The following is a 60,948-nucleotide window of genomic DNA, read 5'->3' on the forward strand; positions in this document are numbered from 1 at the left end:
ATCCAGCATGTCAGCAAACTTATGCAGTCATCTGAAATGCAGTAAGATGTAGCTGTTGATCTGCTCAGGGACACACAGAGATTCCTTAATGACTACAGAGTCACTGGTTTCGCAGCAGCTCAAGCAACAGCTAAAGAAATCTGTGATGGGATAAATGTGGATGCCACATTAAAGCAGAAGCGGCTGAGAAGCACCAAACAGCAGTTTGTCTATGAATTATGTGATGACCCTTTTAGATATGCATTAAAGAGGTTAGAGGTGACATTCTTTAACACTGTTGTAGATGCGGCCAAATCGTCTATTGAGGAAAAGTTTGTCTGTCTGTCTGAGGTGAAAGACAAGTTCAGTGTGCTGAAAAACTTTACTAATCTGACAAAGGATGAACTGTCAACTCAGTGTGAGACACTTAGTGCTGCTCTAACAACAAATTGTGATCATGACATACTAAATGGTAGGGAGCTAGCCCAGGAGTTAAGAAGCTTACCATAGTTGCCTTCACCCAATATGTCCCTGCTGGACTTCCTATCATTCATTGACACCCAGCATTTGAAAGAGGTTTACCCCAATCTCTGGACAGCTCTTCATATTGCATTAACCCTACCAGTAACTGTGGCCAGTGCAGAGAGAAGCTTTTTGAAGCTAAAATTAATTAAAACGTACTTATGATCCATGATGTCCCGGGAGTGCCTCACTGGCCTTGCGATTCTCAGTGTGAATCATGAAATAAGTGAGAGAATCACATACAATGATGTAATCAATGATTTTGCTGCTGTGAAGAAGCGTAGAGTCAAGATCTAAAAGATACTCTACTGAGAACTACACTGTCTGTGAGTAGAGAACTGTACTGTGAGTTATACTGAGAAATATACTGTGAGTTTGCTGAGAGATAAATTGAGAAATATACTGCGAGTTATACTGAGAAATATACTGTGATTTATACTGAGAGATATACTGAGAGCAGCCGTACCACCACCTCCGAGGTCAGTTTGCCCCGTGTTGCTGTTATTATAATCATTGTTGTGTTGTTTTACATGCTTTGGCAATATGTACACAAACGTATGTCATGCCAATAAAGCACATATTGAATTTAATTGAATATACTGCGAGTTATACTGATATACTGTGAGCTATACTGAGAAATATACTGTCGTGAGTTATACTGAGAAATATACTGTTGTGAGTTATACTGAGAAATATAAGTTGTAGCACTATTTTTTGCGACCAATTTTTTTTAAATTTTATTTTTGACAAAGTACATTAACAAAACAGTATACAAGTATACATAGATTTTGTACAATATTGTAATATGATTGTTGCCGCCTCCGAGGTCTTTTTGCTCTGCGGCCGTCCCGACGCCTCCGAGGTCTGTTTGCCCCGCGGCCGTCCCATCGCCTCCGAGGTCTGTTTGCCCCATGGCCGTCTTTGCCACCTCCTAAGTCTGTTTGTCCCGCGGCCGTCTCGCCGCCACCGAAGTCTGTTTGTCCCGCGGCCGCCCCGCCGCCTCCGAGGTCTGTTTGCCCCGCGGCCGTCCCACCGCCTCCGAGGTCTGTTTGCCCCGCGGCCGTCCCACCGCCTCCGAGGTCTGTTTGCCCCGCGGCCGCCCCACCGCCTCCGAGGTCTGTTTGCCCCGCGGCCGCCCCACCGCCTCCGAAGTCTGTTTGTCCCGCGGCCGTCCCACCACCTCCGAGGTCTGTTTTCCCCACGGCCGCCCCGCCCTCTCTGGGTTCTGTTTGTCCCGCCGCCTCCAAGGTCTGTTTGTCCTAGAGCCGTCCCGCCGCCCCCGAGGTCTGTTTGCCCCGCGGCCATCCCGACGCCTCCGAGTTCTGTTTACCCCGCGGCCGTCCCGCCGCCTCCGAGGTCTGTTTGCCCCATGGCCGTCCCACCGCCTCCGAGGTCTGTTTGCCCCATGGCCATCTCCGAAGTCTGTTTGTCCTGCGGCCGTCCCGCCGCCACCGAAGTCTGTTTGTCCCGCGGCTACCCCGCCGCCTCCTAGGTCTGTTTGCCCCGTGGCCGTACCACCGCCTCCGAGGTCTGTTTACCCAGCTGCCGTCCCGCCGTCCCGCCGCCTCCGGAGTCTGTTTGCCCAGTGGCCCTCCAGCCACGGCGGTACTGTCGGCATCATCCATCTGCCCGCCCGCTGGAGATGCCCTGCCTCTTGCGTTCTGGTCGCCCTCCCGATCGGTCCCAGCCCTCGGGCTGCCTGCCTGAGATCCCTGGCCCCATTCATCCTCCCCCCTGGCCCCTCTGTCCTTCCTGCTGGCTACTCTGGGTCCTTTGGTATTGGGACGTCTGGAATCTGCTCCTTGAGAGGGGGGTCCTGTCATGGTCTGTGATCATGGCGCTCTCATCCCCTGATTGGTGCTTTAATCCACCCGCGCCCGTGTTCCTGAATGACCTGGATTGCTCGGCGTCATTCAACCTCCCCTGTCTCCGATTGGCTGGCCGGTTCCTGCACACCTGCGCCCAATCTCCCTGATCGGCCTCCCCTGGGTATATATGTCCCTTGGTTGCTCTGGCGCTTTGTCAGGTCATCTCACACTCTCACTGAGAACACCCACTGAGACTCAAGAGACTTTTGGTTGCCAGAGTGCCTCGTCTTTTGTGAGCTTTCCCCGTGTCCATTCCTGCCATTTGTACCTGCTGTTTTGCAAGTTTTGCCACGTCCTGTTGTTAGCCTTCCCCGCTATCTGTACCTGCTGTTTTTGTTCCCTGTAATAAAAGAGTTGCCGGAACTGGTTTGCCTCCACCGTCTGCACTTGGTTCCTCTTCCTGCTCTTGTGACACAAACACGAGAGCAGTTTGCCCAGCGGCCGTCCCGCTGTCTAGTGCCGCGTCTGTGTCATCTTTCCCAGCTTTCAGCTTTTTTGTAATAAAAGAGTTGTCTGAACCGGTTGCCTCCACCGTCTACACTTGGGTCCTCTCCCTGCTACTCCCGTGACAGTACGCCGAGCAATCAGGGTCATTCAGGCACAGGGTGCAAGTGAATTAAAACACCAATCAGGGGATAGGAGAATGCTGATGACCCATATTACACAACCATGACAGGATCATCTCCTTTTCTTACTCCCCTGCTTTACTGCTGGCCACGGAAACAGCCGTCTGTGCCTGTTCGGCTTTGAGAAGAGGCCCTCTGTCGTCTGCCGTAGCGTCCACGGAGCTCTTGTGAGGGAGTTTTTCCTCCTCCTTTCTCACATCCGCCCAAAGATTTGTAAGCCTGTCTAACTGTTGCAGCAATAAATCTATTTTCTGGCAGATCCTCTTCTTTTCTTGCTTCTGTGCTTTACTGCTGGCCTGCTTACTGGAAACAGCAGCCTTGGCCTCTTCGGCTTTGAGAAGATACCGACTCTGGAGGACGTCATTTTGAACGCGGAGCATCTCTTGAGCCTCAAGGAGGGACATTTTCTCCTCCTCCCACAGAATGTGGCAGGTCTCCTTTTCCTGGAGAGCTCTCTCGAGGTGAGCAGTCCTGTCTCTTAAGTAGTTGAGTTCTGAGGCACTTTCCACCTCAATATCAGGTCGAGAGATTGCTCTCCTCTCCTCCTCTTCCTCCTCCGCTAAGGCTGGGGGTCTCTTGTTCATATGCTCTCTCACTGAGCGCTGTAAAACAGACCAGGTTCACTTAAATTACCACTTTTGTCAAAACTGATTTCTTTCTATTACTATTACATAATGTGGACAGTGTTATTCAATATTTCATTTATATATATATATATATATATATATATATATATATACACAAATTCAAATAATTCTTTGACAGTACAAGCCTTGCCATAAGCAATCATCAGCTGTCAATAGAGCTACATTTGTGTAGCTCTATTGACAAAAACTTGTTTTTTTCTTTGTTGTTTAACCACATTGGCAGCTGATGAGTGCGTGACGCACGAAACAGGCTTGTACTAGCCTAATATTCTGCTTCTCATTTTTTGAGCACTTTTATCAACATGTTATATATATATATATATATATATATATATATATGTTTTACTTTTATCTACAAACACACACACACACACACACACATATAACTTTGTTAAAAGAAACACTTAACGGTAGGGAAAGTGCTTAACAAATAAGGAGCAAAATAATCCAGTGAGTCAAGTAAGTTCTTTATGAGACAGTACACGTTTCATGCCATAAGCAATCACCAGCTGTCACGAAACAGGCTTGTACTGTCTCAAAGAATTTACTTGACTCACTGGATTATATATATATATGTGTGTGTGTGTATATATATATATATATATATAAACATTTAATTAAAATTACAAATGTAATTTCATATTTGTACAATTGACTCATATTTTATTAAAATTAAATTATCTTCAGTTAAAATTAACTAGCTAATATATATATATAACACTTATTTACTTACAATTACGATTGTAATTAAATATTATAGTCCATTTTAATAATTGACTAATTTAATAATTTTAATAAAATATTAAAGTCAATTACACACACACACACACACACACACACACACACACACACACACACACACACACATATATTATATATATATAAAAAGACGGAAAATATCACTGATTAGGTTTTCTGTGAGACGATGCGTCAGGCATCATCTGTCAGTATCGTTACTGTTTCACTTTGCCGCTCACCTGTCTTGCGTCCACGAGCTGCTCGCTCAGCAGCCGCGTGCTGGCGGAGTCCTGTAAGCCACTTAGCGCCGATGGCCGAAGGGTCTCCACAACCGCTGAGTAGAATAGAGGTTTCCGGAGGAACCTGTGGTTCTTTAGTTTGTTGGGATCCTCGCCGTTAAGTCTCAATCCAGCGGCGACTGACCTGAGAAGACCATCGTAATTTATGTTGGCGCTGCAACCGCCGCCTCCAAACCCGCCGGGGTTGAACATCACAAAGTCGGATACGCGCCTCCACGATTGGCCGATTCCCAGCAGAAAGGAGCTGAAGACGCCACTGCCGTTTGGCGAAAGAAGTTGCTGTGTAAAAATCGAACGCCGAACGCGCTGTGGCCGAACGCGCTGTGTGGCTGCCTGCAACCAAATGAGAAGGCTGAAGAGGTGCGGTGGCTTTTATTGTCAATTTAATCGTGACGTCATGGACACGTTCCATTTTTTTCCGCGGTTTTCTTAAAGGCGCAGTACCGGTGTTTCTGCATGTTGTGTTTGTGAGAGTCAACGTGTGTGTGAGGTGCTGTTGTTTCAATAAATCTTAAAACACTACTTAGTGTGTTCACACTATTTTATTCTATTCTTTATTATTAGTTATTCTATATTGTTATTCTGTTCTTCTGTATACATTTTTCGGCGTCTAACTACTTCTGCATACTTTGTGCTACAGAAAGCATTCAATTATCAAAATGCTCAGCTTTTTTTTAGGACATTTCTGCTTACATTCAACTTTTTTTCTAATATTTATACTGTTTAGAATATTAAGCTTTTTATGAAATGTTTTTCTCACTGAAATTAATGGAGTGTTCAAATCCTCAAAAACCTTCTGCTCTTTGAACTATAACTACGTTGGCATACTTTCAGCTAGAAACTTCATTTAAACTGTAAACAGGTCACAGGACTTTCTGCCAATTAACCTCACATTCAGATTTTTTATATCTTTTATAGTTTTTATTTATCGCAGTTTCAGTTTTGTGCTTTTTTTTCTGACAGTGAGTTTATTGGAGAGGTTAGAGTCGGTGACGCCATGCCCGCTCTAAACTTCAGCTGTTCTGCCTTTCATTAAATGTTTGTGCTTCTGCTCTTAATACAAATTGAGGAGCGGATTTTCAGAGAAAAACTGAAAACTCCCCTGTCTTTAACTCGCTCGTACGGCCGCCTTTTTGACACCAGGAACACCAAACTTGACAAAGATATGCGGGAAGCTCTTGTGGTTTTGATGGTCTGGTAACTTTGGTGACATGAGCTACGGTTTTTACTCGAGGGAAGGATTTTGAGAGGGTCCGTCGAGCCGCTGTTGTCTCTGTCTCAGTACAAATTAAGCACGCGCAATTACCATGGCAACCTCCAAGCGCAGTGTGGCACACAGTTGATTCACATCAGCTGATTAAACGACTTCTCTGACGTCTGTGGTTTGGATCAAACACCGTCACAAAGAGAACGCCACTCGTTTTTGGTGAGTTAAGCTAATGTCATTGCAAACTGTTAGCTTTATTTTCGGTGGGAAATTAATTTAATTTTGCCAACAACCCCATTATGATTACGTATTTTCTCAGTTCATATCTTTATTTACACCCGACTTGTTAACAACCATAAAACGTTTTAATTTAATTTTCCGGACCGGCCGTTGGTGAAAAGTCTACCCGGCCGCGGTGACGCTCGTCTGGCCTCACTTCAAGGGACAACCCAGAAGTTAATAATAAATTATGGGAACGAACTCCAGGCCTGTAGGCGATTATGTTCCAGTTTACAGTTAAGATTTCAGCATTTTCAGCTTCTTTAGGTACTGACTTCAGCTTCCAACTGCCACTATTACACTTTAGCATGCATGATTTTCAGTAAGCAAAAATGCATTTCAGTTCATATCAGCTGGTTTATCAGCTGATAAACCAGCTGATTATTACATGGTCTGGCAGGTCAGCAACATCTAAATGCTCTCACGGCTCCTCTGCTAGCTCAGTGGCTGCCATAGCCTTTGCAGAGGCTAAAGACGCCAAAGCTCAAGTAAAATATGCAGACAAGGAAATGCAGATTAAAATGCAAAAAGCACACTTGGATGCAGAGAAAGGATGTGTAGATGCACAACCTGAAGTCCTAAATGCTGAAAAAACAGCAGCAGCAGCAGCAGTTGCAAAGGCCGAAGCATTGGCATTAGCCCTTGTGTGCAACAAAGAATCGGACTTTGAGTTGCAAAGTGATGTAGGATTCAGTGGTCATGATTCTGCTCAGCGAACCATTGACTATATTCAAGAGCAGACCAGACTACAGACTGACACTCAGGCAGACATAGTCATGACATCAGAAGAGCCAAAGTCACCACCAGTGCCATCGAAAATGCATGGCCTTGACACAGACAGTAGCTTTCCCCATAGCAGGCCATCTACAAGGGCCATATATGATGTCTGTGAATGTTCTCACGCCATATCTCACATTCTCGCGCCATATATGATATTGAAACACATTTCCCTAGTGGACATGCAGTCAGCATAGAGAGAGACAAGTTACCTACTCTGATGCAAATGCTACCAGGCCATCACAAACCATAGCACATTCAGGCTTTAGAGAGCAGAAGCACAAAGCTTATTTCGGCCATGTCAGGCCACCTGAGAATCATAGTTACTTACCAGCAGATACTCCCCACCATGGTGTGGGGCAGCCACCAGCCCTAACCCCAGTGCCACAATCTCAGACTTGCCCACAGGTCAAGCCACACCCACCTTCACTAAAAACACATGCCCAGTTTCCCATTAGCACCCTACAGGCTCACAATGGAGACAATCAGAATATGTCTGATCTTGTTAAGTTCATGGCACATAGAGAAGTTATCGCCACAGGCCTACTGCAGTTTGATGATCACCCAGAAAATTATAGGGCCTGGAAAGCGTCATTCTTGAACACCACAATAGGCCTTCACCTCTTAATTAAAGAAGAGATGGGTCTCTTAGTTAAGTGGTTAGGTGCACAATCAAGAGAACAAGCAAAACGGATAAGAGCCATACATATCTATAACCTAGAAAAAGGACTGTATATTATTTGGCAGTGACTTGATGAATGCTTTGGGGCACCTGAGGTCGTTGAGAGTGCATTACTCAAAAGATTTGCAGCTTCCTAAAGATTTCAAACAAAGACTGGAAGAAACTGAGATAACAGAGACCTGTTGATGGAGCTTCATGCAGCAAAATCAGAGGGAGTGCTTTCTGGCCTTGCCTGTTTATATACAGCATTGGGCAGAACCAACATAGTTCAAAACTGCCCTTTAATCTACAAGAGAGATGGATAATGCGAGGCTACATGTTTAAAAAGCAGCATGGGGTCTCCTTTCCTCCATTTTCTGTCCTTGTTGATTTCATATCAGATCAAGCAAAGATATTCGACGACCCTAGTTTCCTTCTCCCTCTCTATGCAGACCACACAAAACCAGAACACCCTAGAAATGTGAACAGAACATGTCTCAGTCCACAAGACAGACATCTCTCTGAAACAGCAGACAAAGACATGCAAAAGGCTAACATTGATCCAGCAACGCTGTGTCCAGTTCATAAGAAGCCAAACCCTTTACACAAATGCAGAGGGTTCAGGGAAAAGTCTCTGGAAGACAGGAAAGCCTAGCATCAACCACACACCTAGCAAGGAACTGCGAGAGGTCTGTAAAGTGTAATGAGTGCGGCAGTGAGAGGCATCACCCTGCTCTACACCCAGGGCCTGCACCCGAGTCTGTAAATGCCCTCACCCCTACTGAAGATCATGGCGGGGAGAGGAGTGATATTTCCAAAGAAGATGTGTCAACCAATTGCACTGAAGTCTGTGGAGATAATCTGAGTGGTAAAACCTGCTCAACGATCTGCCTCATCAAAGTGTTTCCGACGGGTCAGCAGGATAAGGCAATCAAAGTGTATGCTGTCATTGATGACTAGAGTAATCGTTCCCTGGTGAGACTGGAAGTCTTTGTTTCCAAGTTGGACAGCCACAGTTCTCCTTACTGTCTAATAACCTGTGCTGGTGTGGCAGAGACAAATGGGAGACAAGCGCATGGCTTTCAAGGAAACTCCATAAATTGACATGTCACTCTTTCTCTTCCGACCTTAATAGAGTGTAACAACATTCCAAATAACTGCTTGGAGAGCCCTAGACAAGCTGCTCTTCATCACCAACACTTACAGCCTATAACAGGCCAGGTCCCAGAGCTCGACCATGATGCTCCAATCATGATTCTACTTGGCAGAGATATCATCAGAATACATAAGGCGAGGGGACAGATAAATGGACCACATGACGCACCATATGCCCAAAAATTAGACCTTGGGTGGGTCCTAGTAGGTAACATTTGTTTGGGCAGAGTCCATAAGCCACTTAGCATCAACGTCTTCTTTACCAACACTCTGGAAAATGGTAGACAGTCACTCTTTAAAACATGCCTTAATACTTTTTCATGGGAAGGAGAGTGTCTGTAAAGTGAAGGGCAGAGAAATGCACACTAACCTCTCAGCTAAGAAACCGACATGAGACAAGGTCAGATTTCATCTGGGAGAATACGTCTTCAAGAGACGGAAGATGATGAAAAGCTAGACCCTTCCATTAAAGACCTGACCTCCCTCCATATCATGAAACAAGGCTTCTACAAAGATAAATGAAACAGCTGGGTAGCCTACCCTCCCTTTCAAGGCTCAGAGATGGCATCTACCCAACAACAGAGCTCTGCGTCTTCTCAGATGCTTCTGTCTTAGCGATAGGTGCAGTGGCATACCTGAAGATCACGGACTCACATGGGAACCATCAGACAGTTTTCATCCTTGGGAAAGCCAAGCATGCCCCACATCAAGACTTAACCATCCCAAGCCTCGAACTCTGTGCTGCCATGTTAGCTGTGGATGTGGCTGAGCTCATAAGATTGAAGATAAGCAAAATTGTCCTTGGTTACATCAACAATGAAAAACGTAGATTCTACATGTTCGTGAACAACAGAGTGCAGATAATTAGGGGAAGCACTCAGCTACAACAGTGGCATTATGTGCCAAGCAACCAGAATCCAGCTGACTTAGTGACAAGATCTGTCCCCACAGCCTGCCCTAAGGACACTACATGGCTTACAGGCCCAATGTTCTTGACTCAGCCAGACTAGACACCTTGCAGTGTAAACATGTTTGACCTGGTGAGCCTCGATGAAGATGTGCGTCCCTAAGTAATGGCACTCAGCACTACTGCCAAAGAACACCACCCTGGCACAGGACGCTTTGAGCACTTTTTCTCCTGGAAATCACTACTTCGGGGTGTTGCATGTCCGATACGTATTGCTTGCTCTTTCAAAAGAGATCCACCCAAAGAGTCGAGAAATTGTAAAGGTTGGCATCGCTGTGCAACAGCCTGTGCTGTGGATAAGCTTGCATGAGCAAAGAATTGTCTCATCAAAGCTGTACAGGCAGAGGCTTATGCAAAATAACTTCAGTGCATTAGAAATGGTGAGAGCCTCCCAGAAGATTGCCCCCTCCTTGCCCTGAATCCTGTTATGGGAGAGGATGGCCTGCTGACAGTTGGAGGATGCATTTCTTGAGCAAACATTGGACATAATGAGAAGAATCCCACCATAATACCTGGACGACATCACCTTGCAGTGCTCATTGTGAGACCTTATCATGAGCAGTCTCAACATCAGGGGCAGCATTTAACTGAAGGTGCTGTACGCATGGCAGGTTACTGGATTGTGGGAGCTAAAAGATCTGTATGTGTCGCGACCGAGGGCTACTTCCTAGACCACAATAACCAGATCCACCCAATACACAGGCACCACGCAAGAACACTAATAAATTACAAAGAGTTTATTCATACAAGGCGCAAATAACACAGGGCACATCTTAAGTTAAAACACATCAATCTGGAAACCGCAAATTCATCCCACTTATACAGCAGTGCATCTACTCCACACCACAAGGGGGTGGGGGAAGTAATCAGTCCAATGTACTCGCCACAACAAAAAGGAGGAGAGTCAACCCACTGTCCAGATGACTAATAGCAACCACAGAGTCCACAGTCACCCAATCTAGACTGGTGACGTCACGTTCCAGGGCGTAAATGGAATAGTGCCGTCTCGATCAGGCTGAACCCACCCAGCCGGCACTTCAGTGTGTGTGGTCGCTCGAGGCTCCGCCCCCAGCTACAGAGGAAGCACAACAACAGGGCTCAGTTTCACGGCCTCACCGAGCCGAGGACGAAAACTAGACATGGGGCAACACCAACAGAATGGAAATACAATTTCCCTTCATCTGGACGAGTCGAGAGCGTTGTGCACAGAATGGTCACCCGTCGCTCGTCTCCTCGTTCCACTTCCCGGATGTAGCGCACGTCTGATGAACACCGGTCTCCTCGGTAGTCGGCTACGGTCAGCACAGACCAATCAGGACGACAATCGGCCGATTTTAGAGCTGCGATTACAACATTAAGTAGATGGGAATGCAGCGCCAACGTTCTTGAATTAAATACTTAGCTCGCGTTGCAATCGCTCTCTCGGCGCCGGTCCCACGACTCTCGTCCGTCCGGCTTCCGCATCACAGCTTCCCGCCAGTATGCTCCTCCCCCTCGTTCGTCATGCTGCTCCTTTTATGGAGGGAAGCAACCTATCCCGGTCCAGTGTTCACTCACTCATCAAGCAATCAATCAGTCATTAGAGCCATTGCAATTAGTCCTTAACACAGGCGAGTGTCCATTCTCAGTTACAAGAAAGTCTTTCACAGCGAATCCACATACAGTCCATAAGCACAGATAGACTCCCCGCAACATTTAAAACCCACTCTTAAGAGTCACATTACAATAATAATAACCACAACTTATATTCACATAATTGACTATGAGCCAGGACACTTGACATATGCTCCCTCATCTTCAGATGTGTTACGTGCCGAAGGCTCCTTGACAGATGTAATGTGTAGAAAACGGCAGATTTACCCACGGACAGAGTCATCATTGAACATCCATTTACATATGTCGGACTTGACGTGTTTGGGCCCTGGACCATCTCTACCCACCACACCAGGGGAGGCAATGCCAATGATAAGAAATGGGCAGTGCTATTCAGCTGCCTAAGCATCACAGCAATCCACATTGGGATCATAGATAGTACTGACACGTCTTGCCTCATAAACGCAATGAGATGCTTTGTTGCCATTCATGGTCCAGTGAAGCAGATATGCTCTGATCGAGGAACCAATTTTGTAGGAGCATGCAGAGAGTTGAAAATCCCCTCCAACTTGGATGAGAACAGAGTGTCTACGTTTCTCACAGAACAAGGATGGGCATGGATCTTTAACCCGCCCCATGCCTCACATATGGGGGGTGCATGGGAGTGGATGATTGGCATTACCCAGAAAATTCTGGACTCTATGATGCTTCAAAGGGGACCCTCAAGAATTACTCACAAAGTGCTTACCACATTAATGGCCGAGGTGACTGCCATTGTGAATTCCAGGCCTCTGATCTCCACAGATTCGGAGGACCCTTTCATTCTGACGCCCACAACTCTACTTACACAGAAGTCTGGTCCATTTCATGTTCCTCCAGGCGAGTGTGGTGGTATTGACCTCTACAGGCGTCAATGGAAACAGGCGCAGAGCTTGACAAGCACCTTTTGGGATAGGTGGCAGAAACAATACCTGTCTATGCTTCAACCCCAGAAGAAAGTGGCAGGCTGACAAGGGGGACATTGCAAAAGGGACGTAGTGCGTATGAAAGACTGAGTCCAAAAGGAATGACTGGCCATTAGGGAGCATCAGTAAAGTATTCCCGAGTGATGATGGAAAAATCCGTAAGGTGGAAATCAAGGTTATGGATAAAGAAGGGACAACGTTTTTCCTAAGCTGTATAACTCAAGCAGTGACACTCCTTCCTGCAGAGTAATGATAGGTCAGCTTTTCTTTTTTTGTATTGTTATAGACCCTTTTACAGTTGGTAAACAGTGATCACGTGATTTAGTATGCATGTGCATTTTGGCAGCAAAAAATGGATTTTATTATTTGCGACCATACAATTGTATGCTATAACCTCTTATTTATGCTACAATATAACTTCTATTTGTTATGATAACCACTTATGTGTTTATCTAGACTCGTTTTATTGCTTGTAGCCACAATCTTCACCTGTTTGCATTGAACGGTCTTTCCCCCGATGGCTTGTAGTAGAAATTAATACCTTTAGTTTTGCTAGACCTGTTCTGGCAACCCACAACACAACAAGATGACATTTAAAAAATGTAAATATCAATCAATCAAAAATCCACTTGCATTGATTGGAGATGGAGAAATTGCCTCTTTTACTGCCAAAATGTGCATGCATACTATGTGTGATGTAGGTCATAAAAGGGTCTATAGGCAAAGGTAGTGGTATTCTAGGATACCAGGTGAGGAGTGCGCTGTCAGTATTAGTTAATGTTTACTGTCTCTTTAACAGTCTTTAGTTCACTGATGACGTCATCAACACCACATCGATAGTACAGGAAGTGCAGTAGTCAACAGAAAACTTGGTGAAAGCCTCGAGACGTTTTGTTCACGATATCGCTATTCTCTACATACAGTGCATCCGGAAAGTATTCACACCCCTTCACTTTCCCCACATTTTGTTATGTAACAGCCTTATTCCAAAATGGATTAAATTCCTTTTTTTTCTCATCAATCTACACACAATACCCCATAATGACAAAGTGAAAAAGGTTTTGTAGAAATTTTTGCAAATTTATTAAAAATAAAAAACTGAAACATTGCATGTACATAAGTATTCACACCCTTTACTCAGTACTTGGTTGAGGCACCCTTGGCAGCGATTACAGCCTCAAGTCTTCTTGGGTATGAAGTTACAAGCTTGGCACACCTATATTTGGGGTATTTCTCCCATTCTTCTCTGCAGATCCTCTCGAGCTCTGTAAGGTTAGATGGGGAGCGTCGCTGCACAGCTATTTTCAGGTCTTTCCAGAGATGTTCAATGGGGTTCAAGTCTGGGCTCTGGCTGGGCCACTCAAGGACATTCACAGACTTGTCCCGAAGCCACTCCTTCGTTGTCTTGGTTGTGTGCTTAGGGTCGTTGTCGTGTTGAAAGGTAAACCTTCACCTCAGTCTGAGGTCCTGAGCGCTCTGGAGCAGGTTGTTGTTCTGTCTGTGACAATGACTGATGATATATTAAAACAGGGTTCTCCAAAAATGTTCTTATAAGGGCCAGATCCCTCTGCCTGCTTCTTTGGGAGGGTGGAGTTTGTTAGTAACAATAAATGTAAACAGTAATGTGGACAACTAGAGGTCTACATTAGTTGAATATTAACTCATTACAGCTAATGAGATATTTCAATATACTATTGTTAGCTGGCTTTATTTTACATTACCATGGCACATTGTCAAAACATATTAGGAAGGTAAATAGAATTTAAAAACAAATCAAACTAATTCTTCAGCTTTTAATCTATTATCATAATTTTATTCAACCATTTTAGTTGTAATACATAGAGGGCGTGTGCACCCTGTATGCTTTGCATGAACAGTTCAACAAGTGAACAACAAGAAACAAGTGAAGGAAAAGAGTTACAAGTCCCAAAATACGAGTCCTGTAGTAATCTTACTAATTAATTAGTGACTAATAAGCAACTTGTGGGAAAAGCCTCACCTTCCTTCCTTTATCTGACTGTGACTGACACAGCATCAACGTGCATAAATAAACAAAGAGTTTACCTCTTCGTATTTCTTATTGTGAACTGTGGCCTTGCATCTTTCTGACGCGTAGGTTGATGTCAGGCTCCATTCTGATCACAGCCGATCTCAATGAATGATGCAAAGTGTAACCCGTGGTTAAATTATAGGCCTTAGATATATTATATTGCACTATTAGATAAGAGTTTGGCCTATGTTTGTTATTTTGTTTACCTTTTGAATATGAATATATTATATTGTTGATATTGTTCTGCAAAACAGTTGTTTACCAATGTGAAATGCATTTACTTTTATTGTTGAAAACTTACCATTGTTGTGATTGGTTGGCTGTGGAGAGAATAACTTACCTTGAATGTGACTGGTTGAGAGGGCAGCGGGTAACGTCAGCGCGAGCAGACTGAACTGTGAGAGAAAGGAGGTCACTCGTCCCTTGTGTGAGCAAAACGGAGCAGTTTGATGTCGAGTTGTTATATGCTATTTTGCGGTGAGAGAAATGTAATTGAAGTTTAGTGAACAGTGATGTGTGCGGTTGTCTGACCGAGACCCATCCCGGGAACTGTTTGTGTGGACTGGGGAGACAAACTGACTACTCGTCAGTCCCATATGTGGACCCAGTGACGTTACGGAGCGAGCTAGCCAGTCGGTGTTCGTTGCTAGCACAGCAAGACGGGCGAATGGACTGGATGCAGTAAGGGGCTTGCCCCACAGTGAGTCCGGCCGTCTTCTGGTTTAGCGAAGTAACGTTATCAGTTACAGTGTAGTGTTGTGTTCATGCGACCATCGAGGAACGCAGAAGGAGTCGTCTGTTGTCGTGTTGTGCTGCCGAGGCGAGCGCACGGTTCGACCGTGAGATGGTGCTAACGGCTAACTAGCCAGTTAGCTAGGAGGGCCGCCTGCCTGACGTTCGCTGCTGCGCTGCGGCGGGAAGCGCGAGACGAAGAGGAGCATTCATTCTTTGTGAGTACAAGCTGGATGTGCGGGCTCCCAAGGGGAGCGAAGAGGGCTGTTTAGGACCCCAACGTACCCGATAAAGAAACAGGCCTGCAACTGGGGGTTGACTTTCTTTTATTTTTATTGCCGGCTTAGTTATAGGATTGTTGAGCTGTATGCTAATGTGTTGGTCTGATTCATTTGTGTGTATATGAATGCAGATGCTTGTTAGCCGTTGAGGCTTATTACTTTCATTCATTCTAATAATTATTACTCATAATACATTTGTATATATAATTCTATGTACCTGTGTGAGTGTGGATATTCATGTATGTTTATTCCTGTGGTGTCTAGGCTATGGTAAGTGACATGTTGAGTTAGCCTTAAAAGGGCCGTCCACCATATTTTTACAACCTTAAAGGGCTAGTCCACCTTTTTACTGGAAGTAACCTAGTGACACCCAGAGATGTATAGACCATAGTATATAACCTTAAAGGACTAATACACCATATTTTAGAACCTTAAAGGGCTAGTCCACCGTTTTAATATAAGTTACTCGGTGACACATTGAGGTGTCTAGACCATGTTAGATTGCCTTAAAGGGGTCATATGCCATATTTAAGCGCCTTAAAGGGGTAGTCAACCTTTTTAGTTGGAGTTACCAGATGACACTGTAAGACATTTAGAGCCTTTAGAACATACTTTAAACACATAAGAAGCGAAGTTAGCATACTTCAATAGTTTATTGGATACCGAGTTGTATAGAGAACTCAGGAGCGTTGTCCTTGACCGTTAAAAGGGATAGATAGTGCTACACAAATGTTCATCGGTGAGTCTTAATCTTGTCTTGTAGCGGACTGTAGGGGCACAATTCACCATAATTGGTAGACACGGGCCTTTTAAGAAAAAAGAGTTTCTGGGTTGAGAGGACTAGATTGGATGAGGCAGCGCCATGTTGCTCGGGCTGTTGGTTTTGGTACAAAGAAAATAAAAGACACACGCATTCGTGTAGTCAATGAGAGAAATTGTCCGTCTCTGCTTTCCTGCAATTCCTACATTGATGACCCGACGTTTGTCCGCTGGACGTTTCCTGAGACAACTCTTCGTGAAAAGACGACTAATGCAGTTTCTCTCAAGCTGCCGGAGTTCTGGGAGTCGTCAGCCTGGGCTTGGTTTGCCCAGACAAAAGTGCAGGTCGCATTGCGGGAAACCACCGCAGACGCCACAAAATACTATTAGGGGGTGTCCGTGTCGGCTCTCGACAGTTCAACAGCAACCAGAGTAGTGAGCCTCCTCAAAAATCCCCCACAGCAGGATAAATACGAGACACTCAAAGCTCACCTGTTGAAAACTTTTGGAACTTCCTGATGCTGAGCGGGCCAGCCGGCTCTTCTCTCTACATGGTCTCGGTGACAGTAAGCAATCTGAACTTACGGACAGGATGCTGGATCTCTCTCTGGATCTGGAGAGCACAAGCCCGACTTCCTCTTCATCCTACTGTTTCTGCAACGGCTGCCTTCTTGGGTGCGAGCTGCTTTGGCCAACGTCACCATCACTTACTGTCGTGCTCCGGCCGAGGAGGCCGATAGATTTTTCCTGGCTGGTCAGCAGCACTGCGCGGCCACGTTTTTTCCTGCCCAAACATTTACATCACTGCCTGGAGACACAGCAGTCACCACCGCAGCAGCAGCTCCTCAACGGCGGCAGGACCACGGCCGATGTTTTTATCACCTAAAGTTTGGACCCAAGGCCAAGCGCGGCGGTAAACGCCGGGGCCGACGTTCAGTAGTGGCCATGTGCGTCGGTCGAACTGGCAGGTTGCTTTTCATTAAAGACTCCATTTCTGGACAGCGGTTACTGTGCGACACGGGCAGGCAGAGGTGTGACCTGCCTGCATATCCATCATAAGTAAAGGCCGGCTCGGAACGGAACCGCTGCCCACCACCACCATAAAAAATGTCGACAGGCGAAGCAGAATGCTGAGTCCTTCTCGATCGAATATTCCATCCAGCTGCATATATCAAACCAGGGAGCATTAAAAGATCTTTGCTGGCTACCCATTAGCCGTGAAGGGTAATTTTACCTGTTTGGGCACCAGGCTCCATCCCCAGGTCGTTGGCTAATGTCAATAACGTTAGCTCTACTAGCACTTGGATTAGCATAGTGACCTCGGTCGCTGGCAGTGCCTGGTGGTGCAACTCCTTCTCCATCTCCTCTTCCTTTTGCTGATCTTCTTTCTCCCCTTCTTTCTCATCTTTCATCTCCTCTTCTCCTTGCCCATCTTGTTTATCTTCAAGGTGGCAGGTGGAAGAAGCAGGCTCCTGCTGCAGCTGCTTGTCTTTTTCTCTCTTACTTGTTGTGCTTGGGCCCGGCACCTCTTCCATCCGTGGACGTTTAAAGACAAATCTATCCATTAGCCTAACGTTCTTGATTTATTAACTTAGTGTAGCTGGGTGGGGATTGATTTCTAAAATAAAAAACCACCAGAGGGCGATGTGCCTTGTGGAGCCCCCCCCCCCCCACCAGCGTGAGCTAGAACAGCAGATTAAACCAGAAGTTCCGGTTTTTCGTTCCTTTCCTCAAGTACTCTGGAGTGATATTAGCTACAGATGTTGTGTTTGGTGGCAACTAACTTTGTGCTTTTCATTTGTTTTATTTATTTTCGTGTAACAGATAGGACCCTGCAGTTGTTTATTGTGCAGTTATTTTATTTGGTTATTTTCTTTCATTTGATTATGCACTTGTATGCTAGGTAGTTTCCACCGGCTAGCTGCACAAGAGATTAGGCATTTTATAGGCTAAGAGCCTGAGATTTATGTTGAGCAGTATCATTGTTGAAACTCTAAATTCATTAATGTAATTTTTCTAAATCATAAAATTGATCGGAATAAAGAACCCTGTTTTTTTATGTTGTCTTGGGATATTTAATTTTACCAGGCTACGTTAGCCTATATATTTATTTGGTATTTCACCTTACCGGCTAGCGGCTACTAATTTTACAGCGTTAAGGTCCTTGCACACCTAGCACCATGTGAATAAATGGCACAAAAAAGCAAAAAAAATGCTACGCGATTTTTACGCACCAAACCTATGCACATGCAAATCGCCCCCCCCCCGCTTTTTCGCTCTATTTTAAGCCACGGTAATAAATCAATAAAAAAAATTAAACAGCCACGTCTGGCAGTGTGTTTGATGTAAAATGGAGACAAGCAGTAGCAGCGACGACGATACGGTCCTTCTTTTACTGACTCAAAGAAAAATAAAGTTTTGGGTGCATCCTACCTTGGAGAGGAGAGTGGAACACGGAGAGTTTCACCGGCTCATCCAAGAGCTGAAACTGTACCATGGTTGCTTCAGGACTTACTTCAGGATGTCTGTGGCACAGCTTGAGGCACCACTGGCAATACTAGCTCCTCACATCTGTCGGCAGAGGACCAATTTCCGAGCGCCGGTAGACCCAGAGCAGCGTCTGGCAGTGTGTCTGAGGTAAGATATGGCTCTGTTTATCTATCGATATCCTACAATTGTATTGTAGTGGATCGCGCCACAATTGTATTTCTGGCGTGATCCATGAAACAACGCACCGCTGAGCTTAACAAGACAGTCAGTGCTGTTGTAGCTGAGTCCAGGTTTAACAGTGCGATACACGTACGAGGCTTCACTTGCCACAATTTTGTCCTTTTCCACAGTAGGTTCTACAAAGAATGCACCGATATTGCTTGCACCTTTAGCTAGTGTGGCCTTCTTGTGCATTTCTGTGGAAGCATGCTGAGTCAGGTCATTCTCACCTCCATGCCCAACTGAAAATTCCCTGCGACATTAAGTACAGAAGGCTTTCGTTGAGTCACCGCTGACGGGCTTAACCCACGTCTTTTTTTTTTTTACTTCCCATTGCTTATTGTAGCTGTACAGTCTTTTCTTTTTCGCAGGTTTGAAGGTTAATGCATATTTCCACATGCCAAACCACCTGAACAGCACCAGACATTGCCGGAACTTTTTCTGTTTTTGAAGGAATTGGCGCATTTACTGTACATGTACAACTGATGCGCGTGAAGGGGGCTGTGATTGGACGATAACAGGTGATCATTCTCAGCCGTCGTGATCAGCGCTGCTGCTACTGTTGTTGTATCAAATTTGATACAACTGTGAAAGTGCCCTCTAGCGGTTAGAGTAGAGCAGCAGTCAATAAACGGGGCAAGGGAGGTCATATATGGGACAAATCAATTTGGCCCAATATAAGGGACATCCCGGCTAATACGGGACAATTGGCAACCCTGGTTTGACAGCAATCATACGTGTAAAATATATCCTAGAGGTATGCTTTGATTACTATGATTGAAAAGATATTTTGTCAAAAATAACCAAATCGGTAGAACTGTTTATTTTGGCAAGTAAGGCAATGCAACTGACCAAAGAATGATGCACCACTTGTCTCAAACTACCGATTGCGTTAGATCTCTATTTGTAACCCAATGTCAGGTCAAACCCACCCAACCTAGAACCCAGCAGCCTCAACTCAGCATTTGGGTTATTAAAATAACCCAGCATTTCTTTGAGTGTATTAAAAGTGAATTAGTGACCCTCATGTATGAATCATGCATCAATAACAGCCTAATTTTACACATGATTCATAATAATGAAGACACAGAAAATAGAAATGCATAGATATTGTCAATATTTTAGAGACCCCCCCCCCTCCCCAAAATGTCACAAATCATGTTTTCAAGGGAGCTCATGTCTTATTAAGGGGAGCCAAGCTCCCCCTGGCTCCCCCGTAGTTCGCACCCTGATTATATTAAGAAAACATCAAATCAAAAAGCCACTGATGCACCCTAGGATAAATTGTACGCAGCCAAAAGAAGTCCAATGTCTGGACAAACTTGCAGTCCTTCTGTGATATCTTGGGATATCAATAATCAGGCAGAGGCTTTATCTCAATTGAGCTGGCTTTTATTACTGGAACCGCCACAGCAACATTACAACATTACCAACATCGGGGGTACAACCTCTTCCGTCTGGGATCTGTAAACTCTGCACACACTCTGCCCAATTCCCTTATAGAAATAACAATGAAGCCCTCTATTGGGTCTTGACTGCAATAACATGCAATAGCCGCTTCATAACGTCCCTCCCCTCTTAAATTTAAACTACTCTGTAGTTTACAGGGACTCTGACACAACATAACTACAACAAATGGCTGTAAACAAAATAGCAAAAATGTCTTTTTTTCTTTTTTCTTTTTTTGACACAATTTTTCTGGGGGGGGGGTTAAGCCAAAAAAAATAAATCTATATAAATCTGAACACCACTAACAGTTCAATCTCTGCCTGAGTATAACAATAAAAAAAATATTAATGGTGAGTTTTTTACTGTACACTACCCAACAACTTGAAGAAAATTATGTCTCATTGCTGTGTCTTTGACATGTGCTTTACTTCACAAAGTCTTTCATATGGGCTGGTGGCCACCTGTTTCTTTGGGATTAGAACAACTCTTAGTTGGAGACCCACCAGATGCACTGTTGTTTTTTTGCTTCCCAATAGGGAAGCAAAAGAAGTCCTACACTTGTGAAGTACCTGTGTCCTGTGGCCCTATGGTGGTCACTGGTGTAGGTGCCACATACTCCTCCTGTGTTGTATCTGGTATCAGAAGCGGCAGATCCTGCTCCTGCCTGCTGAACAGTTGATCCATGTGTCGCCTGACAACTTTACCATTTCCCAGCAACACTGCGTAGGGAGCTGGTCATGTGATTGCCTGAATCAGTCCTGGTATCCATTTAGCTGCACATCCGTAGTTTTTGGTATAGACAAAGTCTCCTGCCTCAAAGTTGTGCTCTTTGGCATGTTTGTCATGGTAAGCCTTTTTGGCTTGCTTGCTTTGATTCCTTTTTTTTAAATCTGGGTGTATGAGATCAAGTGTACATCTCAACTTCCTACCCATCATCATCTCAGTGGGTGATAGTCCAGTTGTTGACTGTTGAGTGATGTGATAGCTAAACAAAGCTCTGTTTAACTTTGTCTCCACTGTATCTCCAGTTCTCTTTTTCATTAGTTCTTTGAAAGTCTGTACAGCTCTTTCTGCCAAGCCGTTAGATGAGGGGTGGTACGGCGCTGATGTGACATGTGTGATTCCATTTCATGTCATAAACTCTTTGGTTTGTTCACTGATAAAATACTGTGCATTGTCACACGATCATCTCCGGGATACCATGTGTGCTTAAACTGTTTCTCAGACAGCTTATTGTGTTTGCTGATGTAGCTGAGGTCACGGGATATACATCTAACCACTTTGAATGTGCATCCACAATCACTAAGAATATTTTCCCCATAAAAGGACCTGCATAATCTATGTGGAGTCTTCTCCACAGCTTCTCAGGTCACCCCCAGGGGTGGGGTGGTGCACATGCAGGTGCCTTTCTGTGTTCTTGGCATGTGGCGCATGACTTTACCTTATTCTCTATGTCAGTGTCCATGTGGGGCCACCACATATAACTTCGTGCCAGGCCTTTCATGTGGCTGATTCCCGGGTGTGACTGATGTAGCTGTTCCATCACAGGAACTCATCCACTCTCTGGTATCAAAATGTGGGCTCCCCACAGCACACAGCTGTCCTGTACACTCAGCTCATGTTGTCTTTGTATTAAGGCATCAAGACTCTGTACTGATTATTTGGCCATCCCCTCTGGACATACTCACGCACCCTTGAGAGCACGAGATCCTTAGTTGTCCATTTTTCAAGCTGTTCTGATTACATTACATTACAGTCATTTAGCCCGACGCTTTTATCCAAAGTGACTTACAATAAGTGCATTTAACGTAGGATGAACAGGAACCACTGATGTCATCAGTGGTTGCTGCTCCTGGTCCAACATTAACACATGTTCCTCTGGTCATGGACTACATGGTTTCTCTGGGAGTGGGAGACGGCTATGCGTGTCACCGTTACCATTGTTTTTACCTGCTCTGTACATGATAGCGTACTCATATGCCCTTAACATACACTCACTGGCCACTTTATTAGGTACACCTTGCTAGTACCGGGTTGGACCCCCTTTTGCCTTCAGAACTGCCTTAATCCTTCATGGCATAGATTCAACAAGGTACTGGAAATATTCCTCAGAGAGTTTGGTCCATATTGACATGATAGCATCACGCAGTTGCTGCAGATTTGTCGGCTGCACATCCATGATGCGAATCTCCCGGTCCACCACATCCCAAAGGTGCTCTATTGGATTGAGATCTGGTGACTGTGGAGGCCATTTGAGTACAGTGAACTCATTGTCATGTTCAAGAAACCAGTTTGAGATGATTCGAGCTTTATGACATGGCGCGTTATCCTGCTGGAAGTAGCCATCAGAAGATGGGAACACTGTGGTCATAAAGGGATGGACATGGTCAGCAACAATACTCAGGTAGGCTGTGGCGTTGACACGATGCTCAGTTGGTACTAAGGGGCCCAAAGTGTGCCAAGAAAATATCCCCCACACCATTACACCACCACCACCACCCTGAACCGTTGATACAAGGCAGGATGGATCCATGCTTTCATGTTGTTGACGCCAAATTCTGACCCTACCATCCGAATGTCGCAGCAGAAATCGAGACTCATCAGACCAGGCAACGTTTTTCCAATCTTCTATTGTCCAATTTTGGTGAGCCTGTGCGAATTGTAGCCTCAGTTTCCTGTTCTTAGCTGACAGGAGTGGCACCCGGTGTGGTCTTCTGCTGCTGTAGCCCATCTGCCTCAAGGTTCGACGTGTTGTGCGTTCAGAGATGCTCTTCTGCATACCTCGGTTGTAATGAGTGGTTATTTGAGTTACTGTTGCCTTTCTGTCAGCTCGAACCAGTCTGGCCATTCTCCTCTGACTTGTGGCATCAACAAGGCATTTTCGCCCACAGAACTGCCGCTCACTGGATATTTTCTCTTTTTCGGACCATTCTCTGTAAACCCTAGAGATGGTTGTGCGTGAAAATCCCAGTAGATCAGCAGTTTCTGAAATACTCAGACCAGCCCGTCTGGCACCAACAACCATGCCACATTCAAAGTCACTTAAATCACCTTTCTTCCCCATTCTGATGCTCGGTTTGAATTGCAGCAGATCGTCTTGACCATGTCTACATGCCTAAATGCATTGAGTTGCTGCCATGTGATTGGCTGATTAGAAATTTGCGTTAACGAGCAGTTGGACAGGTGTGCCTAATAAAGTGGCTGGTGAGTGTATAGCCCATTATCCTCTGGGATGCCATCTGTGGCATTGCTTCCAGCTCATGGAATAAATTTATCAATGGCTTATGATCTGTGGAAATCACAAATTTCCTTCCATACAGATACTTGTGAAAATACTGTACTCCAAAAGTAACAGCCAGTCCCTCTTTATCTAACTGGGAGTAACTTTTTTCTGCAGCTGAAAGTATGCGCGATGCAAACTTTATATGTTTCTCCTGACCATCTGATATGCGGTGAGCCAGCACTGTTCCCATTCTGTACGGGGAAGCATCACAGCAAAATATCAGTTCTTTTTTTTTCTTTTTCTTTTTCTTTTTTTTCATCATAGTGCACTAACACACTGCTGGGTTGCAAAAGTTCTTTTGACTCTCTGAAAGCCCTTTCTTTCTCTGGCCCCCAAGACCATAGTTCATCTTTCCTCAACAATTTATGCAGAGGTGCCAGTAATGTCGACAAGTTTGGCAGGAACTTATTGTAAACGTTAAACAGCCCCAAGTAAGCGCTCAGCTCAGTCACTGATGTGATTATTGGAGCCTCCTGTACTGCTTTCACCTTTGCTGGCAGAGGATGCAGCCCTGTCTTGTCTACTCGATGTCCTAAGAATGTCACTTCCTTCTTCATAGACTCACACTTGCTCCTATATAAGCGTAGTCCTGCATCCTCCAATCGCTCCAATACTTAATCCAATGTTTGCAGGTGATCTTTGTCATCCTTTCCTGTCAGAATAATATCATCATGGTACACTGCGACATTTTCCAGTCCCTGCAGCACACTCTCCATAGTGCGCTGAAAGATGGCTGGACTGGAACTCACACCAAAAGGTAACCTTGTGTATGTGAACAGTCCCTTATGTGTGTTCACTGTGACATACTTTCATGATTCTTCATCTAGTACAATCTGTTGATATGCATGGCTGATATATAACTTGGTGTATTTCTCTCCTCTAGTTAAACATGCTATCATGTCGTCCATTTTTGGAATGGGGTACTGTTCAATGGGGGACACTTTGTTTACTGTGAGTTTATAGTCCCCTCAAATTCTTGCTCTGGAGTCTGGTTTTAGGACAGGTACAATGGGTGCAGCCCATTCTGAGAATTTCACTGGCTCTATAATTTTCTCCTGTAAGAGCCTCTCTATCTCCTGCTCTACTTTCTTTTTCATAGCAAAAGGTACTGACCTTGGCTTATAGAAGCAGGGTGTGGCATCACTGGCTACATGCATTTTTGCTGTGAAGCCTTTCAACATCCCTAGCTCATCCTTAAAGGCTGTTTCATGTCTCGACAGCACCTTCTGTAGAGCATCTTCTCTGTCCTCTATCTTATGTACTGGTTGTCAGTCCACTTTGAGCACTTCAATCCGTCCTTGTCCCAGCAGACTTGTCCCTGAACCTTTGACCCCACTAATGCTAACATCTTAGCAATGCCTTTGTGTTCCACTTTGACCTTTGCCGCTCCTAATATTCAAACAATTGTTCCAATCTATGGCCACTGTATGTTCTCAGTTTTATCCTGCACTTGACTAGACTGGGTTTGTTGGTGTCTCTGAATAACCTGTGAAATGCCCTCTTCGACATTATAGTGTACCCATAGCCAGTGTCTACTTCATATGTTACATTTTTCCCGTTTACTTTTAGCTCTTTTTATAGGCTGTTCTCTGGGAATGACTATCTCTTCATTCATATTGTACACGGTCCTGTCACTAGCCTTCATGTGATATATAGTGAAAACTTCCTCATTACCACTATCAACCCCTTCCTCCTGCATGAAATTTGTCCTCTTGTCATGCTTTCCTTTCTCCCCTTTAAAGTGTTAGTCTTTTCTTTTCCAGCTGTTTTCATTCTGCAGGCCCCTTTTTATATGCCCCACCTTACCATAGTTGTGGCACTTCTCACTGGCAAACCTGCAGCCCATAACCAAGTGGTTCTTGCCGCCACATCGGTAGCATTTCCTCATGTGCAGCTGAGGCTTTGCGTGGGCGTCGCCCACTTTGTTCATAGACCCCATGGTTCGGTTCCATTTAGTATGTTCTTTCATGCCATGCAGGTCCATAATGTCTCTATTTGCCGCATCCATGGCTTGCACACACTTGAGTGCTCTTTCAAAAGTCAACCCTTCCTCCGACAGCAGCCTCCACTGTATCCTGTCATCATTTATGCCACAAACCCAACGGTCTCTCAGCATCACCGTCAAAGTATCTCCAAAGTTACAGTCCTGCACCAGCTTTCTCAGCTCTGCATAATCACGCACAGTCTCTTCAGGCTTCCTATTTCTTGTGTTAAATGTCCACCGTTGCATTATTTTCCTCGGTTTAGGGTGAAAATAATTATTCAACAGCCTTACCAGGTCAATATATGAACGATCTCCTGGTTTGTTAGGGCTGAGCAGGTTTCTCATCAGTGCGTAGGTCTGGGCGCCCACACCACCTAGCAGCACAGTTCGTTTCTTTCCTTTGTCGTCAATGCCGTTTGCCACAAAGAAATGGTGCAAAATCTAACAATATTCTTCCCAAGTTTGTGACTTGCTATCAAAAGGCGCCACCGATCCCACCATGGCAGCCATGGTTCTTCACTACAGAGAGTGCCCAGCTTTCTCCAAGCTAGCTGCACAATGTCAGTAGCTCTCCTCACGGCCCATTAGCACTATCTTAGCTTCCCTTCACTTGCTAAGTTAGCACGGTGCTCGTTGTCTTGCTGTATTAACATCAGGCTTTCATCCTCATTGCCATATGTGGTATCTTGGGATATCAATGATCAGTCAGAGGCATCATCTCAGTTGAGCTGGCTTTTATTACTGGAACCGCCACAGCAACATTATAACATGACCAATATTGGGGGTACAGCCTCTTCTGTCTGGGGTCTATACACTCTGCACCCACTCTGCTTAATTCCCTTAATACAAGTAACACTAGAGCCCTCTATTGATTATTGACTGCAATAACCACTTCATGACATTAAGCTCTATTGTTTATTTCATTGTGTTGCAAATCACACTCTTTACAGCAATATTTTTAGTCATTTGGATGACCCTTTCCGCTCTTTGCACAGCACGGACGCAGGCAGGAAATTTGTATCAACACAATACAAACAAACATGGAGGACAGTGAACGTAGTATAGAAGGACTCCGACCAGCCAGGACAAAACGAGGAGCTTGTTCTTAAAAGAGGGGCTACTTTTATGTTGTGGATGTAGTTTGGGTATGAAAAGTTTGACATGGACCAGAAAACCGTACTACTAACCATACTACTAAAATATGCCGCAGGCCGGTCCCCACAACAGACTCGAACACCATTAGCCTCTTTTACTATGCAAGAATCATGTCAAACAGTACAGACAGAGTCTACAGATGAGAGCCGCAAAGCACAGTTGAGTGCTCAAAACAAACCCCAGACTCAGACGCTGCAAGAGGCTTTTGCCCGCAGCGCACCATCTGTCAAAGAATCACGAAGATGGAAGGCAATAACGACTGCCGTTGCAACTTACTTCTGCAAAGGCCCCAATTTACACGATCGAGAAACGGGGGTTTTGTGAGTTGGTGCGAACACTCGACCCAAGGTACACAGAGCTAAGCTAAAAACACTTCACTCAAGTCGAGTTGGCTCGTTTATATCAAGAGTATCGGGCCAAAATAGAGGAGGAAATCCACAAGGTATTCTACTACGCTACAACAACAGATATATGGATGAGCCAAACGACACATGAGCCTGACTATACACATCATCCGAGACTGGACACCCTGCAGTCGGTGTTTACAGACAGGCTATTTCCCATGACCACACAGGCGAAATGACCAGAGGTCTCAGGGAAGCTCTTGAGTCCTGGGGGCTGTGAGGATTACCTGGTCTGTGTCACTACGGATAACGCCATGAACAACATCCTTGCTCTTCAGCCGAATGACTGGACACACTAACAGTGTTTTGGCCCCTGTCTTCATCTAGCCATTGGTGAGTGTCTAAAACAATGTAAAATATATTTCAGTAATAATATAGTGCATTATATATCTTGTATTCTATTTTGCACTGTTGTATACTGTTGTATAGACCCCTTATCGTGTGACGTAAAAGCTGCGTTGTAAACAAGATGTGCATGCAGAACGTGTGGCAAAACATGGCTGAGAAACATGCGTACCCATGAAACTCACAGATGAAAGTGTAAAAAGCTTAAATTAATTGGAGAAATTAGAAATTTGAGAAAATGGAAATCTCAGAATATGTTGAAGGCCTAAGCAAGAAAGACAGAAAGCATTACGAGTGGAAACTTACGCTAAGCACTGGAGAAACACTTCCCGATCCGTTTATGCTTGCTGAAGCTCAGTGGACAAGTGATATCACGAAGTTGCCAAACATCGGCTGGAGGGATGTGACTGAATACCTCATAGACACACCAGGTATGTTTACGAAAAAATCAATGAGGGCATACAAGTCTTTAGAACCATATGATTTCTTTGTTGGTGGACATGTCCAAGACTACTTTTACCATCCGTTATTGAGGGAAAACAAGGTTTGCTTCATCAAATCAAAAGTAAGCCCTCGTAGTTTGTACAGTTGAATTGTTTGTATTCAACAAAAGTTGAATTGTTTGTACGGTTATGAGATCGAGGCTGCCTGGACACGATAGAGCCGGGCATGGCAGAGGAGGGCAGAGCTGGCTGGACATGAGAGAGCTGGGCATGACAGAAGAGGGCTGTGCTGGCTGGATATGAGAGAGCTGGGCATGACAGAGGAGGGCAGAGCTGGCTGGACCTGAGAGAGCTGGGCCTGACAGAGGACAGCTGTGCTGGCTGGATATGAGAGAGCTGGGCATGACAGAGGAGGGCAGAGCTGGCTGGACTTGAGAGAGCTGGGCATGACATAGGACAGCTGTGCTGGGTGGACATGAGAGAGCTGGGCATGACAGAGGATGGCATAGCTGGCTGGACATGAGAGAGCTGGGCATGACAGAGGAGGGCTGTGCAGGGTGGACATGGGAGAGCTGGGCATGACAGAGAAGAGCTGTGCTGGCTGGACATGAGAGAGCTGGGCATGACAGAGGAGGGCTGACCTGGACCTGAGAGAGCTTGGTATGACAGGAGGGCTGACCTGGACCTTACTGTGGTGCAGAACAAATCCAATATACCCTTTCTTCTTTCTCTCCCTTTTCAGTTTCCAATCCTGATGCTGTCTAATCTCCTAATGGCATCCTTTTTCACTGATATTTTTCCTCATCATCTGCGTGATCAGTCTTATTTACTATGCAAAGTACAGAAAAATTTCATTAATACAGTAATAAAAGAAAGCTAGTCTCAACTGATCTGGAACACACCTATAGGAAAATATTTTGGTCCTTAAACTTGTTTCAACACTCATCAAAACTCAGGTAAATGTAGTTATATGTAATAACTGCAATGAATTTTGAATAGTTATACTTATCAACAAATACAAAATCTGAATAACATAAAAGCAATTATACTAAATCTCACTCTCACCTTGTAAATTATTTCTATCCTCCTGTTTTTCTTGGTGAAGTGGTCAATCACTCTGTCATACCGGCAAGGATTTTTTTTCCCAATGACTTGATTATTCTCCTCTCAATTGCTAGCACTACCAAGTTTCGAAGTCGTTGCTGTCCCATGGTATTCCTTGTGTATGTCTTTAGACACTTCAGACATGAAAAGCTCCTCTCCACAACAGCTGATTTTACTCGAATTGTTTCAATTAAGCACATGTGCTGATAAGCCTGTGGCATTGCCCTGTCCAGCTCAGTAGTTTTTAAAAAAGCTATGAGGTCACACAGCTTGCCTTTGTTGGTATGAAGCTTTGTCTGAGTACAGAACTTGCAACTCTGCCTTCAACCTGTTTGAATGAAAGAAATGCCTTTCTTTAGACAATCAAATGACTCAAAGCGGACATCTCTTGCCATGTAATCAAACTTCACTGGATCGAGCAGCTCAAGGAAACGTGTTATCCATGTTAACGTAACGCTGGGTGATCTGGTCAATCAAGTTGTTCAAGACAGCCATATACACATCCCTGTAATGCTGCTTGGGATCTTGAGAGTGCCCTCTGCATCATCTTTTCCTGGGATGATGCTCTGGCTCCTCTGTCATGCCAGCAGCTTTTGCATAGATAGCTTGGAGTGATGCCTCAGACTTCTTCTCCTCTGCAAAGGACAGAAGAGACTCAATCATTGATTTGCAAAAGACAACATCTGCTACTTTCTGTTGCACAATATCAAAAACCACAGCTGTCTCACAAAAAATCTGCTCATATGTCAACAGCATGAAAACAAAACCATAATCCTCCAAGGTTCTGATGAACCCATTTGCAGCACTGATTGTTTCCTCATCTGTCACACTGTTCAATTCAAGCATGCTCTCAAAAGTTGTAAGTAGCTTCTCATGATTGTTTACTACAGTGCTGACAATGCGTGACGAGAGGTTCCAGTGTGTGGGGGCGTTTTTTGGAAGCCTGGAGCAACCACTTTACTCCAAAAAAGGCATTCTCTTTGTTGACTTGCTGAAAAATGTTGCAAACCCTGACAAAATTGCAAAAAACAAAACAAAAACAAAAACAAAAACATCTTTGCCTCCGGTATGCATTTTGCTCCTTGACTCAGCACGAGATTGAGCCGATGTAGAGCCGGCCAAAGGCTTTATGGGGCCCTAAGCAGAATTTGATTTGGGCCCACCCCCCCACGCTTAACCCACCTCCCACCACCGACAATATTATGTCCATCCTTGATCGTTACCATACCATTGTCACGACTTACTACTGTGCTGGAAAGTTTTAAAATATTTTTTTTTATCAGAAGCAAGTCTATGAAACAGAAGTTCTATTTCATAATGGGACCATGCTAGTCACATACTAATGGGATATCATTCCACCTGGTGCTAGGATAGGTCAAGGGTCAAAGGACAGGCTATCCCATTAGTATGTGACTAAGCAGTGCCTTAGTTCATAAAACCGTGGTTACGTAACCTTTGTTTCTATTCATTACAGAAAAAGTAGCCTAATCAGCAACAACAACATCTTTTTGATGCCAACATTTCTAATGAAATGTTGGCATCAAAAAGATGTTTTATGTGATATGTGTGTTATTTTGTTGTCTTATAGAAACCTCTTCTGGACCTCAAACATGATGACACAAGAAAGCTAATGGAATCGTTGCCAAATTTGAGGAAGGCTAGGCATTAACAACTCAAAACTTTGTTTTGGCAGTTGTTCTACTAGGACAGTATCACATTTTTACTTATGTATGTTCAATCACATAAGGTACCAGCAAAAGTTAAAGGGAAAGTTCACGAGATGGTTGTGAGACCAGCTATGTTATATGGTTTGGAGACAGTGGCACTGAGGAAAAGACAGGTGGTGGAGCTTGAGGTGGCAAAGTTGAAGATGCTAAGATTTTCATTGTGAGTGACGAAGATGGACAGGATTAGGAACGAGTATATTAGAGGGACAGCTCAGGTTGGACTGTTTGGAGACAAAGCAAGAGAGGCAAGATTGAGATGGTTTGGACATGTGTGGAGAAGATGCTGGGTATATTGAGAGAAGGATGCTGAATATGGAGCTGCCAGGGAAGAGGAAAAGAGGAAGGCCAAAGAGGAGGTTTATGGATGTGGTGAGAGAGGACATGCAAGTGGAGGCTGGTGTGACAGAGGAAGGTGCAGAGGACAGGGAGAGATGGAAACAAATGACTGCTGTGGCGACCCCAAACAGGAGCAGGGAAAGTAGATATCGCCGCTGTCTAACGCCTGTAAATACTGCAATTCCTCAGTGGTAGCCATAGTGCATCTGAAATGGCGGCTGTACCCAGATATGTTGGAAATAATCCAAAATCAAGTTTAGACTACCACTCTGCACTGGAGAACGCTAGTGTGTTTCAAGGACAGAGCAATGAACTTCGCAAAGGAAATGACATGACCAACACACGTCATATATAATCACATGACGAGCATGGTGATGCACAAATTACGCATGGTCATACCTAAAATGCTCATGATCGTTTTAGGTAGATCTTATCATAACTTTTTTGTGCAACTGATCTAAAACTAATTTTAATGCAAATATATGCAATTTTATGAGCATTCAGGGAGTGGCAGGTCTGTATCTTTTTTTCACAAAGTTATTAAACTTTGAAAATCCAGAACGGTCAAAATGACCACCTTGGTCGAAACACGACACCCTTTGAACTGTACACAACAGTCCAAGATCCCGGATGAGCCCCCAATTGTTACAATTGTTATTTGGTCCTTAGAGTCGGATAGCAGCGCTTACCCTTACCCCCTGATATGGAGTACGACAGAGAAGAACCTCGTCCGAGGCATCAGACACGCCCACCACGCCATTGTGATGACTACGAGATGGACTTAATCAGCCAGAGGTGATGTGCCTTATCACCCTCAGGCACTGCACACTATAGACATGGGTGAAAAGAGGTATGGAATTCTCAGATGGCGGGAGCTGCCAAGATGACACCCCCCAGTTCTCCGTGTGCTTCACTCCACAGCCACCAGATCTGACAGGATGCTGCTCTTCATGAGTGGGTCCTGTACCATGAGGAGACTCATAGCAGCTATAGAAGGTATGGTCCTGAACCCCAGCTAGCCCATGGTCTGTACAGAGAGAGACAGCACAAACCACGAACAGCACCTATAGAGAATTTCCCTCATCATACTATAGCTCACTGACTAACCCTAACCCTGAATTGTCTTCATAAACTTCAATTGGTCCAGAATTCAGCTGCCTGTATCATTACCAGAACTGCTTCCATAGATCATATCACTCCTGTTCTTCAGCAACTCCATTGGCTCCCTGTTAAATACCGTATTGACTTCAAGGTACTGCTTCTCACCTTGGCTAGGGGAGCACATCCTGAGAGAAAAGCAATGTGCATGGCGGCGCACGATAGGCGGTCCTCTGACAGACTGGAGCTCCGGCAGCCTCCTGCAGCTGTGGAAGAGTGCTGGTCGTCTTGGGCCCCCCTTGCCACCAGATCCCACCCTCTCACAGTGAAGAAGTGCTGCTGGGACATGCGCACCCCCAGCGGCACTGTAAATAATCTCTTTGCGCAGGTATCCACCTCTGCCTCGGTGAGACCAGCAACCGGAATATGGATCAAAGTCTGGCGGCGATGGGGTGTCTGGTGACGGGAGCAGGTATGAATGCACTGGAAGCTCCTAATCAGACCCCTGCACGCCAGCGGCACAGGGCTATTCATGGTCGCCAGCAGCTGGGCTTGAGTGGCAGCTGCTCTCGGCAGACCCCTGTGTGTCTGAGCAGCCCTATTTAGGAGCCACACTGCTCACCCCAACTGGGGAGGGGCCTAGAAAAGGTGGCCTAAACATTGCCCACTCAAAACATCCTGGATAGGCTACCGCACCTATCGGGACATTCCACTCTGCGGTCGAAATAAAAAAAAGAAAATAATTCCCTTTAAACTGGCAACATGGAACATAAGAACTCTGCTGGACGTTAATGCCGTAAGACCTCAGCGAAGGACTGCACTAATTGCAGCGGAACTCAATCGCTACAATATTGACATTGCTGCACTCAGTGAAACCAGGTTCCTAGATGAAGGCTCCCTGAAGGAGGACACCTACACCTTCTTCTGGAAGGGATACCCTGCAGGAGGACAACATCAGCATGGTGTGGGATTTGCAATAAAAAACAGCCTCCTACCAAGACTCACTGAAACACCGATTGGCATAAGTGAAAGACTCATGTCGCTCAGGATCCCTCTGGCCAAGAAACGTTATGCCACCCTCCTAGGTGCCTATGCACCAACACTGCCATCAGAGGATGACGTAAAGGACCGCTTCTATCAGTCACTAGATGAGGCTCTCCGTCATATACCCAAGGAGGACAAGATCTTTTTGCTGGGCGATTTCAATGCCAGAGTGGGGAAAGACAACAAGGTGTGGAGTGGTGTCATTGGTGGGCATGGCATTGGGAAAGTCAATGCAAATGGACTGCGCCTCCTAAGCCTCTGTGCTGAGCATGGCTTGACCATCACAAACACCCTCTTCCAATTAAAAAACAAGCACAAAACATCCTGGATGCACCCACGCTCCAAACATTGGCACCTATTGGACTACATCATTGTGAGACGTGCTGATACAAAAGACGTCTTACTCACTCGTGCAATGAGAGGTGCTGAGTGCTGGACAGATCACCGGCTCATCATGACCAGGCTCCAGGTGGAGGTACGCCCTGCTGTTCGTCTCCAAAGGTCAGGAAAGAAGAGGCTTGACTGTACCCGGCTAGAAAAGGCTGAGGTCCAGAACAATCTCCGCCTCTCTCTGGCTGAAAACCTGGAAGACATTGAGCTTCTTTTGAGCACGGATGATTCCATTGACAGGAAATGGTCTTACGTGAGCTCCAGACTCTACAAGGCAGCATCCCAATCCATCGGTTACAAGAGCAGAAAACACCAGGACTGGTTCAATGACAACACAGGCACAATAACTTCCATACTCAAAGGCATGCATAAAGCACACAGTGCTGTCCTCAACAATCCCACATCAGCTACACTCCGGCAACAATGGCAAGCATCCAGGAGAGAGGTGCAGTCAAAATTGCGTGCCCTGCAGAATGAGTGGTGGATATCGAAGGCAAATGAAATACAATCCCATGCCGATAGAAATGATATGCACAACTTTTATGATGCAGTGAAAACCATCTACGGCCCAAGAAACTGCTCTGTCTCCCCCCTGAAGTCTGATGATGGTACCACCCTCATAAAAGACCAGAAATTCATCACAAAAAGATGGGCAGAACATTTTGAGACTCTTTTGAACCAGCCCTCCCCAACCGATCCCTCGATCTTGGATGAACTACCTGTCCGCCCCACCATCCAAGACCTTGACCTTCCACCAACCTTTGAAGAGGTTCATTGTGCAGTTAGGTCGCTGAAAAATAACAAGACCCCTGGCCCTGACAGTATCCCTGCAGAGATTTTTAAACAGGGAGGCTACCTCTGCACCCGTGCACTTTTCCTGTTCATCTCACACGTATGGAAGAACGAAACTGTCCCTCAGCAGTGGAGGGATGCTAACATCATCTCCATATATAAAGGCAAAGGAGACAAGTCCCTCTGTTGCAACAGCCGTGGCATTTCACTACTGGCTGTTGCTGGAAAAGTCCTGGCCAAACTCATGTTACACAGGCTGGTAAAACACATCTCAGAGGAGCTGTTGCCTGAGTCACAGTGTGGGTTTAGGAGGAATAGGAGTACTGTGGACATGGTGTTCACAGCACGGCAACTCCAAGAGAAGTGCAGGGAGCAACATCAGAACCTCTTCATAGCCTTCATCGACCTGTCAAAGGCTTTCGACACAGTCAACAGAGACATCCTATGGAACATCCTCCTGAAGTTTGGCTGTCCACGAAAGTTTGTCAACATCCTTCAAAGATTTCACGTGGGGATGATGGCACGTGTGACCATTGGAGGCCAGGAATCTGAGCCCTTCAGGGTGTGCACCGGGGTACGTCAGGGGTGCATCCTTGCTCCAGTTCTTTTTAACATCTTCCTCCTGTGTGTGACATTGCTGCTCCACAAGGAAATCAGGAAGGACAGTGGGGTTACTGTGGACTTCAGACTAGATGGAAACCTATTTAACATCCGTAGGCTCCAAGCGGTCACAAAAATGACATCGGAGCACATCATTGAGTTACAGTACGCAGATGACTGTGCAGTTGTGGCCCACACACCCGAGGCACTACAAGCTACCCTTGCAGCTGCTACAAGGGCGTATGGTAGGCTGGGGCTCTCTATAAATGTGACAAAGACTGAAGTAGTATGCCAGTGGGCATCTACTCCTCCATCTCATTCACCAACCTTCAACATCTCCGACAAACCACTTGCAACAGTGGAATCCTTCAAATACCTGGGCAGCTTTCTCTCTGACGACTGCAGCATCGACAGGGAGATGCAAAACCGGATTAAACAAGCGTCATCCTCTTTTGGCAGACTTAGGAGAAGGGTCTTTCAAAACAAAGACCTCAACCTCCACACCAAAATATCTGTCTACTTGGCAGTTGTCATCACGACTCTCCTCTACAGCTGTGAGGCGTGGACCCTGTACAGCCACCACCTCAGGATGCTTGAGGCCTTCCACATCAGATGCCTACAATGCATCCTGAGGATAACCTGGCGTGACCGAGTGCCCCATACTGAAATACTCTGCAAGACCAACTGCATCAGCATGGAGGCTACCGTCACCCAGCACCAACTTCGATGGCTCGGTCACGTCATCAGGATGCCAAAGGAGCGCTTACCGTGTAAAGTGCTGTATGGCCAGCTACATCTTGGCCGCCGCTTGGCAGGGGGCCAGAAAAAACGGTACAAAGACCAGCTGAAGACCATCATAAAGAAGTGCGGCCTGAACCCGAGCCAGCTGGAAGACACTGCCGCCCAACGCTCCATCTGGCGGCAGCTCTGTCAACAAGGGGTGCAAAACCTCGAGAAGGACCGCGGTGATCGACGGACCAGAAGACGTCTGAAGAGACATGAAGCCAGTACCACACCTACACCCCCAGTCAGTGATTTCACCTGTTCTGTCTGTGGCAGACATTGTGGATCGCGGATTGGGCTTTACAGCCATAAGAAGACTCACAAGTGACAGAGGCAGGATTGTCATCATCGGACACGACGGACAACCTAAAGTAAGTAAGTAAGCTTCTCACCTTTAAGGCCCTTAATAACTATAACCTAGCTCCTTCATATCTTTCTGAGCTCCTTCATATCCACACGCCCACCCGCACTCTCAGATCCTCTTCTGCTCTCCAACTCACTACACCATTGGCCTGCTTGACTACCATGGGGTGTAGAGCCGTCAGTCATTCTGCCCCCCGCCTATGGAACTCTCTTTTACAAGACATTCACAACATTAACTCCTATATCTTTCAACCTTCAAATCCCATGTCAAAACGTACCGTTTCAAACTGGCATATTCAGTCTGATACACACTTCATTGAATTTTGTGCAAATGATGATTTTATACTTATCTGTTGTATTAACTTTTTATTGTCTACCCTGCTTTGTTTTGATTTTATGCTGTCTGATACAGTGATGCTTGGTTTTTTTTTTAAACTATGTTCTGTAAGGTGTCCTTGAGTGCTCTGAAAGGCGCTCACAAATAAAATGTATTATTATTATTATTATGTTGTTGCACTTCATGGTTTATATGCTTTAAGCATGGTGTCAAACAGCTCAATGTAGTTGGGTGCTCTGCAGTTGCCAAGAAAATTCTCAGTAACATCCTTAAATGCCTTCCATGGTATTTTCTCTGGCCCTACTACCAGATCTTTTAACTCCCTATCATTGACGACCTGTCTGATTTGTGGACCAACAAAAATGCCTTCCTTAATCTTGGCATCAGTTATTCTTGGAAACATTTGTCTCAAATAGCGAAATCCATCACCTTCTTTGTTCATTGCTTTCACAAATTTTTCATCAATCCGAGTTTTATATGAAGAGGAGGCAGAAATATCTTTGCTGGGTCGACAAGTGGTTTATGCACCACACTTTTCTGCCCTGGAACGAAATGCTTATGGAGCAGCCAGTTCTTTTTAATGTAACGTGACTCTAGCATGGCTATCCCATTCACAAAGGAAACAACAATACTTAGTATAGCTGAGCTTCATTCATAGTAGCAGTGCCAATACTTTTAGATCACCACACGTTCCAGTCGTAACTGTTGTACTGTATGTGTTTCAATAACTGTTCCATGTTATTGTAAGTTTCTTTCATGTGTACTTCATAGCCAATGGGTACTGAAGGGTGGACATTGCCATTGTGTAACAGGACAGCTTTCAGGCTTAATTTTGACGAATCTATAAAAAGATGCCATTGTTGTGGATCATGCACCCAGCCAAAGGCCACGAACAATCCACCAATGTCAGTGCAGAAACAGAGGTTGTCAACCTGCGTGAAGAAGTTTGTCAAATGTTCTTACAGATCCAAAAGCCGGAAATTTTTGTACCTGGTGACAGCTAGCCCCATCCTTGCAAACTTGAACAAAGTAGTTTTGCTTTAGCTTTTGACAAATCTAAGTTCCTGACCAGGTCACTTAATTCTGGCAGTGTTATCAGATGAGGATAACCAGGCACAAAGGGTTCAGCATCTGGATCAGTGTCGTTTTCCACATCTGGTTCATGTGTTGTGGCATCTTCATCTGCCTCATCTAGGCTCCATCTCTCTGGTGGCTTTGGTACTGGCAAACTGTCATCACGTGGCACTGGTCTCATGGCTGAAGGCAGTTTGGGGTTTTCAATAGATCTCATATTTTAAGAAGAGAAGCCAGATACATTGGTCAAACAGCAGTAACAGTCCGTCACGTGATCCTTCTGTTCTCGCCATATCAGAGATTGCAGATAGCATTGACTTCCGAGTACCTCTGAGCCAAGCTCTCAGGTTGACTGCACATGTTGCACAACAAAAGTGAGGAGCCCAGAGTTTCTCTTGGTCACCAATTTTACATCCGAAGTAGAGCTCATAGGCTCTCTTAATGAGTGCAGTCATGGTGCGCCACAGATGTAACAGAATGTGTCGCAGCTGTTCCAACACTGAGACATTTCTGCTGTAATCTCCCTGAAGACAATAAATCCTATTAAGTACACTCACTATGCCATTGCCTGAAGAACATGTGCATCAACACACGTCTAAACAGAATCTGTAAACATGAGCAGCTTTTATGTATAGCCTGTCTGCCAGCCTCTAACCTGACTTAAGCATGCCCAGGCATGCCGAAGACAGCATTTGCATAGCGCCTACACAGTGCATGCCCAGGCATGCTTGGACTGACCAAAACAGCCTGCTTTGTGGGCAATATACTAGTAGACTTAACATATGACGGGAAATCACAAAAATCGGTCATATCTACAAAACGGTATGTGACAGGAAAATGTCAAGGTGATTTTCATTATCAGTAGACCAAAATCCATCAAACACACCCAAGTGTTCAGGAAGCAAAATCTTTGTTGTCCAGTATAATCTAACAAGTATGAACACCTGTTCTTTTGCAATAAAAAGAAAAAAATACAGATCAGACTAAAAACAAAGCAAAAATAAAAATGTATTCCTGCAAATTATGGAGACAGCAGTGGCCCAAAGGCCAGGGGACAGCTGTCAGCATAACTTTTCTAATCAAGTAGGTCGATTCCAAAACAAAAATTTTTTTTTTTTGAAATTGCAAATTTTAAAACGAGATCAGTTTTCCAATAGTTTCCAGTGCATTTTATTATGTTTGCTCGGACATTCATCAGAAACAGACATAGCTTGTGAGTAACCAGTCACATAATAGAAATAAATAAACATTTTCAAGATAGTTAACTTTAATGCGAACACATTTCCTACGAAACCACAGAAAATGCTTTCATTCCTTTTAAAATGTGAGCAATTCGTCACCCACAAATGGTTTGCTCCGTCCCTGTAGATTAAATTTTAAAAAGCTCACCGAGTACTGTGGCTTTCATAACACAAAGCTTTGATGAAATTTGAGGAAGATAGTTGGAAGGAAAAAAATGGCATGAATTGTTTGCGACAGATTTGATGCTGAAGAATCATCAGTCTCTCTCCCTCTGGCACTGCCAGTCCATTCACAGCCAACCGTAAACTACACTGGTTGGACCTGATGCTTCCATTAGGACAGAAACAGCTAAACTTGAACCATTACAAGAAATGTTCCGAGTGCTGGAGAGACTGTGAGTCAGAGCTGTGTAATACAGTGAGAGAAGCTGGGGAAACCGTCTGAGCTGAGCACTGCTTGCATTTTTATCCCTGTAGTGGTCTTTCCTTTCTCACATGGCTTTGACTTTGATTTGCTTCATCTTCATCTGCTTCTTTTCCATCTTCTTTTGCTCCCGGCGTTGGGCAGCTTCCTGGAAATAAAGGAGACAATCAAGAAAATTAAAGTCCAACACAGAAAGACTTGAATTGCATGATTTTAAGGTCCATAACAATAATGAATGCTCTACACCAATTATACAGCATTTCTTAAGAAAGAAAATGTTGTTGCCCTTGTAGCATCATAAATTACCACACCTCCAGACGACGTTGTCTCTCAGGGTCCTCCTCATTCATGATCCTCTCCTTCTCAGCTCTCTTCTTCTCCTCCCTGCGGGTCTGAGCTGCTTCCTGGCGTTGAGCATGTGTCTGCTTCAGGAAGTTTTCCTCCACACGGGCACGGTTTCTGTCAGCTTTCTGTTTGCCCTGGATATAGAAGGGAGAAACAGAGTTGCAGCCATACTTGGTGAACTAAGATTAAAAAAGGAAGAGAAACAACTTCAAAGTAGATACCCGTCTAGTGCTGCATGATTAATCTAATCGCAACTGCGATGTCAGCCTGTGCAATTATATAACCACAAAAGGCTGCAATTTAATTAACCCTTGTGTTCTGCTTGGGTCAAAATGACCCGTTAGAAATTACAACTACTAACCACAAATGGTGTTAATATTAGTAATAAGTGAGATAAGGATAAGACATAGACTATTTTTAGATAAATATTACAATTGTATTGCTATAAAATCCAAAGGTGGCTTGGGTCAATATGACCGGTGAACAATACATCCATTGCTAATTAGAGAACAGAACATGAGGATTAAATAATAAAATGTGCGTGTGTGAATGTCTGTTTGTGTGCGGTCTGAATATCTATGCCCATAATTAAGAGATGACCAGTCTGTCTCTGTTTAGGCAGTAAAGCGTGTCCAGTCTATGGTCACATGACTATCCAGTGTGCTGTGTGCAGACCAGAAAGAAGGAAAAAAATGGATACTAATGACAACAAGCAGGTTATTGCTGATGAACTGGTGGCAAAACAAAAACAAAAACATGACCTCTTGTGATATGGTGATATTTTAGATTCAAGCTCAGCGACATTGAGCATAAAGATGTATTGTGTAAAACATCCATCCATCCATTGTCTTAACTCCTTATTCTGCTCTCAGGGTTGCGGGGATGCTGGAGCCTATTCCAGCAGTCACTGGGCGGCAGGCAGGGAGACACCCTGGACAGGCCGCCAGGCCATCACAGGGCCCACACACACACAACCATTCATTCCTAGGGACAATTTAGTACGGCCAATTCACCTGACCTACATGTCTTTGGACTGTGGGAGGAAAACGGAGCCCCTGGAGGAAACCCACGCAGACACGGGGAGAACATGCAAACTCCACACAGAGGACGAATCGGGATGACCCACCAAGGTTGGACTACCCCGGGGCTCAAACCCAGGACCTTCCTGCTGTGAGGCAACCGTGCTAACCACTGCGCCACCGTGCCGCCCTTGTGTAAAACATGCTAAAATGAAAGTCGCTACATGTTGTGGCAACATGACAAATTTGTATATGTATAAATTTGTTTATTATATTGCAATCACAAATCGCAATATTGTCCACAATAATTGCAATATGACTTTTTCACCAAATCGTGCAGCACTACCCATGTCACATCATCGCAGTAACAATAGAAGAATGTTTTGTTTGGTGCACCAAGTGGATTAGAAAACCTGACTCACCTCTCTATTAAGGCGGAGCTTCTTGACTTTGTCAATGCTGTAGATCACCATATTCATGAGAGGGAGAAGAGAGTCCATGTCTTTGGGAGAGGTGTTGCCCATACCAGGGACTAGACACAGAAACATTTAAATCAACACACATTAAATACTTGTTAAATCAACCAATTAATCAAATCATTACAGTGATTATCTTCAGGAGAGATTTACCATTAAATGTAAACAGCAGCGTCTTCTTGGTCTCAGGCAGCTTTAAGGGCTGACCCTCCCTGGAATAAAACAGTAACAATCATTACCACATAGAATCTATTGATAAAATCACAGAGTGAGTTAACCGGATGACTTACACTGATATGTAATGCAAATCAAACCAATGTAAATCTAAACCATGAATACTCACTCTTGCATAACTTTTGGACCAGAAAATTGGTCCGAGAAATGGATGGACTCAATCTTGTCAGCATGGTTAGTAATAAAATGTACCATCTGCAAAACAAAATAACTAAAATGAAGCACCAGTATAAAAGAACGGCAGTAGGCAAATTATTACTGCCTTAAAATTGTAAGTTTGCTTTTGCAAATGTTTTGTATATACAGTATATCTCTGGACCCTTTGTGGGAGCTTGTAGCAAGCCATACTTCACCTTGCTGTCCATTACGCCATCAGTGACCTCACCCATCTCAGTTAGAATGGCCATGGAATCTGGGAGGCCATACTTGGCCCCAGACTTAGGCTTGTCACTGCAGAACTCACTCTGTACTCGCAGACAAAGCAAAATAATTGTTGAACACCGATTTGTTCTTGTATTGATGACTAATAGCTCAGGGAACGAGCAATATATAGAAATTAAAATGGCTCCTTTGCACGTGTAAAAATGACACATAAGTACCTGTCATAACGCAGCTATAGATTTAGTAGTTTGTTTATATAACAACGCAAAATTGTTATTAACTTAGCTGTGGATTACATCACTAAGACAACTTTTGGAGGACATTTACCAAGTCCTGCATCTCCTTCTGAAGCCTTGCCATGGCCTTCTTGGTACCCACAGCAAACACAAATGTGTCCATGTCCTCATCATTAAGAGTCACTTTGATTTGCTACAGGGAGATAGATGAGAGACATGGCACTGGTCAAGAACTAGCAACTCATTATTAGGCTGTCAAATCTCCACTCTTACAGAATCCAACTGAATATATTCAAATTGTTGCGCAAATCTGACTCCGATAACTAAAGTTTATTGGTACCAACCACTTGATCACAGGCTGGTCTCATCATTCTGGCCAGAACATTGAGCAGGTCCTGCCTCTTCAGGAACTACAAATAGGGGAAAGAGAGACGGAGAGACCAGAAATGTAAAGCGCTTTGAGCGGCTGTTGCCGCTAGAAAAGCACTTTATAAAATGCAACTTGATTGATTGATGTATATCCATTGAAATACACTGACCCAAACTCTCAGTTAAAGTGATACTGACATCAAAATCTGAAAATTCCTATTGATAGGCTATGTTCTGAGTTGGAATGTGACCACAGAGAAATTCAGTGGCCAAAACAGCGCGTCTGTGGCCACTCGAGAGAGCTCTGTGATTGACTGTAGATGGTATCCAATGACAAATTGTGCCGGTGGATAAGCAGACACCAGTCAATTTGCATATAGGGTGTGTCCGTAGCGAGATGCTATAAAACCACGGAGAAGCTGTTCTTTCACCCCCTCCTGCTAGCTACTTGGCTCGAGTTTGTGCTATTTTGCTGAGAATTTATTATCGATCTTGCTACGACGTATTGCTATCTATCTATCTATCTATCTATCTATCTATCTATCTATCTATCTATTTATCTAGCTAACAGTTATTTGCATCACCGAATCCTCCTCCTCGAAACTGTAATCCTCGCAGAGGATCTCCATCTCGCTCGCCGACATTTTTTGTAAATAACAAGTGACGAGCGGTACCGAGCCCCACCCACCCATGAAGACAGTTAGCCAATAGCTTTGAATTCTTAAAACCACACCTATTTTCGGTTATGATTCAAACCCGTGTTAAAAAAAAATTTCAGAAAGGGCATGTCAGTCTCTCTTTAACACACTTGAACAAAACAAAACACACACACACACGCACACACCTTGAGCTGGATAAGCATGCCTTCACAGCAAACACGCCCAGAGCACCACAGATTGTAAATGTGTTCATTTTCCTGGTTCAGCTTCCCAGTGCTGACGGCCTCTTTACTGGTACCATCATCACCTAATCATAATAAAAACAAGTTAATGACATGTTGTACCAGCAAAAGATTTTCACCATATGATCATGTAAACATCTATTTGTCCTATTACCCCAGACAGGTCATAAGCAATTGCTATACATGCTGTTGTAAGATGATAATGCAAAGTGAACCGGAGCCGGCGGTGCTCACCCACAAGTGCAAAGTTGCTTTCTAGTAGCTCTCTGTGGGAATTGAACCAGGCCTGAGCCAATCGGCTGTTCTTGTTCTTGCCTATGATGTAGTTCATGATGTAGGCCAGTAGGCCTGTCACCATCAGGATTTCCATGTAGTAGCTCTCCCAACTATTCTGCAAATGTACAGGCACCTGTCCAAAAAAAAGTGGGCTGTCATCACCATAGCAATAGTCATCATTATTTTTCTTTGATCTAAGCGAGAGGGGGGGGGGGGTGAGCTGAGAGGAGACGATAGCGACAGGCTAGGACTTCATTCTTGTCACTGTCGTAAGCGGCCATGGCATAGTAACAGTTTGCAGTTTGAAGAAATTGCCTCATTCTTATTTTCAGTGACACAAAGGCCACAGCAATAGAAATGGTAAAGAACATCTCTGCTGTGGAAGCCAGCAGAAATACTCAGCAAATCCATTGCCTTTTACACTGATAAATAGCAAGATACTAAATGAGAGCAGTTTATGAGCAAGAGTGCAGCCTTACTGTATGGATTATAAGGGGGTCCTTCATGGAATGGCTGGTTTTCTCCATGTCCCCAATCCCCTCAAACTCCTCTTGGTCGTACTTACTGTACATATCTTGATCCTTAAATAAACAAAACAGAAGAGTTTCGAATGAGACTTGATTATGGGTAATTAATGTGGTACCCGAAGCAATATGACTCATTCAGTGTGGGAAACTCTAGTGGACCGTGCCCGGAGGTTGAACCATGCGCAGGACAACAGGAAATGTACCTGTGTCTCTGAATCCTCCTCAAAGCCATCCTGCCCATCCTCCAGTTCCACTGTGGCTTCATCTTCATCCTCATCCTCCTCAGGCTTAGCTGAGGGAGAGCCCCTTAATGGAGGGGCTGTCACTGCCTCAGCAGCAGGATCCTCATTCATGTCCTCAAATTCAGCAAAGTCATTGTCATCAAAGTCAGCCAGGTCCTCCCCATCATCAAAGTCATCACTGTAGCGTACCATGGAGACAGGAAGTGCCAGGAGGAGCAGCAGGGTGGGTATCAGGAGATGGTTCATGTTCCGCATAATGGAATCTGCACAAGTATGAGGCAGCAAACATGAGAAAATAAAGGGGGGTAAAAAGTCACAGGGGAGGTCAATTAAAAGGTAATGTTAAAGGAACATACTAAACACTAGATTTGGGGGAAAAAATCCATAAACATCCTGTCAAAAGGGGGGAGAAAGAAAAATGTAGGTTGAAAAGCCAGATTTAGCTGAGGGATGTATTAATTTGCAAAAATTGTGAGGTTGAGTGAGAAGCACGCCTTTGTACCAGCTTCCCATAAATGAGGGCCAAGCTTCTTTAGATTACGTATTCTTGATCCAGAATGAAAAAGGTATTTGATTGCATTAAATAGGTGTAAATGGCTATACCCTGCTTCAAATGCCAAACTTGCAACAAGTTAGAAAATCTGACTGATCTGCTGGTTCTTGTTACAACGTATATCCCCACTTATGGTATAGCCAACGGAGCTGTAGCTGAATAGCTCCATATTATATTTACACAACTTTCCATCTCCATCTTCCAGGCTACCAAACTAGCCATTTGATCTACAAAAATCATTATGATTATCACTGTGTTTTTTAAAAATTATTTCTTTATTCAATTTAGTAAGCTGAACAGGGCGATAAAGTTAGCATTGAATGACAAGATAAAAAGAGGGCCAATGGAAGAATGAAGGAGAATATGATGATTGCAACACACAGCTAGTTAGAGTTAACCCTAAGGAGCTGTTCTGAATCCAATCATTCTTCTAGGCATCTGAACTCCAATAAGCGGCCCGTGGGTCGGACCAAATGTCTGGCCCGTGCCAACCCATTTGCACTAACACACCTGTAACATGTGAAATAAAGTGTGTGTTGCTCTACTTTATTTTGACTTCACCCATCACCGTGCAATTGACCTATGCTGTAGAGCACATGTAGACATAAGTCGTCTCTGTGCTCAATACGGTCCTTGACTAGACAGCCATTCACCAGCTAAGTCACAGATAATCAATAACTGTCGTAAACCAAGAACATGGCCTGTGCGAAAAAGCGCAAAGTCGACCAGGAAAACCAGTTCAAATCTGACCAGTTTTGTTTTATTTTACTGGACCATGCCAGTGCCAAACCGACATGCTTGATATGCATGCAGACTGTAGCTGTCTGCAAAGCAGAAAATCTAAAGTGGCATTTCAACACTATGCATGCTGCTAGCTTGAATGCCAACTACCCTACAAAAATAGGGGGCATCCAGGTAGCGTAGCAGTCTAGTCCATTGCCTACCAACACAGGGATCGCCGGTTTGAATTCCCGTGTTACCTCCGGCTTGGGCGGGTGTCCCTGCAGACACAATTGACTGTGTCTGCGGGTGGGGAGCCGGGTGTGGGTATGTGTCCTGGTTACTGCACTAGCGCCTCTTCTGGTCGGTCGGGACTCCTGTTCGGGGGGGAGGGGGAACTGGGGGGAATAGCGTGATCCTCCCACACGCTATGTCCCCCTGGCGAAACTCCTCACTGTCAAGTGAAAAGAAGCTGCTGGCAACTCCACATGTATCGGGGGAGGCATGTGGTAGTCTGCAGCCCTCCCCAGATCGGCAGAAGGGGTGGAGCAGGGGTGGAGCTTGGAAGAATGGGGTAATTGGCCAGATACAATTGGGGCAAAAAAAAAGGGGGGGGACCCCCTACTCTACAAAATCAGATTGCTGCAAAAAAAACAACAACAAAAACCCAGCAAATATAACATAAAGCACTCTGTTTCTACTATCTGTAAATCAACATCGGCCCAAGGGAGTTAAACAGCTGCATCATTGCATGTTTCATGGAACCTTGCTAAAGCTAAGAAGCCATTCACTGATGCTGAGTTGATTAAAACGTGTGCAATTGATATGGTTGGTGAAGTTTTAAGTCCTGATGAGAAGAACAAGAAAACAGTTGTGGAGCTATTAAAGCAGGTGCCATTGCTGGCTAACACGGTAACAAGAATAGGAGAACTTCTAGTGGAGGGGTGTTTTTACAATCTACTCACTGATTTGAAGAAAGCAGAAGCTATATCACTAGCCAGAGACTCATCCTGTGACCGAATCGATATGGAACAGCCATCTGTGTTTGTAAGATTATTTGATGGGAAGAACTTTCGGGAAGAGCTACTTTGTTTGCTTCCTCTGCCTGGGTGCACAACTGGGGAAGTCATCTTTAATGAATTAACACAGTTCTTTGAGAAGAATGGCTTGGATGTGAGCAAAACTGTGTCTGTTGTCACCGATGGGGCTCCGTCAATGGTGGGACAACACAAGGGCTTGGTAAGCAGGCTTGCCGCTGCTAACCAAGCACTCTTAGCATTTCTTTATATTATTCACAAATCAGCATTGTGTGCTAAACTGTGTGGGGAAATGAAAGAGGCGATGGATACTGTGATAAGACTGGTAAATTTAAGTTTGCGACAGTTCTAGTCTACAACATTGCCTTTTCAGAGCATTGCAGGAGGAAATGTCAGCGAAACACAAGGATCTTTTGCTGCATAATGATGTTCGCTGGCTGAGCAAAGGCCATGTGTTAGAGAGGGTGTGCGACCTGCATGATGAGCTTGTGTCATTTTTATCCGGACTGCAGAGCCAAAAAGCCCAAGAATATCAGAGGTTGTTAAGCGACAATAAGGTGATGGCATACACTACCGTTCAAAAGTTTGGGATCACATTGAAATGTCCATATTTTTGAAGGAAAAGCACTGTACTTTTCAATGAAGATAACTTTAAACTAGTCTTAACTTTCAAGAAATACACTCTATACATTGCTAATGTGGTAAATGACTATTCTAGCTGCAAATGTCTGGTTTTTGGTGCAATATCTACATAGGTGTATAGAGGCCCATTTCAAGCAACTATCACTCCAGTGTTCTAATGGTACAATGTGTTTGCTCATTGGCTCAGAAGGCTAATTGATGATTAGAAAACCCTTGTGCAATCATGTTCACACATCTGAAAACAGTTTAGCTCGTTACAGAAGCTACAAAACTGACCTTCCTTTGAGCAGATTGAGTTTCTGGAGCATCACATTTGTGGGGTCAATTAAACACTCAAAATGGCCAGAAAAAGAGAACTTTCATCTGAAACTCGACAGTCTATTCTTGTTCTTAGAAATGAAGGCTATTCCATGCGAGAAATTGCTAAGAAATTGAAGATTTCCTACACCGGTGTGTACTACTCCCTTCAGAGGACAGCACAAACAGGCTCTAACCAGAGTAGAAAAAGAAGTGGGAGGCCGCGTTGCACAACTGAGCAAGAAGATAAGTACATTAGAGTCTCTAGTTTGAGAAACAGATGCCTCACAGGTCCCCAACTGGCATCTTCATTAAATAGTACCCGCAAAACACCAGTGTCAACATCTACAGTGAAGAGGCGGCTGCGGGATTCTGGGCTTCAGGGCAGAGTGGCAAAGAAAAAGCCATATCTGAGACTGACCAATAAAAGAAAAAGATTAAGATGGGCAAAAGAACACAGACATTGGACAGAGGAAGACTGGAAAAAAGTGTTGTGGACGGATGAATCACAGTTTGAGGTGTTTGGATCACAAAGAAGAATGTTTGTGAGACGCAGAACAAATGAAAAGATGCTGGAAGAATGCCTGACGCCATCTGTTAAGCATGGTGGAGGTAATGTGATGGTCTGGGGTTGCTTTGGTGCTGGTAAGGTGGGAGATTTGTACAGGGTAAAAGGGATTCTGAATAAGGAAGGCTATCACTCCATTTTGCAACGCCATGCCATACCCAGTGGACAGCGCTTGATTGGAGCCAATTTCATCCTACAACAGGACAATGACCCTAAACACACCTCCAAATTGTGCAAGAACTATTTAGAGCAGAAGCAGGCAGCTGGTATTCTATCGGTAATGGAGTGGCCAGCGCAGTCACCAGATCTGAACCCCATTGAGCTGTTGTGGGAGCAGCTTGACCGTATGGTACGCAAGAAGTGCCCATCCAACCAATCCAACTTGTGGGAGCTGCTTCTGGAAGCGTGGGGTGCAATTTCTCCAGATTACCTCAACAAATTAACAGCTAGAATGCCAAAGGTCTGCAATGCTGTAATTGCTGCAAATGGAGGATTCTTTGACGAAAGCAAAGTTTGATGTAAAAAAAATCTTATTTCAAATACAAATCATTATTTCTAACCTTGTCAATGTCTTGACTCTATTTTCTATTCATTTCACAACATATGGTGGTGAATAAGTGTGACTTTTCATGGAAAACACAAAATTGTTTGGGTGATCCCAAACTTTTGAACGGTAGTGTATATGTTCTTTTTTAATTTTGTTTTTCATTTTTCCCCCTTTTTTCCTCCCCAAATGTATCTGGCCAATTATCCCATTCTCCAAGCTGTCCTGGTTGCTGCTCCACCCCCTCTGCTGAGCCAGGGAGAACTGCAGGCTACCACATGCAACCTCTGATACATATGGAGTCGCCAGCCACTTCTTTTCACTTGATAGTGAGGAGTTTTGCCAGGGGGATGTAGCGCGTGGGAGGATTACACTACCCCCCCCCCCCCGAACAGGCACCCCGACCGACCAAAGGAGGCACTAGTGCAGCAACCAGGACACATACCCACACCCGGCTTCCCACCCGCAAACATGGCCAACTGTGTCTGTAGCAGTGGCGGCTGGCCAGTACAGGGTGCTGGGGCACCGCCCCTTTCAAATATCAAGAGATGAAAATGTACTTAAACATGTTAAATATAATTTAGTTGTATAATGCAAATAATTATGAAATAAGCGTTTTTCAGTCTGTGAGCAACTGTCAGCAGCCATTAAATATTGGTTCCAAATGGTATTTGGTTGATTTCTGTCTGAACACATATACTTCCTGGGTGAGGGGCACCGGCCAAACGATACCTTATGTAAGCCCTCAAACTTGTCGCGAGCAGGTGACCAGAGGCTGCTGTCTAATTGGTTCTTCAGATTTTCCATGGGGCACAGTTCTGTGTGCCCCAGACACTCCCACTTTTTTTGGCAGCAAATTGGTGTTGTTTTAATGTTTTTTGATCTAATGTGATTGGACAATTCTCGTGGCTGTCAGTCATGTTCACACCCACCATCACACCTCGTCTCGACTGTAAATCTTCCACCGTCTACGAACCCTGATAAAATCTATAGGCTGTTCACACCCACCACGACGCCTCGTCTCAACTGTCAATCTTCCACCGTCTACAAACCCTGATAAAATCTATAGGCTACATTGTCCTTCTTAATAACTCTGCGACTGTGTGGACATTAAAGAAGCTGTCAGGTGTCCTGCACCGAGGTAAATTGCATCCTGCCAAAAAATTTTAGCACCAGCCACCACTGGACTCTGTAAGGATGTCCAACCAAACCAGAGGAAACATGGGCATTCGAATCAGCGATCACTGTGTTGGTAGGCAACGGAAAAGACCTTTCTTTTATTTGTGACATCTCATCGAAATCACCTTAATCTGCAACTACAAAGCAAGAACCACATTGTTGTGGACATGTACCAGGTGGTTGAAGCTTTCCAGTCAAAGCTGAACCTTTTGGAGAGAGATATTCACAGGAAAAAGTTGCACTTTCCACATTTGCGGGTGAATTGCGAGAAGAACGAAATGCGGAAGGATCCAGCGATGAAGGATTTCATGACAAGCCTGGCAGAAAACTTCAAGGAACAATTTGAAATCTCCCCTAAACTCTCAGGTGACATCCTCCTCTTCCTAAGACAGCTATTCTCCGTTTTGGCTGACAGTCAGTGGACTACCCAGGCTAGCGACATGGTGGTACAGTGGTTAGCGCTGTCGCCTCACAGCAAGAAGGTTCTGGGTTTGAACCCCAGGGTTGTCCAACCTTGGGGGTCATCCCAGGTTGTCGTCTGTGTAGAGTTTGCGTGTTCTCCCCGTGTCGGCGGTGGGTTTTTTTTCCAGGTGCTCCAGTCTCCCCCACCATCAAAAAGACATGCATGTTAGGTTTAGTACTCCTGTGTGTGCCCTTGACCGAGGCATGGCAAGACAAACCAGAGTTGGTCCCCGGGTGCTGCACGGCGGCTGCCCACTGCTCCTAGCTACACAGCTAGGATGGGTTAAATGCAGAGCGTAATTTCCCTACAGGATCAATAAAGTAGATTAAAAAAAAAGCTGGTACCTTCCATAGATGAGGCAACTCTTCAGATGGAGGTCTCAGAGATGGGAACTTCACAAGAATATTGGGGTGAGTGAGTTTTGGATCAACATGGTTCCCCAAGCTCGATTAAAAAAAAACCACGAGAGCTATTGCAATACTGCTACTCAATTTCCCCCTCCACGTACATATGCGAGTCATAATTTTCTTCAATGAAGTCGATCAAGAACAGAAACATACTCTCCAAAAAAGAAACAGACTCTCCAATGCACATCTTGGCCAGTGCCTCAGGACTGCCACAAGAGTACAGGTCCGACATCAGACGGATTACCACAACCCGTCGCTCGTATTTCTCTCACTGGTTGGTTTTGGACTTATTTTGTTTCAAGAGTGCGTTTGTGTGTGTGTGTGTGTGTGTGTGTGTGTGTGTGTGTGTGTGTGTGTGTGTGTGTGTGTGTGTGACCCTCAACACAGGCTTTGAGAATCCCAGACCTAAATTATTACTACCAACAACAACGAATAATAATAATCTTAATAGCAACAACAACATCTGCACATAAAACAACTTTTACTGGTACAATGGGGGAAACCCCCCCGGACGTTTTGGCCCTTGGCTTGGCATGACATGGGAAAACTAATTGGGGAACCCTGTTTCAGGCTGCCTGTCACTGCCGTAGCGCAGAATCGATAGCAGTCTAACCCCAACCTTTCATAACTATGCACAGAACCACTAAGTAGCACATAGCGACAGAACACCAGCAAGCTAAACTATCTTGGGAAACCATTAACGCAGACACGCTTGCTAAAAAATTCACTAGCTCTAGCTATGCCACTGAAATGACACGTACTCAGCTGAATCGGCTTTCGACGTAATTAAACGCTGAATTGAGTCCTTTGGAATCGTGTAACGGGCACTAATATCCACACAGCGTTACTTGTCCCATCCCCCAACGACAGCTCACTTGCAAATCTAGTCTTGGAGATGCTAACGCTAGCTTGCTAACATACCAGGCTGTAGCTACTTAAATCAACTCAGTTTTCTCGTCACTATAAATGCTCGACCGATTAATGTTGCTTTAACTAAAAACAACTACTTTCCTTTACGTACCTAGGGACTGACTGTACGAGTCACAAAGCGACGTTTAGGAGACTGTTTGGCTTAAACGTCCTGCCCCGTCGTGGTAAAATTTGACAGCGCTCTACCCAGGATTCAATGCGGCGTTCCGTTCCGTTCTCTTGTCACTACCGCACTTTCGTAGTAAAGTGAAGGGTGCAGAACAGCGATTATAAACAAAAAATACCGATGAAATATACTTGAAAAATTAAATTTCACAGTAATATACGGGTTATTTATAATATATGAATATAAGACTACTTTATTTCACAGACTGACAGCTTAAAGGAAATATATGTATTTCAAAGTATTATTGTTAGTCTTTAGTAATCAGGTATTACTTTGCCGTGGTGGTAACGACGTGTCTGTTGCAGGATTTACCTGAAAGTGACATTTTCTAAAAGGGGAGGGGATTTCATGCAGCACTCTGTTGGCGGTGGTCTTCTTTGTCCCCAGGCTGGCACATTTTGCTGAAGCAGAAACTCTAAACAGCAAAAAAATAAAAATAAAAATAAATAAATAAATAGACTGGCTACTGAGTCTTTCTTTCTTTTTCTTTTTTTTACGACTCTAAACTGCATTTTCATATGGCATTCTGTTTCGGATGAACGGGCCGGGGATTGTGTCTTTACTAAACAGTTTTGACCCATCAGCGCTGCTCAACAAGGTAACTGTGACTCTTAGTGCGCCTGCGCAGCTTGCTCGCTAGTTAGCGTTTAGCGAGCGTTGAATTCTTTGTTAATTTAAACTGTTGAGATATATTTTGTCGATTTGAATGGTTATTCCCGACACTTTTGCGGACACTTGTTCTCGCAGACATAATAACGCCTCAACAGTTTGCGAGCCTAGAAACTGCTTACCTTGCTAGCCGGTTGGAGACTGGAACCGAGGATGTCGCTCCACGGCAAGCGAAAAGAAATCTACAAATACGAGGCGCCATGGACGGTCTATGCAATGAACTGGAGCGTCCGTCCAGACAAACGGTTTCGTCTGGCGCTGGGCAGCTTTGTGGAGGAGTACAACAACAAGGTGAGAAGTGTGGACATCGGCTCATTTAAGTTAGCTATTGTTAGCTTGCTTTGCTACAGCTACCCTACGTAGGATACACGGCATGCTACGGGCTATGCCTTTTGTTGTTGCTTCCACATAACATACAATTACCTCTGATCACTCAGTCTGATTTGATAAGACACTGACAGTGTAAGGATGTTACTGTGATCACTGCACGCAGATTACACATGCCTGCAATCACTGCTTTGCATTGTTGTTGAAATAAAGAAAAGTGCGCGTTTGTTTTTGATTTCCACCATATGAAAGGTCCAGTTGGTTGGTCTGGAAGAAGAGAGTTCAGAGTTCATCTGCAGGAATACATTTGACCACCCGTACCCCACCACCAAAATAATGTGGATTCCAGATACCAAAGGAGTCTACCCAGATCTGCTTGCCACAAGTGGGGACTACCTTCGCATCTGGAGAGTATGATATAGTTTTAACTTCATATATATATATATATATATATTGTTTTTTACTCGTGGTCGGTATCTTAATCAAAACCAGAATCATGTTTATCGGCCATGTAGGTTTGCACATACATGGAATTTGACTCCGGTTTCATGGCTCTGTCAGTGTACTTAAAATAGAATAACAACACTACAACACAACGATCTTCAGATATACACAAAGGATTGACTTATACAGGTGAAACAAGAGGAGATATGGTGCAATGGTGCAGAGAATATGTCAGAGATGCTGAAATAGATGTTTGCAGGTTACGTACATGCCTGAGGTAGATGAACATGATTAACTATAGTTATGTTCATTCCCTGCTAATCAGTGGACATGCTTTCATTCTTAGAATTGAGTTTCACAGCTGTCAAAGAAAGAGAGGAGAAATCCATTTCTGTGACATTGATATCTATCTTAGTATAACCATAGACGATCCATGGTGTGGTGCTTGGGTCAGCCAGCTTTGTTTTTAGATGGTCAGCTGAAGGCTTCCTTTCTCTGTTGATTTTAAGATATTACTTGCTTACATGAAGTTTGCTCACTCCCATATTCAATTTTACCTGTCAGGTCAACGATACAGAAACACGTCTAGAATGCTTGCTGAATAACAACAAGAACTCAGACTTCTGTGCTCCGCTTACCTCCTTTGATTGGAATGAAGTGGATCCCAATCTACTGGGTAAGATAATTGCTGTCTGAGATAGATGTTTAAAAACTTCATCTATCTGTAGGAATTTGCTGTTCATGCCCTTTTTATTTATTTATCTTATTTATTTATTTATTTGGAGGGGGGGGGGTTCCTCCTTTTTCTCCCCAATTGTATCAGAAAAATTACCCCACTCTTCCAGGCTGTCCCAGTCGCTGCTCCAACCCCTCTGCCGATCCAGGGAGGGCTGCAGACTACCACATGCCTCCTCAGATACATGTGGAGTCGCCAAGCCTCTTCTTTTCACCTGACAGTGAGGAGTTTCACCAGGGGGAAGTAGTGCATGGGAGGATCACGCTATCCCCCCCCCCCCCCAGTTCCCCCTCCGCCCCGAACAGGCGTCCCGACCGACCAGAGGAGGCGCTAGTGCAGCAACCGGGACACATACCCACATCCGGCTTCCCACCTGCAGACACAGCTAATTGTGTCTCTAGGGACGCCCGACCAAGCCGGAGGTAACATGGGGATTCGAACCGGCGATCCCCCATGTTAGTAGGCAACAGAATAGACAGCCATGCCACCTGGACGCCCCCTTTTTATTTATATTTTTATTCTTGTTTTTCTCTGCCTTTGGCCCTACCATTGTGTGACCCTTACAACATTTGGGGAGGGCATAAACGTGTGTGCCAGCCCACTGCTTCTTTTCACCTACCAGCTGGTGGTTCCCGTGGGGGAATATAATGCATGCTGAGGCACACACCATTTCCCTGTAGGAGTCACGCTGGCTTAAAATGTCTTAGATTCAATTTTCCAAATATTGCATCTTAAAAGTCATCAAATTTGCTTAAATTTGAATGTATGAGGTATTTTCTTCATTAATATTTCATTTGATTTTATTTATTTTTGTTAGAATTAGTTGAGTTCTTCTGCAGCATAATCAACCTTTTTGATAGCCTATAAAGCCCTACACCTACTTCTACACTGAACCTGCTACACTTGCCTGTTGGGGAAAATGTAAATTGCTTAGAAATTAATGAGTCAAAGTAATGAGCAAAGAAATATTTTCACCTTTGAAATATTTATGGAGCTGGCTGCACTAGAACAAATATGTAAAAAAAAGTTTACCCCTCTCAACAACTTATGCCCTCTTTTAATTTGATTTTTTGACCACTTGTTTACATCTACTTTTAAAACTGACCCATATCTGATTCCTGTTCTTACACCAACACTCTTTGATTTACACTTGAAACAACCTATATGTGCAGCACTACACAAGAGTTTGGTCACTGATGCGGAAGTAAACAACCACACAATTACACCAGGTCATTCAAATTGTGTGTCACATTTTGAATGACGTTCAATTCGCAATTACTTGGAAAGAGCCAATCTGTGTGGTTAAATGAGTCACATTGGCAGACTTCAGAGTCCTATCCTGTTTATGTCTTATGAATGTCGTCAAAATGAGATCTGAAAATATCTGATTCCACATGCCTTTTTTCTTGGTTACATGGTCATAATACATATACGATGTGTGCCACATGTGAGCAACAAAAAAAAAAAATCTGAATTGGGTCACTTGTACCAGGCAGTATAATGTAGACTAATTGGAATGGTGAAACACATTATCCCTACTGGCTCCCCATCAAGGGAGTGCAGCATTGGGTTGCTGGTGTATTTGTCTGTTCCGCCTCCCCAGTGCCCATTATTTGAAGGAAAAAAAGCCAAGGTTAAGTTTCTAACATATTGATTCACTCTACAGGGACTTCCAGCATTGACACAACCTGTACCATCTGGGGGCTGGAGACTGGTCAGGTTTTGGGACGGGTCAACCTGGTGTCTGGACATGTCAAGACCCAACTCATTGCCCATGATAAAGAGGTATGTTTGTATGTCTTTTCATCCACATGTCTGTCAGTCTGTCTTCAATAAATGAGAATAGTGTATTAGGCTTTGAGGGCTATGTATTTTGTACTTTGGAATCTCTTTTTATGAAATGTGTGTTTATGCACAAATGTGTAGTCGATGCACAAATAGTAAAACCTGTATGGTGATGTCCCTTTGTCTTGTGTAGGTGTATGACATAGCCTTCAGCCGTGCAGGTGGTGGTCGGGATATGTTTGCCTCTGTTGGAGCCGATGGTTCTGTGCGCATGTTTGACCTCCGGCACCTGGAGCACAGCACCATCATCTATGAAGACCCCCAGCACCACCCGCTTCTCCGTCTCTGCTGGAACAAACAGGACCCTAACTACCTGGCCACAATGGCCATGGATGGCATGGAGGTAAGAGTTTTCCTTGTACTGTTTTAGCTATTTGTCATGCCATCGCCTGCTGAAGGCGTCTATGACACCACACCACATAAGAAAGCAACTTTTCATAGAAAATTGTTGATTTAAGTAATTTCCTGTCAATTAAGGTCTTTTTTTTCCATCTGCAAGTCTTGGAATCTGTCTTCTTTGAAATCCATCTGTTAAAATGTAGTTATTACCTTGATAGCCAAAGAGCTGACTGACAATACTAAGCTGCATGGCCATTGAATATTAGTGTTAGATTCTATATTAGAAGGGATTCTGTGTGTGTGTGTGTGTGTGTGTGTGTGTGTGTGTGTGTGTGTGTGTGTGTGTGTGTGTGTGTGTGTGTGTGTGTGTGTGTGTGTGTGTGTGTGTGTGTGTTAGGTGGTGATCCTGGATGTACGTGTGCCATGTACACCAGTGGCACGGCTCAACAACCATCGCGCCTGTGTCAATGGTATTGCCTGGGCCCCCCACTCCTCCTGTCACATCTGCACAGCAGGTAAAGCCAAACCTGTCATTGCTATTTCAGTATACTGTTTTTAACCTCCTACAGCCCCAGCCTTGAAAAAGTATGTTTTTAATGCCCTATCTGTATGGCCTCGTCCTCAGCGGATGACCATCAGGCCCTAATCTGGGACATCCAGCAGATGCCGCGGGCCATCGAGGACCCTATCCTGGCCTACACCGCAGAGGGCGAGATCAACAACGTCCAGTGGGCATCCACGCAGCCTGATTGGATTGCCATCTGCTACAACAACTGCCTAGAGATCCTGCGTGTCTAGGAGAAGAGTTGGAGTGTTGCATTTATCTAGACTTGGGATTCAATTTTTCAAGTGTGAGGTCTTGTAGTCCTCAACCCACTGCTTTCAAGACAAAGATGTGGTGATGAGGGAACTCTCTTGACTCTGATGGAGTATCCTATGCCCTAATCCACACTATCTCAGTTTACATGTTTTTGTTTTTTGTTTTTGTTTGAATTCTCACCCAGTCATTCATCTATTACAGGTATTTTATGCTTGTATTTATTTTGCTTACAAGATTAGTGTTCAGTATCTGCACAGTAGCTATGAAGTTCATGGGCACTTTGAACCCGGGCAGTTGTCTGTGAAAACCTGAAGTTAAATGCGCTTCTTGGTGTGCATTTTCAATTCAGACAGCTATGAGATTATTATGAAGGTTTGTAGTTCTTGTGCTCAGAGGTGTGTGATGTGTATAAGCTTTGAAAGTTGACGAAAACCAGAAAATCTTTTCTCTAAGCTTTCCACTCCTGGGATAGTCTGCTAAGAGCAATGCCAGGCATTGCTGTTCATCAACGCCTCCCTCCTTTCCAATTTGGCAAACGCTGATAGTTGGTTTGGTAGCAAGGAAACGGCTCGTAGGCTAACACTAGCTAACTACCTTGTTTACCCTGCTGTTACTAGCTATGCTAACTGCCGGAAAGAAAAAAACCCACACCTTTTTGATATACAAAACTAAACTATTCGGCAGTTAGCATGTTGCTAAACAACCTATTACAGACTATGCTTTTAACGCTACTCGTAAGAACTCTGAGGTTTTGATTAATAAATGAGCTATTGACGTTCACTTATTAGAATTTACCACATTTGTATAAGACAATGCAACTTGTAGGTGCCACTATCGCAAAAAAGACCCCCAAGTTGACGAAAACCAGTCAGTGAAAGAGATCGCTCATATATTCAGCAATATGTTTCAGTACAATGTGTGTAATTTCATAACATATTAATGGTGAAACCGCTGTCCTTATGTCAAACTCTCTTTATTCCTGTGACGGTTCTCAAAATATTCAATTTTCAAATGGTTGTGGTCATGATCACTTTTCCAAAGGCTGTGCCCAGGCTAAAAAATTATCAGTTGTGACTTTTGTGTCTCTGAAAGTTGTGAAGTAATGGTGAAGGGATTCATATTGTTACCACAGAGGTGTCGATTGTCATGCAATTCAGTTTCCAGCAAGACTGATCAGAACAACGATGTTCAACTTTTAGTTCTGTGATGATTTTCTCCTCTTGAGTAGACCTTACTTGGGAAATGAACTCTTCAGTTGTCAAGACTCTGAAAAGTGAGAATATTGTAGTTCTTGTGCTCAGAGGTGTGTGATGTGTATAAGCTTTTAAAGTTGACTAAAACCAGAAAATCTTTCCTCAAAGCTTTCCACTCCTGGGATAGTCTGCTAAGAGCAATGCCAGACATTGCTGTTCATCAACACCTCCCTCCTTTCCAATTTGGCAAATGCTGATGCATGGTTTGGTAGCAAGGAAACAGCTCGTAGGCTAACACTAGCTAATTACCCTGTTCGCCCGGCTGTTACTAGCTATGCCAACTGCTGAAAAACAAAAACAAAAAAAACCACACCTTTTTGATATACAAAACTAAACTATTTGGCACAATTAGCGTGTTGCTGAACAACCTATTACAAAGATTATGCTTTTAACGCTACTCTTAAAAACTCGGAGGTATAGCTATTGACGTTCTCTTATTAGAATTTACATTTGTATGAGACAATGCAACTCGTAGGTGCCACTATCACAAAAAGGACTACAAAGTTGACGAAAACCAGTCAGTGAAAGAGATCGCTCCTATATTCAGCAATATGTTTCAGTACCATCTCTGTAGTTTCATATCATATTAATGGGGAAACTGGTGTCCTTAAATTAAACTCTTTATTCCCGTGACAGTTCTCAAAATATTCAATTTTCAAATGGTTGTGGTCATGATCATTTTTCCAAAGGCTGTGCCCAGGCTAAAATTTATCAGTTGTGACTTATGCATCTCTGAAAATTGTGAAGTAATGGTGAAGGGATTCATATTGTTACCACAGAGGTGTCGATTGTCATGTAGTTCAGTTTCCCACAAGACTGATCAGAACAACGATGTTCAACTTTTAGTTCTGTGATGATTTTCTCTCTTTTGAGTAGACCTTACTTAGGAAACGAAATCTTCAGTTGTCAAGTCTCTGAAAAGTGAGAATAGTGAAACAACTGTTTGACCTTGTCTTTGCCCGCCTCTCTTTCTATTATTTTGAATACTTTAAGGTCAAGACCTTGTAGCATGCCAGTGCAAGGGGAAATGTACATATAAATATATAAACTAAGATATTAGTAAGGCAAGTGGTTCATGTTGTGGCTTTTTCATAAAGTTTGTATTATTGAATTTGCTCTACTAATAAATTGTATTACTGTGTCCTAGGAAGTAACCTGTTGCATTGCATTATTTTATTTAACTGAGCTTGGTGTAAGACTCATGATATGATTTAAAAAGTTATGACAATAGCTAACACTGGTCCTGTATTATAACACAAAGCTTTCTCCCCTTAAACAACTATAGATCTGACTGGGAGAAATTGTAATATCAATAATAATAATAATAAACTTTATATATATATATATAGCAGTTTATATAGCAGTTTTCTTAACAATTTTACAAAGTGCTTTTCAAAAGAAATAAACCAGACAAGGCAAAAATAAGAATAAGACCAAAGGACATGACCACAGAGGAGGTAAAGACAAAAAATGAGTAGGACCAAATAAATAGGAATAATAATAAAAACAGTATAAATAAAAACAAATATAAAACATTTACAAAAGCTTTTACAAAGAGAAAAGTTTTAAGAAGAGATTTAAGAGTAGCTAGAGACTTAGTGTGTCTTAGTTCAATAGGAAGAGAGTTCCATAGTGTGGGGGCTCTAACAACAAAAGCCAATCACCCTTTGTGAAAAACTGTGACCTGGGAATAACCAGCAGGGCTCCATCTGCAAATGGTTGAGAGGGCATATACCAGGTCAATAAATCAGATGTATTTAATGCCTTAAAAATAAGCTATATATTTTTGAAATTAATTAAAACTCTTAACAGGGAGCCAGTGTAGGGGAGAAAAACACAGGGGTGATGTGATCATCCTTCTTTGTCCCAGTAATGAGTTAAGCAGTGGCACCAACTGTGTACCAACTGAAGATGTGGAGGGAGCCCTGGCTGATACCCAAGTGTGTCAAGCTGAGAATAGATAAAAGTATGTACAACTTTTTGTAAATCAGCAATTGATAAAAGTGACCTAATTTTAGAAATTATCTTGAGCTGGAAAAAAACATAACTGAAATTTTCTGCCTTTATTAGATAGTGATAGTAGAGTGAGAGAGACAGCAAAGGCAGAGGAGAGAGGGGATGACATGCAACAAAGGGCCCAGGTCGGAATCAAACCACGTTGACTGTGGTAAGGACTCAGGCTCAGCTTTATGAGGTACGTGCTGTACCAGGTGAGCCACCGGGGTGCCCCTCTGAATAACATTTTTGCCTTGATTATCAATACAGTGGTTAGCATCGGATATTACCCCTAGAGTCCTACAGCCTGCTTTATGCTGAGGTGGCAGAGTTGAAGATGCTAAGATTTCATTGGGAGTGATGAAGAAGGACAGGATTAGGAATGAGTATATTAGAGGAACAGCTCAGGTTGGATGGTTGGGAGACAAAGCAAGAGAGGCAAGATTGAGATGCTGGGTATCTTGGGAGATGGATGCTGAATAAGGAGCTGCCAGGGAAGGGGAAAATCAGAATCAGAATACTTTATTCACCTCCAAGGGGGAAAGAGGAAGGCCAAAGAGGAGGTTTATGGACATGATGAGACAGGAAGATGCAGAGGACAGGAACAAATGGAAACGGATGATCCACTATGGTAACTCCTAACAGCAGTAGCTGAAAGTAGTAGTAGTAGTAGTAGTCCAAGGAGCATGCTTGATACTAATTGACAGACCACCAAGATTAGTGCCAAAAGGGCTGATGGAATTTGGGGGACTGAACAGAATGAACTCAGACATATCATCATTAAATTTAAGAACATTTTGGGACTTCCAGGATTTAAT

The 60,948-nt window shown here is 44.1% G+C and overlaps 2 protein-coding genes across 3 annotated transcripts; one reads left to right on the plus strand and one right to left on the minus strand.

Annotated features, from left to right (window-relative positions):
• Window positions 1-38,679: 38,679 nt before the first annotated feature.
• On the minus strand, window positions 38,680-51,729 carry ccdc47 (coiled-coil domain containing 47). Of its 2 annotated transcripts, none has more exons than XM_056288138.1 (13): window positions 51,628-51,729; window positions 44,158-44,459; window positions 43,907-44,008; window positions 43,386-43,560; window positions 43,095-43,216; window positions 42,226-42,291; window positions 41,973-42,074; window positions 41,618-41,728; window positions 41,374-41,459; window positions 41,184-41,242; window positions 40,977-41,086; window positions 39,502-39,669; window positions 38,680-39,338 (listed from the first exon to the last, which is right to left on the minus strand). In XM_056288138.1, the coding sequence occupies exons 2-13, from the start codon at window positions 44,449-44,451 to the stop codon at window positions 39,258-39,260; spliced, it is 1,476 nt and encodes a 491-aa protein (XP_056144113.1). In that variant the 5' UTR covers window positions 44,452-44,459; window positions 51,628-51,729; the 3' UTR covers window positions 38,680-39,257. The 2 variants fall into 2 exon arrangements, with proteins under 2 accessions (XP_056144113.1, XP_056144114.1); XM_056288139.1 differs by lacking the exon at window positions 51,628-51,729 and adding an exon at window positions 51,368-51,466.
• A 701-nt stretch (window positions 51,730-52,430) lies between these two features.
• Window positions 52,431-56,949, plus strand: dcaf7 (ddb1 and cul4 associated factor 7). The gene is made up of 7 exons (XM_056288083.1): window positions 52,431-52,662; window positions 52,951-53,109; window positions 53,707-53,818; window positions 55,545-55,663; window positions 55,857-56,066; window positions 56,460-56,577; window positions 56,688-56,949. Exons 1-7 carry the CDS (start codon window positions 52,525-52,527, stop codon window positions 56,858-56,860), a joined length of 1,029 nt encoding a protein of 342 aa, XP_056144058.1. The 5' UTR covers window positions 52,431-52,524; the 3' UTR covers window positions 56,861-56,949.
• Window positions 56,950-60,948: the final 3,999 nt, after the last annotated feature.

Source organism: Lampris incognitus, chromosome 10 (genome assembly GCF_029633865.1).
Source record: "Lampris incognitus isolate fLamInc1 chromosome 10, fLamInc1.hap2, whole genome shotgun sequence".
In the NCBI taxonomy this organism is placed as follows: Eukaryota; Metazoa; Chordata; class Actinopteri; order Lampriformes; family Lampridae; genus Lampris; species Lampris incognitus.

Coding starts and splice junctions, on each gene's coding strand:
- ccdc47 (XM_056288138.1), bottom strand. CDS start 44,451: ATGCGGAACATGAACCATCTCCTGATACCCACCCTGCTGCTCCTCCTG. Junction 43,217..43,385: donor AAGCAACTTTGCACTTGTGG/GTGAGCACCGCC, acceptor TATTATGATTAG/GTGATGATGGTACCAGTAAA. Junction 42,075..42,225: donor GACCAGCCTGTGATCAAGTG/GTTGGTACCAAT, acceptor ATCTCCCTGTAG/CAAATCAAAGTGACTCTTAA.
- dcaf7 (XM_056288083.1), top strand. CDS start 52,525: ATGTCGCTCCACGGCAAGCGAAAAGAAATCTACAAATACGAGGCGCCA. Junction 53,110..53,706: donor ACTACCTTCGCATCTGGAGA/GTATGATATAGT, acceptor TTTACCTGTCAG/GTCAACGATACAGAAACACG. Junction 56,578..56,687: donor CTGTCACATCTGCACAGCAG/GTAAAGCCAAAC, acceptor CCTCGTCCTCAG/CGGATGACCATCAGGCCCTA.